This window comes from Pelophylax lessonae (assembly GCF_965119305.1).
Source record: "Pelophylax lessonae genome assembly, chromosome: 2".
NCBI lineage: Eukaryota > Metazoa > Chordata > Amphibia > Anura > Ranidae > Pelophylax > Pelophylax lessonae.
In genome coordinates, this window is record NC_138769.1 from 656,234,954 (window position 1) to 656,307,042 (window position 72,089).

The window sequence follows — 72,089 nt, forward strand, 5'->3', positions numbered from 1 at the left end:
CTGATTTCTATACAGACTGATGAGATAGTTTAGGTATTTCGGTGATGACATTGATCAGGACTATACTGTACATTTGTTAGTATGGAATTATCCTCATATTTATGTAATGAACTTTATATCTTCTTATGCTCCTGTTGAGCGTTTGGGTTATTGTACCAATATTTTATATCTTTGTTAATAAGAGGTTAAAAAAAGATAGTTTATGTAAGTCTACATATAACCATTTTATTGAATCTAAAATTGGTTGTCCAGAGATGATGTGTATATATTACACAGTATTCTGATTGTACAATCTCTGAACAAATTCATCAAAACGATGTAATATGGGGTGAAGCCTAAGCAATCCATTCAATTAGTATCAAATCAGACCTGTCCTTGCTTTACATACTTTATTTGATGGAAGATCTACAGGAGATTGTACAATCATTGTTCAGGCCCCCTTAAAGCAGCGCATATTTGTGCTCAATGCCTTTTAGAGTTGATTCCAGCTCCACCGGTGCATTCTATTTTCCATACACAGAGAACGTTGCCATCCTGAAGGGGAGACATCGGTGCATCCAGAGGTTGAGGTTACTCAGCTGCACAACAGAGTTTATAAAAAGAAAAAGCTACAAATTTAAATTGTCACAATTTAGGACCTCGCTGGCACCACCTAGAGGACACCGAAAATATAAAGTCCAAGAGCCAAGAAATATTATAGTGGCTCTAAAGGCAGAAGGTTTTGTTTTTTGTGATTTTAAAGTCTTATTTTAATAGAGGAAAAAAAAAAAAACACATGGTATACTTGCCTGCTCTGTGCAGTTGGTGTTGCACAGTTCAGCCCAGCTCCACATCTTCTCAGATCCCTGGCTGCAGCTTCTGGCCCCTCCCTCCCTGTTGAGTGCCCCCACAGAAAGCAGCTTGCTATGGGGGCACCTGAGCCGAGCCACAGCTCCGTGTATCCATTCAGGCACACAGCCATGGTTCGGCCTCACCCCTCTCTCTATCTCTTTGGCTAACTGAGTTTGACAGCAGCCAGGAGCTAATGGCCGCACTGCTGTGTCTCAGCCAATCGGGAGGGAGAGTCCCGGATGACCAAGGCATTCGTGGACATCACCGGATTGAGGGGGGAGCGCAGGTAAGTATTAGGGGGGCTGCTGCACACAGGTTTTTTTTTTTTCTTGATGCATAGAATGTATTATGAAAAAAGGAACTGTCTTTACAACCACTTTAGTGCTGTTTCTGAATTAAGGTAAACAAAAATCTCTGTGCAGCTTCCTGCCTCCACAAGCCACCGCCCCCCCCCCCCCCTTCCCACCACTTACCTGAGCCTGATCTTGATCCTGCTATCTGCCTGAGGTCAGCATGTGTCTGCTCTGTCCCTCCTCACAGGACATATTGATTGCAGCGGAGGGCATTTCAAATCTTGTCATGAGGGGGGTGGGCTTAGCCACGCTTTCTGTGTCTATGGACACGGTCAGTGCAGCTCAGTGGCTGAGTTTGCAGGTGTGCCACTATAGAAAGCCTCTCCCTATAGTGACGCACTGAGAAGAGGAGGAGCCAGAAGTGTCGGTGGGAGACCCAAGAAGGGGAGGATTGGGGCTGCTCTGCGAAACCATTGCACTGAGCAGGTAAATACATGTTTGTTAAACACCCTTTACAATCACTTACCGAAAGTTTCTAAATTATGTTGCAAATATTCCTCTACAGTGTGTTGTTTTTTTTTGGGGGGGGAGGGGGGTGTAGGGGAACAGGTCGTGTGACCTCTGTAACAAGCTGTGCCTGGAAATTCCCATTTTTTTGTATTGTACTATTAGACCTATCCCTCTGTGTCAGAACTGATATAAATTATATTTTCTCAATTTTGGCTCATACTGTTCTATCCTGATGTTATTTTCCTCCATTGTATTTGTTATTAGCGTCATAGCTTTGTCATCAATTTAGAATGCATACCCTGCCAAGTCCTATTACACCAGGCCCTATTCTGTAGGATTTAATAATACCACAGCAAAAGGAAAATAACAGCAATTTGCATACATGAGTCACTGAGTTGCCAAATCTAACCAACTAACAGTTTACCTCTGTACTATGCAATGAAATGGCAAATAAAGCTGGCCACACACTGAGAGAATTATCGGCCAATTCATCAGGAACACCTGACGGGTTTTATTATTGCTGTCTGTGCCCCATTACTGAGATTTACCCTCTTTTTGTCCAGTTTACTATTATCCCTGATCTGATAAAATACGGTAATACTACATTTTGGGTTGTCCCCAAAACAGTATTTAAAGCGATTTGTAAACCGCTGGTTGGGGTTTTTTTTTTTTTTCGGACCTGCAAGGTACAGGCATAATGTGCTAGTATACATCACATACTACCACATGATGTGAAACTTACCTGAAAACAAATGCATCACTGGAGGCAGCGTCCATCTTCACCCGGTCTTCCATCCGGGTCCGCAGTCTCCGGCTGTGTGACAGGCCGGAGCCGCAATGACGTCGCTCTCGTGCATGCGCGGGGGAGCTGTCATTCACAGCACAGGTATCTGAAGGAACAGCACTACACTTCCACTAGTGCAACTAATCAATGGCACCTGTTCCCATCTGTGCAACTTTGAAAAGTTACCTGCACTACGTTGATGCAACTTTTGATCGGACTTTGATCCAACTTTTGATCCGACTTTGATCCAGTGTGTGTAAAGTTGGATCAAAGTTGCACTCTAAATCCCAATAGTGGAAATGTAGACTAAAGCTCCGTTTCCACTAGTGTTACTTGTCATGCGACTTTGGATACACAGTCTCATGACAAGTCACAAACAAAAGAGAAAACAGGCGCCTCTGAGTTAAGACTGCGATTTAATATGGCAAACAAGTAATAAAAACTTACATCAAGGTAAGTATAAGCAAACAAGATGGGTCCTTCCGGTGTCCATGTGGAGGCTGGGGCTTGGAGTCATCACTGTGGGTCTGTAATCATCTCCTCTTCCTCTTCCTGTCCAGCAGGAAGTGGGGGGTGTCACGGCAGTGAGATGGAGGCTTGGACAGCAGGGTGAAATCGCAGTGAGATGGAGGCTTGGGCCGCACGGTGGCCGTGATGCTCGTCCACAGGGTCTTCCGGCGTAATGACTGACGCGTTTCCGAGCATGCGCACTGTGGTGGGAAACCAGTGCGCGTTCCTTTTTCATGACAAGTCACAGCCCAATGATTTCAGTGACACCTGTTCCCATCTATGTGACTTTGACAATCAGCGACTTTGAAAAGGTACATGCACTTCTTTGATGCAACTTTTGATCCGACTTTGATCCAGTGTGTGTAAAGTTGGATTAAAGTTGCACTCTAAATCGCAATAGTGGAAATGTAGACTAAAGCTCCGTTTCCACCAGTGTGACTTGTCATGCGACTTTGGATACACAAAGTCTCATGAAAAGTCATAGCCCAATGATTTCAATGACAACCGTTCCCATCTATGTGACTTTGAAAATCAGCGACTTTGAAAAGGAACCTGCACTACTTTGATGCAGATTTGATCCAGAGAGTGTAAAGTTGGATCAAAGCTGCACTCTATCTCACTCCAAAGTCACAACTCTAGTGGCTGTTTCCACTAGTGCAACTCTTAAGTTGTGCGACTTTGAGTGCAGCTTTCATCCAACTTTACACTCTCTGGCTCAGTCACATCAAAGTAGTGCAAGCACCTTTTTCAGAGTTACTGATTTTCAAAGTGGCATAGATGGGAATGGGTGGCATTGAAATAAAAATGGGCTGTGACTTGCCATGTGACTTAATGTGTCCAAAGTTACATGACAAGTCATACTAGTGGAAACGGAGCCTAAAACTCAGTACTCACATGTAATGAGTAATAGAAATGGATCTGTATGCTTCAGCTTGGATAGCCTTGGCGATATGGGTGGAAATGGGAGCAGGCACCTGTCAAAACCAGGTTCCTGCTGGTGCAACCTTCAGGAGTCACATAATGAGTGAAATGATGTCCACCTGTGTGCAATCTAAGTGTCACATGATCTGTCATTACATAATGCACCTTTTTTTGAAAGACCCCAGAGGCTGCAACACCTAAGCAAGAGGCACCACTAAACAAACACTGCCATGAAGACCAAGGAACACTCCAAACAAGTAAGGCCCAATGCTGCTGTTTAGAAGTACAAGTAAGGGTTAGGTTATAAAAAAATATATTCAAATCTTTGATGATCCCCAGGAGCACCATCAAATCTATCATAACCAAATAGAAAGAACATGGCACAACAGCAAACCTGCCAAGAGACGGCTGCCCACCAAAACTCACGGACCGGGCAAGGATGGCATTAATCACAGAGGCAGCACAGAGACCCAAGGTAACCCTGGAGGAGCTGCAGAGTTCCACAGCAGAGACTGGAGTATCTGTACATAGGACGACAATAGGCCGTACGCTCCACAGAGTTGGGCTTTATGGCAGAGTGGTCAGAAGAAAGCCATTACTTTCAGCAAAAAACAAAATGGCACATTTTGAGTTTGCGAAAAGGCAGACTCCCAAAATGTATTAAGGAAGGTGCTCTCGTCTGATGAGACTAAAATTTAACTTTTCGGCCATCAAAGAAAACGCTATGTCTGGAGTGCACCCATCGCATCACCCAAAGAACACCATCCCCACAGTGAAACATGGTGGTGGCAGCATCATGCTGTGGGGATGTTTTTCAGCAGCCGGGACTGGGAAACTGGTCAGAGTTGAGGAAAAGGTGGATGGTGCTAAATACAGGGATATTCTGGAGTAAAACCTGTACCACTCTGTGCGTGATTTGAGGCTAGGACGGAGGTTCACCTTCCAGCAGGACAATGACCCCAAACCCAATGCTAAAGCAACACTTTGAGTCGTTTAAGGGGAAACATGTAAATGTGTTGGAATGGCCTAGTCCAAGCCCAGACCTCAATCCAATAGAAAATCTGTGGTCAGACAAAGAGTGCTGTTAACAAGCGCAAACCATCCAACTTGAAGGAGCTGGAGCAGTTTTGCAAGGGGGAATGGGCAAAAATCCCAGTGGTAAGATGTGGCAAGCTCATAGAGACTTATCCAAAGTGACTTGGAGCTGTGATTGCCGAAAAAGGTGGCTCTACAAAGTATTGACTTTAGGGGGTGAATAGTTATGCACATTGACTTTTTCTGTTATTTTGTCCTGTTTGCTTCACAATAAAAAAAAAATCAAAGTTGTGGGCATGTTCTGTAAATTAAATGATGCAAATCCTGAAACAATCTATGTTCCAGGTTGTGAGGCAACAAAACACGAAAAATGCCAATTGGGGTTAATACTTTTGCAAGGCACTGTATATACAGTATGTGTGTGTATATATAATTGTATACATACTCGCCTGCCACTTTCTTAGGTACACCTATTCAATTGCTTGGTAACGCAAATTGCTAATCAGCCAATCACATCGCAGCAACTCGATGCATTTAGGCATCTAAACCTGGTGAAGTTGGCTTGCAGAAGTTCAAACCGAACATCAGGATGGGAAGAAAGGGGATTTAAGTGACTGATTGTGGCATGATTGTTGGTGCCAGACAGACTGGTCTGAGTATTTCAAAAACTGCCGATCTACTGGGATTTTCATACACAGCCATCTCTAGGGTATACAGAGAATGGTCCGAAAAAAGAGAAAATATCCATATAATTTAAAAAAAATTTTTTAATGCATCCCCATTGAAAATTATTTTATTTTTTTAATGCATCCCCATTGAGGAGTTGCAGTATCGGTGTTTTGGATACACATGAAAGATCAGCTTAACGTAATAATTGTCTCAATGTTTTAAATACTTTTATCAGAGGTTACACTAATGTACTATAGACTTATCCTTGCAAAGTGCAAACCCTAAAGCTAGGTTAACGTTTATAATAATCTTGACAGACCTGAGACGAATGAGTATTGGGATGAATTTGGCCATGAGATCTTTGCTAAAGAGAGAATTTAGGATTTAGTTTAGGTCTTTAATTTGTATTAAATAAAAAACCTTTCTATAGCCAAAGGAAACCAGTGCTAAGAGAACTACAGAAGCCACCACTGCGAATCTCTGCTTCAGGCTGGTAATACAGATCTAATGGATTCCATACTGAGATACGTAGGCACATAAGGATTTCTGACTTCATTGGCTGCATGCATATTCTAGGTCAGTAACTCGAAGAATTATTGGGTAGGCAGCCAGATACCAGCATTTATGGGAAGTTCAGATTTACTTTAACCTCTTTACTCCCGCTCACTGTGCCTCTACTGCGGCACAGTGGCTCGTTCCCATCCAGTGACGTAGACCTACATCGCTGGACTCCTCCCCTTGTGGGTGGCGCTCGCGCGCCGCCAGAGGCTTGCTCCCGCTGTATTCAGTCACAGCGGGAGTCGGGCCAGGGGAGGAGCGGCGGCGATCGCCGCTGCTCTTTCCCGATCGTCGGGGAATCGAGTGTGGAGATCCGCACGCTTGTGTAAACAAAGTGGGCGGATCTCCTAAGTGACAGACAGTGACAGATTGCAGGGTTCAGCATAGCTTTACCCCCCCAGGCATACATTAACCCCTCCCTCTCCAATAAAATTAACCCCTTCCCTGCCAGTGTATTTTTTACAGTAACAGTGCATATATATAGCACTGATTACTGCAGTAATGTCACTGGTACCCCCAAAAGTGTCAAAAATGTCAGTCAAGGGTCCGATCTGTCCGTCGCAGTCCCGCAAAAAAAATCGCAGATCGCCGCCATTACTCGTTAAAAAAACAAATGACAGAAATCTTTCCCTTAGTAAACGCAATAACTTTTGCGCAAACCAATCAAAATACGCTTATTGTGTTTTTTTGTTTTTTTTTTACCAAACCTAGGTAGCAGAAAACAAATTGGCCAAAAATTTAAAAAAAATTTGATTTTTTTACATTTTTGGGGGGGAATTTCATATAAAATAATGTGAAAAATATTATTTTTTTCAAAATTTACGATCTTTTTGTTTATAGTGCAAAAAGTAAAAATCGCACAGGTGATCAAATGCCACCAAAAGAAAGCTCTGTTTGTGGGGAAAAAAAGGACGTTTGTTTGGGTACAGCGTCGCATGACCGCGCAATTGTCAGTTAAAGTCGCACAGTGCCGAATCGCAAAAAGTGGCCTGGACGTAAGACAGCAAAATCCTCCGGTGGTAAAGTGGTTAAATTGTTCTAACCCGACACTCACTGCTCTAACACCAACCAATCCAACCAGCAGACTAAAACAACCCAGTACTTGTCTGATTTCTCAGTCATAGAATTACACCCTGGTCTTAACTGATCTTTTTCTTTTTAAAATTTTAAATCGCACATTTATAATCTTTTTCTTTGTAACAGATGAGCGTTAATACAACTTGCTACTTGGGTCGCTGAGACCCTTGCAGTGTGGTTGGTTGTCGGTGTTCTTCTGCGAAGTATAACTGGTGGCATCAGCTGTCATTCAGTGCAAAGGTCGGGCTATAGAGACTTTTTTTTTTTTTTTTTTTGCACTAATGGGCAATTGAGAAATCGCTGTTACATAATCCTGAGGTTTCCTGTAGGCGCTTAAACTCTTGCCTAATCTCTGTTGCTCTACATCTTCAAAGTTGTCTACATTTTCCCAGAATCTCTCTACTGGAAGCTGTCAGGGTTGGTTTAGGTCTATAGATGGATCCCTTGCTGAGTTGGATCAGAACAGTGACATCTTTGTCCATTCTGTTGTGATGGTTAAAAGGAACCCATATAATATTTTTAAGCGGCCAGATGTGAACAGACGTGCCTTCACCTGTATATGCCCACCCCTGAAAAAGCAGACCTGGGCGCATACATGTTGTTTGGTCGGACTAACCACATCGGACCTAGATGTAAATGGATGCACAGCAACCTTCATCCGGCTTCCCCTAGGTTTTGAACAGTCATGCTCAAATTACTAAAAGTTGATTCTGGTTCCCATAGAAGGGTGTCGGAGCACACAGTGATTGCAGTTTGCTGCTATGGGGTTGCGTAGCCACAGACTGGTCACAGTGTCCATGCTGAGCTGTGTCCACAGCCAGAAGTGTCTACAATGGGCACGTGAGCATCAGAACTGCACCACGGAGCAATGGAAGGTTGTGTCTTTCGAGGTGTTGACTTGACCTCCAAATTCTCCTGATCTCAATCTAATTGAGTATATATGGGATGTGCTGGAAAAATAAGTCTGTTCATGGACTTGGAGGATCTCCACTTTTGTTGGAGGAAGTAAACTCTTAGAAAAAAAACTCTTTGCATGCAAAGTAAATGCATAATGTGCTAGTATGCATAGCAATACTAGCACATTGTGACACTTGCCTGCAACGAACCCGCGTTGTCCCTGCTGCCGGCCGCATCCATCTTCGCCCGTCTTCTTTCGGGGTCTGCAAACTCCGACTGTATTACTGCCCGGAGCCCTGTGACATCACTCCCGCGCATTCGCGTGAGAGCCGCCAGCCAGGGCACAGGGCTCTGAAGAAAAGGCACGGGTGGCCGTTTCTTCAGAGCGCATGCCCCGATGACATCATCAGCTGCATGCACTGTAAATATCTCCTAAACGGTGCAAGTTTAGGAGGGATTTACAGCACCTATAGGTAAGCCTTATTTTAGGCTTGCCTATAGGTAAAAGCCATCAAAGTGGGTTTACAACCACTTGAAGAAAAAAAAACATTCCCCTCCTGGGTGATCTATGTACATTACTGGGATTTTAACAAACTTTGTAGCAGATTCCTCCTTTTTTTTGTTTTGAAGAAATATTTGTGTCATGTAACAAAGTAAATCTGTATGGGAGTGTTTTATAATTAGCTGCTACACCTGCATGGTGACGAGGAAGTGGCAGGGTCTGCATCCATTTAGACAAGATACATGCAAAGGTGAAATCACGTCAAAAATGACATTTTTGTTGCAGGGAATGCTAAAAATCTGACTTGTCTTAAGGGCCATATACACTATAAGATTTTCTGAAGACTTTTTCCTTCAGATTTACCTTTTCTATGTAGTGCAAGGGTCTGCCAGATTGCATACAAATTGAAAGTGTTTAGGTTTGACCTCATATGATATGGTTTTGGTAAATCTAAAGGAAAGTCTTCAGAAAATCTTAGTGTGTATGGCCCATTAGTGCAGATTTCTGGGAAAATCAGTGAGCCAATCACACAAGCAGGGAATGACCTATCTGAGGGGTGTTCTGCACACCATTTGTGTACAGAACACTAGGTAACTATATTGCATTTTACAGAAAATGAAAGCACTACAGATTGAAAGGGAGAGGTAATTACAATATGACTTGTCCCAGTTGTAAACGCTATATATTTTTTTTATTTGTTTCTACTCCCCCCCCCCCCCCCCCCCCCATGAAAGTGGAGTTACCCTTTAAATGATCTGCTACTAATGGCTTGTTGCCAGATACCACAGCATACCTTCCGAGGTCTAATGAAGTGCATGCCTTGACGAGTCAAGTATGTCTTGGTGACAAAAAAGGGGGGACCTACTCAATATTAAGTGGGTGGTCCTAATGTTATGGCTCATTTTGTTTTTCCCTTATACACCGATCTATTTGGGGATGATTTTGACAGACTGGCAGACGGTGTATAAGGGGGCATACTGGGCAATCCTTTGGGAGGGAGTGTGATTGTAAAAAGTTTAAAGATCCCTGGTTTAGCATAGGATGAAGAGCATATGATTTTCTTACAAGTATTAAACATACCAGGGTCCTATAAAGGCTGGACTTCTCATTTAGAGACTATTTCAGGCTCCGTTTTGTTTCATGTTATCATACAATAACCTTCTTGATAGATTGGAATACCATTGTATTTTTATATGGCTTTTGGACATGGACATTTTAGTTTTTCCATGTGTGAAAATGCTCTAAAGAACAGTAAGAGTTCTCTAATAAATCTTCTGAAGCAAGTTTAACTTTAGTTTATGGTGGTCCAGCATTTGTTTTATGCCACTGCAACGTGTCATATTCTGCTGAGGTTTAGCTGCTTCCCCCCCATATAGTGACTGATGAGACTGTAATCTAACCACTTAACAAATATGCTGTAAATTTATTCTTGGTTGCAGTTCCTTCTGCCTAAATGTTTGTGTGTATGGTAAATTGACTTATGTCTTTGCCTTTTCTTTTTTTGTCTCCCAGATTCCTGTATGAAGGTAATGATGTCCTACTTCAGTATCTAGTCTACATTTTATTGGTGAGTATGTCAATTATGAAGCTGAAGTGCAGACACGCATGATGTCACATGATTACCTCTGTCCAAAAAAAGTTATTGCTTATTATACCCAACTGATAGATTTTCAGTAGCATGTAGTCCTTCAATGATGGCTGTCACTGGCAGATGAGCAGTTTAAGTAAACTTGACTTGGTTTAAAACCTATTTCCTGCAGGGCTGGTTCCAGTCGATCCCTTTGTTTAGCTTCTACAAACGTTCAGCTTTAGCCCCAACCCTGTCATTCAGGTCGGCAAATGTCAGAATGTTTCGGTCGTTGGCGGTTTACAGTTCAAAATGTCTTTTTCTTGAGAGACTAGGGTATGAGCATGTACAGTATCTCACAAAAGTGAATACGCCCCTCACATTTTTGTAAATATTTTTTTATTATAACTTTTCATGTGACAACACTGAAGAAACGACACTTTGCTACAATGTAAAGTAGTGAGTGTACAGCTTGTATGAGAGCTGGTTCACACTGAGGCGATCCGACTTGCCGGGGCGACCTGTGAAGTCACGGTGCACAGCGCGCACCGCATCCTCGGAGCGACAAGCACGGACTTCATATCATTGAAGTCAATGCAGGTCGCTCCAGGTCACCCCAAAGTAGTACAGGACCCTTTTTCTAAGTCGGAGCGACTTGTGTCGCTCCTATTAGAACAGGTCCTGTGCTAATCTATGGCAGGCGACCCACGGCGACTTGTCAGGCGACCAAGTCGCCCCAGTGTGAACTGACTCTAACAGTGTCAATTTGCTGTCCCCTCAAAATAACTCAACACACAGCTATTAATAAACTGCTGGCAACAGTGAGTACACCCCTAAGTGAAAATGTCCAAATTGGGCCCAAAGTATGAATATTTTGTGTGGCCACCAATATTTTACAGTCACATGATGAGGCCCGGTGGGCCAGAAGGCCTTTGTGTTTGACATATGTGCTGTATGGCATTCCTTAGGGTAAAGCTCCGTACACACGATAAGAAAATCTGAAGGGAAATTTCGTCCGACGACCGATTTGCTGATTTTTGGATTGTTAGTATGGTGCTTTCAACAGCCGACTCCGACTTTTCGGCTGACAAAATCCTGATGTGCAGGCTATAAAATGTTTGTTGTCCGTAATATAACGTCCAATTTTCGTCTCATTAGTACAGATTTTGACGGAAAAAAAAATCTTAAGAGCAAGACTAGGCATGCTCAGAGACGAAAGAACACATACAAAGCAATCCAACACATGACATCACTTCTGAAGTAGAATTCTGTCCTACGGGAAAATTTGTATGAAAATAACCTCTTCACTTTCCACATCAGACTAGCATGCCACAAAAAACGGACGACAGATCGTTCGATAATCTGATCGTGTGTACGGGCTTAAGTTTCTTGATGGTGACAGCACTGGGCCACTTGATGGTGACAGCAGTGGGCCACGCCTATTTAAAGCGTGTCAGCATAGTTGCTGATAGACTCCATTGAGCGTACAAGGACGTTAATTATTATATTATAGGATTTATATAGCACCAACAGTTTAGGCAGCGCTTTACAACTTGAGGGTAGACAGTACAAATACAATACAGTAGGAATCAGAGGGCCCTGCTTGTTAGAGCTTACAATCAAAGAGTTAATAACACTTTGCAGAATAAAATTATTAAAGTCTTTAAAGTTACATTTACACGCTTATCTGAGATTGTATCCATCATCTGTTTTTACATATACTTTAATTTGTGGTATGGTGGTACTAAGCCCCCAGTTGTACAATACAGGGCTTTTTAAAAAAAGTAGTAGTAAAGTCTTGTTTGTTTTTAAAAAATGATCCGCCATGCAGGTTTAGGTCATAATGTACGAGTATGCACAGCATACATTATGTACAGTACATTAAGACAGAATTGCTGCAGACTGAGCCCTCCATCGCTGCACTATCATGGCTCTCAATGGTCTTTGACGGTTTCCATCTTCTCCTGGTCTTCCTTCCAGGTTCCCTGTCTTCAGCTGCTTAAATGTCTGAGCCGCAGGTGACGTCACTCCTGCACATGCGCACAGGAGTCACATTGCTGCGGCACAGGGAGCGGGCCATATATGTGGTCTGAGCCACGCTGACAGAGGGGGAATTTATGACAGAAGAGACCTCTAGGCTCTCTTCTGTTATAAAAACACTGTAAGGCAGCAGATTTTGGGTTTCGGGACTTTACTACCACTTTACATCTAGTGGAGTTTTGTGAGCACATAAACTCACCTTGTGAAATATACACATTTTCCAGAACTAGACGGGGAAACCGATGCGTTTATCTGATCTTACCTTCCTTAACATTAGTATTACAAATCCCAAACACCACCACCCTCTATTTTACTGCTTTCTTGTGGTTTATTATAGTATGTATTAATAGAGACTTTAAAAGTGAATATAAATGTTTAATGAGAATAACCTGGGAAAACTGTTCAATTATTAGGTGCAAACAAACTTGGATCCTTTTTATTTGCTTTTCAAGAAGTGGAGTGTTTAGAATGGCTGTCTAAACAATGTTTCTACAGATCCTAAAAGCAGGGATTTTTAGATCTCTAAATTTTACCCAATTCATTTTGGTCTGTCTATGAAACGAGAATGGCTCCATGTAAATGTTCTGGTTACATTACAGATTTGGGGGGGGGTTAAGAATCTGTTACTACCAGAACTTAGGAAGTTCTCGTTGTTTTTTCTTGGGCATGGCCATAAATAAAATGTACACCCTTAGCCCCGGTTCACACTAGGGCGACCTGGTCGCCTCACAGGTCGCCTCCCATAGGGAAGCTACGGACCCGTTCTAATAGGAGCGACACAAGTCGCTCCGACCTAGAAAAAGGGTCCGGAGCTTCTTTGGGGCGACCAGGAGGCGACCGCCATAGACTTCAATGTTATGAAGTCTGTGGCGGCCGCTCCGAGGTCGCAGGGCGCTGCTCGCACCGCGATCTCGGAGGTCGCCCCTGAAAGTAGCGTCGCGCCAGTGTGAACCGGCGCTTATAATATACCTCGGGTAAATACCAACTGTTACATTCTTTAAAAAAAAAATAATTTAATTTATGCATTTATTTTTTTTATATATTTTTTTTTAATCAAAACTAACAACATAACCTAGACCTAGACCTAGTATAAATTCAGCCATGTTCTGGAGAAATTTTTGTCAGAATAATTTTTTTCTTGCCTTAATTTAATCAATAATTTAGCTCAAAATGGAATCCCAGTGGTATTAAACAGATTTTGTTACAAGATGTATGATTTTCCTCAATGAAAACCACATTCTTAGAAATTTTGTTCTTTCAAGAACATTTTTTCCCATCCTGCTCCTTTCAATTTTCTCGCTGCTACAGCTGAAACTAAATGTTGATATCACCCCACTAACTATTAGAAAATCGAATAAACGTTCCAAAAATGAATATTTTCAAACTAAATTCTACTGGTATATGGCCAGCTTAGAGTGGAACTTCAGGATATCTTTTTTTTTTTTTTTTTTTTTTTTTTAATACTGTAGCTGCTGACTTTTTAGGTACTTATCAGTGTCTGGGTTCCTGTCGTCTTCTGCGGAAGTGGGAACGGATACCACTAAAAATACCCCCCCCCCCCCCCCATAAAAAAACCTCCATTACAGACTAGGGGAGGGAGTGAACCCCCAGGAATTAACTATCGTTCTGTTTTAAAGAGTAACACCATTCTGTGTACAGAACTCCTCCAGGTAGCCATATTGCATTTTACAAAAAATTAGAGCTGCGGATTGAAAAGGAAAGGTCATTTTTAATAAGATTCAATTTGCTATAGGACTTGTGTCGCAACTGTATATGCTATATATTTTTTTTATTTGCTATTTTTTTCCCCATGGAGTTTCTCTTTAAGCTTAAAGCCGGCCATAAATTGATTGAATACCAGCCGAGATTTAATAAACAAGTAAAATGTTGGTGCAAAACACCTGTCCCCTGCTCTCAGAGTGGTGCAATCCTCTATCCACCTCGGCTGCAAACTTGAAGATGTTGAGAACTATTGGCACAGCAACTCTGGAAAGCTTCGGCCTTGCAGCCCCTTACAAGACCAGGGTAGTCTAGGACCACTAAAAACGACAAACCCAAGGGCGCACCGGCCTAGTGCATTATCCTTTAAAAGGTTTATTTAAAATAATAGAATAAAAATACTCCCAAACCAGTTCTTGATAAAAGCATATCAGACAAGATACAAAGTCCTCAGCATCGAGATCTGGAATGAATCGTCCCCCCGAAGCTATATAGGCTTACGCGTTTCGAGGCTGCGCCTCTTATTCAGAGCTCTGAAGAGGTGCAGCCTCGAAACGCGTAAGCCTATACAGCTTCGGGGGATGATTCATTCCCAATCTCGATGCTGAGATTTTAGTAATCTATGGGCAGGCTGGTTGCACTGAAGTCGATTTATCGATTGACCTCCATACAACCAACCAGTTAGATTTTGTGCATGCGATCGGTGCCAGCGGTTATAGCTGCTAGCAATGTTCATTGTGTTCTTCCAGCAGGGAAGGCTCCCCACCAGCAGAACACAACAGTGCTACAGAAGGAATTCCCCCATGAACACTGACTGTTGATGGGGGAATCAAATCCTTTCCTTTCCACCCTTGGTGGAAGGAAAGAAAATTGTATATTCTATGGTTTCTTTCAGTTGGAGGCATATATCAAAATGATCGCACATCCAAAGATAAGATCGCTCTTGTTCTATGTTAGTCTGAGCTCTTCTTATATCTCCATTAATTATTGAAGCTGTTCCTATTTTCTCTTCTATATAATGAAGACCTAGGTGGTAGCACAGCCAAGCCTGCCTTCCAGCAAAAGTTAAGATTTGTATAGAACTTGATTTATCTGAGTCTTGTCTTTTGCAGTTTATACTGATAGTAACACCTTCTTATGCATTCTTTTTTTCCTCTTGTCCCCCGAGTTTACTTTAAATACTTTTAGCAAAAAAAGAAATGGGAGATCTGAGCAGGCAAAATTTCTTCATTTTCTTTTTTCTTTTCTTTAAGGTTCCATGAAGACACCAGTGTCCTCTCCCTTGCAGTACAGTAGCAGCACATAATGGTTTGTGGAATACACAGAGATGCAGGCCATATTGTGCTGCCGCCAAAACTCAAGGCCACCTTCTTTACAGCTCAACGTCGCCGCCCTTTTGTTAGAGAAAATGTTAGCGGTGCTTTAGCAGCACGTAAATATTGGAGTTCACACTTCCTTCCAATATTAACAGTGCTGCTAGAGTAACACTTATGAATACCTTCTCTTGAAGAGCTTGGATCCACATCAGGAGGATGTTCTACCATTCAGATAAGTGAACTCTATATACGTGTGCTACTATTACAAATGTTATTGTGACTTTCTGAAGCTGTGCAGGGTGTAATGTGCGGAGTTCCTAAAACTGTCACCCAGAATAATTGGTTATCTTGGCCCACTCTGCTGTGATATAATTGGGAAGTGACTGTCCATGCTCATTTGCACCATTGACTACTATGACAAGTTGTCGATGCTGTCATCTGTATTAAGGATATGAATAAACAAATCGGATGAGCAACAGTCATGCAAAGGAGCTTATGGCTCTAATTTAATGAGGCACTGTGATCAGAAAACATTCTTTAGGGCTGCATACATGATTGAAATGTGTAGAATTCACTGTGAACAGGTAAGATGAAACGCCAAAACAGCAGAATATTCTTTAAGGCCTCATTCATACAGGGCGTATCAATGCATACACCTGTGCAAGGGCCATGTTTATTCACATAAGGATGTGCAAAGGTGTTGCATGCATCCCTGTGCAGGCAGTCCCATTCATGTTAATTGGGATGGCGGCAGCTGCACGGACACAGCCACTGCTCCCAATTTGACATCTATGCGGGTGCATGACCCTGAGCGCAGACAGTGTACATTAGGGGCTATGCACGGCATGGATGTTAAATTGATGGCAGCAGCCGTGTCTGTGCAGCACAGTTGTACGCAGTGATGCACCCAATGTGAACAAGGCCTTAATGGCTATGCTAATTTATATTACATGTAGTGATAGGGTTACTTAAAAAGGTGCAAAGTGAAGGCCATGACATAAGTGTTTTGTATTCTCCTCCCTTTCTCCTCCCTTTTTTTTTTTTTTTTTTTTTTATACTACACCTGGGGCGGGTAGGATGGTCCTCAGGCCTATTCTCCATTCACCCGCCTTGTTTGGTAATGTTTGAACTGTTAATTATTGCAATTCTTATTTTTTTTTCCCCTGCAGCCCAAGCTTGTACTCTTACTGCACTTTAATGTTGGTTTTTAATGTTTGTTGACTTTCTAATAAACCTTTTCCTGATTTTTAAAAAAAGTGTATGTAATCTTGTCATTTCATAGCATTTTTTTTTTTTTATGCGCTCCCTTGTTGTCTATTAAATATACTGTTATATTAAAAGCATTTTTTTAATATCTGTTCCACAAGTACAAAAAGATGTTCAGCCAGACCTCTCAGGAAGATATCAGTTAGCATTGTTGTATCCTGCTATCTTTGTGGACTACGAAGCACCTCCCTCTTTTATGTAGAAGAGCTGGAGAGGTTATGTAGTCCTAACACATTCTCTGTCTTAAGCCCCGTACACACGCGTCGAAAATTGGCAGGGAATTTTTGTCCGACAACCGATCTGCCGATTTTCGGCTTGTTAGTATGATGCTTCCGACAACCGACTCCGACTTTTCGGCCGAAAAAAACCTGCTGTGCAGACTATAACATTTTTGTTGGCCGTCAACACAACGGCCGATTTTCGTGCAGTCAGTACAGACAGGGAAAAATCTGATGAGCAAGTCTGGGCATGCTCAGTAAAGAAAGAACACAAAGAAGGCAAACCAACACATGACATCACTTCTGAAGTAGAATTTTGTCGGGCAAGAAAATTCGTGTGCAGTCTAGGCACATTCCAACCAACAAAACACAACTCTGGACAAAAGACGGACGATCGGTCGGCCGATAATCGTTGCGTGTGTACGGGGCTTCAGGTTGACAACACTGCTGGGACAGGAAATTTGGTAATGGCAGAGTTATTAGGTTCAAGTTAAAGCGGAGCTCCAGTCTCCTAAACAATTTTTTGATAAAGGCACCCCTGTGATTCCTAGTACTTGTGCTATATTATTTGGATATTCGCATAACTGTCCCCATACTTGTTACTTGTAAATCTGTAATGTCTTACTTGAGCTGGGAAGCAGGCACTAGCCATCAAGGATGTGAGCATCTGAAGCCTGCTTCTGTGTATTTCCAGGATTCGGTGCAGCTGGCTACCCAGGATGCACCTCCCGATCTCGCCCCTGCGCAGTAAAGCCACGGAGTGTCTCGCTCTCTTCCCGACAGATTGCCATAGTAATGGCAGCGTCAGCGGAAGGTCCCGCCCTGTTGCTATAGCAACCTGTCAATAATAACATCCCGGTCCTCCTGTGTGCGTCATTTCCGGTCGGGAAATAACGTGAGGTTTTGTCACTAGGCGATTCACAAGGACTCCTGGGATACATGACGCTGCTATCCCAGGAGCTATTGGAAATCGCCATTGACGTAATCGTCTAGGCAGCCAGAAGTGCTGCAGAAGAAAAGTGATGATAAAGTTTTTACAAAGGAAAAAAAAAATGTGTTGCCATTTATTTTAGCATTCAGGATGGGCATGGAAGCAATTGGGACTTTTAAAAAAAACTGGTGGAATTCCACTTTAACAGGGTGAAAAAAAAATCAAATGCAGCTACACATCTAAGGACCGGTAAGCTGCAAATACTATCCATTTTTGTTATTGCGTTAGATAATTTAATTCTCAGCCAGGCCCCTATTCCATTTATTCTCATAACAGCTGTCAATAAACCCCCTCAAACTTCAATCAAGTGTTATGACTGGATGGTTATTTATACTGTAAATGTTTTTCGTTGCGTATATAAAGCCATTGTGGCCTCACTTTTTTTTTCAATTTTGGAGTTGATTAGAAGATGACAATGATTCCCAAGATATCATGTAATATGGGTTATCACTCTTATTCATGATAATTATAAGTATATGTAATTGTACTGTTTGGTTATGCAGTGCTTTATTTTTACACAGCTGAATCACCGACAGCTGTTGAACCATGTTGTGATTCACGGGACATTTTGATATAAATTGGGTATTGTCACTTAGGGTACCAGCTATAGCAAAAAGAAAATCTATTGAAATTGGAACCTTCTTTGATATATATTTAAAGCGGTATTAAAATCTGCTGTTCTCTTTCGTTCATCGACGGACACAGCTCCGGATATTCTTAAACATTGGGTTATACTGCCCCCTACAGGAATAGGACACTAGGCAGAAAAAAAGTCTATGGGCAGTTCCAGGGGGTATACTTCCTCTCTCTGCTATAGGTACTCATTTTTTATTTTTTTGTGCCTAGTCAGGAGTTAGGACCTAGTTCCTTGCTGGAATCTGGCAATTTATTTTTATTTTTTTTTTATTGTAATGGATTTTTTTTCCTCTTTCTTATTTTGTTCCTGTACGATCTGCAATCAAGTGGCAGAATGGATGAAAGACTGAATAATCTAGATCTAGAGGGTCCAACCAGTCTGGCCAGTGAACGCGTTTAGACCGCAGCTCCGTGCTAGGTCTGCCGCGACATAGCCCCACTGGACGGGGGCTGGCCTGCGAGTTAAACATCTCACGAGGATGCATATGAACTGGCTTCAGTCTGATTTGCGGCGTTTCCTCCTAGCCAACAGCACCCAGATTGCGATGGAGCGGTGGGCTGTCCGAAGCGGTGCCCACCCTGTTCCTAAGTAGCTGTCCACTCTTCCCCTGGAGGGTTTTTTTGGTGGACATAAGTCCCTCCCTGGGATGGTAGGACCCCCCGACTCCCTTCCCTCCCAGTCAGCGTTTCCCCCCCCCCCCCCCTTTTCTCGATGGTGTAATGCAGGCTTTTGCAGAACCCCTTCCCCGGGGTAGACAGACCTTTTTTATGTTGGCCTGGGGTGTTGAGATGGGGGGGGGGGGGATTTCACCGCTGGCGACCGAACAATTGAACCCTGGAAGGGAAATAGGCCTGGTGGGGGTGCCGACAGGGCCCCCCCCCCCTTAAGTTGGGATAATTTTCGAACTTCTGAGGTCCCCGGAAGCCACGTGAGGCCGCCATTTTCTTGTAGCCTTTTATGCTACAGATCGGCAGCTATGTTTGTGTAGCCTTGGCGGCCATTTTCTTGTGGTTTCCCATTGAAAATAGACACCGGACGGGGGCTGTCCTGCGAGCTAAACGCCTTACAAGGTCGCATATGACCGGGTCTCGGCCTGAGTCACAGCATTCCTTATGGCCGACAGCCTCGTATTTAGATGGCGAAAGGGTTCCTGTCTGAAGTGGTGCCCGGTACATTGAGTAACTGGTCCCTCCGGAGGATTTTGGGATGGACTTGCGCCACTCCATGGGATGGTCTGACCCTCGAGTTCCCGTCAGGCACCCCCCCCCTCATCTGTCCACCATCCTACCCCTCCCTCCACTTGTGTGGGTGGGGCAGGGAACTATGCTGGTGATGGGGGCGAGTGGTGCGCCGCTGGCGACTGGAAATCGACTTTGCTGGAGGGGGGGCTATGCCAGGCCCCCCCCCCAATCCTTCCTGCGCTTGTCCTTGAGGCCTAGGGATTACTCCTGGGTGACTCGTGGGGCCACCATTTTGTTGTAGCCTTGTGCTGCAATGCTAGGCGGCCATGTTTGTGTAGTCTGGCGTCCATTTTGCAGCTATTTGCCATAAAAAACAGCGGCAGCCAAGTCCGTGGAGCCTTCTGGATGCTGTTTTCATCGGTGGAGCCCCTCCTCCTCCCCTGGTCCTGACTCCTTTAATTTCCTGATCGCTGCTTGTATAGTGCAGATTTCCCTGGTGGCTGCGGTGCCTGATTTCTGCGGGTTGGCGAGTCTGGTGGGGTCCTCTCCCTCTCTGCTGAGGATCGATTGGTGCTCTTGACTGGCAACCAGGTGGGCTGCCAGAGCGGGGGTTGCCCCTTAGCAGTGTTTTTACACTTTTTTGTGGGGTCCCCCTGGTGATTCATGGAGTCTTTGGAGCACGTCCCCCCACCTGATCCCCTCTACGAGGCTGCGGGGCCCTCTGCCTCCCATCCATATATCCATCCATCCATCCATCCATCCATGCACTGACGACATTCCTGGAGTCCTTTGTGTCCTGGGTGGAGGTGGCTTTTGGGCACCTGGCTGGCAAAAGCCCTGGTGTCACAGACTGACCAAATGGGCTAGGCTTTTGCCTCATGACCTTTAGGGGGATTAGCTCCCCCCTGCCTTCGCTGAGCTGGTGGACCAGCTGGTCCAGGGGCTGCAGTTTATCTGTGATGCCTCTTTGGATGCGGCTCTCCTAGCGGCTCAGCTCTGTGGCAGCAGTGTTTGGCCAGCTTGTCTTTTGGCTCAAATGCTGATCTGCGGACCAGACTTCTAAAAAGACCTTGACTGCTCTTCCCTTTCAAGGAGATAGCCTGTTGGGTGCTACCCTGGATGACATCAAGGTCTCACGGGGAGGGGGTACCTTCCCCAGGCCACTAAGGGCAAGGACCCTCGTCATAATGTTGGCCCTCCTCAGCTCATAAGTTTTTTTTTTTTTTTTTTTTTTTTTGTCCCTCAGGGTCGACTGACAAGGGATCAGAGCCCTTCTGGGCCTCCTGGAGGATCCAAGTGAACTTGGTCTGGCAAGTCAACAGCGGGCTTCTCCAGACCCACAGACAAGGCCCCTTTGGCATGAAGGTACGCGCCCTCACCCATATGTGGGACGTCTTTGCTGGTTCCCAAACCCGTGGGCTCCCCTGGTACAGGACAAGTGGGTCCAGGAGGTAATTCGGTCCGACTACAAGATCGAGTTTCGTTCTTGCCCTCCAGCAAGGTTCTTCCTTTGAACGTGTGACTATCCTCACTCCGCTTACATGCTCTTTTTGGGGAGGTGCAAAAACTTTTCCTTTAAAGGGTGATGGTTCCAACTTCAGAACATTTTCCGGGGTTTTACTCAAACCTGTTTACAGTCCCCAGGAAGGAAGGCAAGGCGCATCCAATTCTGGACCTCAAGCCGCTGAACTGCTTTATGTGGATGCAGAAGTTCAGAATGGAGTCCATTCGCATGGTGGTGTCTTGCATCAGGGGGATTTTATTGCCTCCTCCAGGAGTAGGACTAGATGGAACACAAAAACACCTGGCTACGCCCATGGGCCGTCCTCAGCTGGTATACAACCAGCCTCTCTGCTCTAGGTAATCAGTTTTAATCTGTCTAGTCAGGAGTAAGGACCTAGGCTCCCGGCTGGGATCTCTGGTTCTAGCAATTTTCTCCTTCCTTAAATCTTTTTCATTTTCTCTTGGGGGATCTACAGTCAACTGGCAGGCTGGGCGATGGGCTGGATAATCTAGATCCAGTGGTCCTCCCAGCTAGTGATTTGCATGCAGACCGCAGCTATGTGCTAGGTCGGCTGCAACATAGCCAGGCTGGCCCGCGAGTTAAATGTCTCGCAGGGTCGCATATGACCGGGCTTGAGTCTGAGTCGCACTTTGGCAACAACTCCCCTTATTCGATGGCAAGGAGTTCTGACTAGAGTGTTACCCGCACCATGGAAGGGTAAGTACGGTCCCCCCTCTTTTGGTGGTTTTCTTTGGGGTGGATGCAGGTAACCTCCAGGGTTGGTCCTTCCTGCAGGTTACCTCCTCCCATCCCTAAATCCCTCACTGAGCTAGGCTTCCCCCACTCCCATTCCCCCCCCTGTCTGGACCTAGAGTCTGGTGGGGGGTCCCAGAGCCAAGAATGCAGCAGAGACCCCCCTTTCCCCACTCTTTAGGGGGCCTGGGTGAGTGTGTGTCCCGCCCTGGTAGTCTGGAGGTGTCCTAGTGTAGGAGACACCTAGGTGCATGCCCTGCTGGTTGCAGTGTGGGTATAGTGCAGCTGGGTCCCAGTGCAGAGTGCACAGCAGAGTCTTCCTTAACTGTGTGTCCTACCTTCGGGGGGGGGGGGGGGGTGCAGCATTGCAGAGGGTGCAGAAAATATCCTGGCAGCATGCTTCAGTGTTTGTAGCTGATGGTGGGCGTTTTCCCTTAGTCTGGCTGGTCTCCGGTTGGTGGCCATGTTTGTGTAGCCGGATGATGTCACGGGGGCCATTTTCCCTTAGTCTGGGGGATGCTGGGGAAAAGTGAAGCCCCTCTTGTGGGGATGCCTAAGCTCCTTCTCTTCCTCAGTTTCCTCTTCCTGTGCCCAGGACACATGAACGGGGATAGCGTCCACGTCAAATTCTTGGCGCTCCTCTGGTTGGTAGTGGGAGTCATTGGCGGTCCCTGTTATCTCTCCCCCTGCTGTTAGTTACCCTGAGCCTTGGGGGGGGTGATCCTTTTTAGTGGTGCCAAAAGATCGTTTTTTTGTACTGCATGGTCCTTTATGTAGCCTTAGGGTCACATCTCCCCCACTCACTCCCTCATGGAGGTGGCAGGTCCCTTGGCGGTCCTGCAGTCCTTAATATCCCTGTTGGAAGTGGCGTGTGGGCAAAGGCCCAAGAGGAGGCGCCCCCTGCTCAGTCTCTCCTCTGATTCTGAGCCGGATGCCGCCGCAGACGCAGCCCATCCAGGGGGACTTAATATCTTACCCCTTGATCCATCCGATAGTGAGGATGATTTCTCCATGGTTGCAGCAGGGAATGAAAAGCTGCTGGTAGACGCACCTTTTACTGCAGTGTGTTAGACTTTAAAGATGGAGGATTCGTCTGATGTAGCCACGAACATGGCTGTGTCATTTTGTACGCATAAGTCACATCGTACTCCTAAGGTGTTTCCTTGTGTGCCTTATTTTGACAGGTTTTTCTGTAAGGAATGGGAACAGCAAAAATTACCCTTTGTGGTCCCCAAACGTTGCTGTAAGTTACCCTTTTGAGGATTCACTTTTAAAAAGTGGACTAGTCTACCAGTGGTAGACCCTCCTGTTTCCAGGTTGAATAAAACAACCATGATCCTAGTAGAGGAATCCATGTTTTTTAAGGACCCAGGTGACAAAGCAGAGGCTGTGGCATGCAGCAAGTTTACAATGGCTGGTTCGGCATTGCGACCAGTCTTTGCCTCAGCCCTGGAAGCAGGTATGCTGCTTATGTTGATTTAGCGGACCAGTTGGTCCATGGGCTGCAGTTTATTTGTGATGAAGCTTTGGATACAGCTTCCGTGCTGCCAAATTTTCTGTTTCAGCGTGGTGATTAGGCGCGTGCTGTGGCTTAAGAATTGGTCCGCAGACCAAGCCTCTAAGAAAGCTCTCATCAATCTGCCCTTTACCCTGGATGACATTAAGGGTATCGCGGGATGGAAGAATACCTCCCTATCACAGTCAAGGAAAGTCTCGCCGCAGATGGGTGCCCTCCTTCTCAGCCCATAGAAAATTATTTTGTGCTTCTGAGATGGAGAATACGGGAAATGGATCTTTTAAATCTTCCCCGGGAGGTTCCAAACAACCTTGGTCTGGTAAGCCTAGAGCTAACTTCCCCGGACCGGCAGAGCATGAAGGTCTGCCCTTCGCTGGTTTCTGGCCTGTGGACTTCTTTGGTAAGCATCAAGGAGATCCACTAAATGTTTGTTTTGGGGGTACCCAGAAAGGGGGACAAAGCTTGTCCTTTCAGGTTTTTTAGGTCCTGACTCCTTGTGCAGATTTAATTCCTGCAAAGGTTCAGGTAATGTTTGATCTAAGGTCCCCCTATCCCTATCCAGGGAATTGATTTACCTAGGTCTGATTCTATTACAGACCAGGGTGGTCCTTCCTCTGCACAGACTTAAGGGATCACAGGCGTGGTTTCCCAGCTGCTGTCACACAGATAGTTCTCTTCCATTTTGCATACAGGTTCTGAGTCTGGTGGTATCCACCTTCAAGACAGTTCTGTTTGCACAGTCTTACATGCAGCTCTTTTAGCAGGTTCGGCTCAACAGAAGGATACCGAAGTTTGTGACGAGGTCACAGGGTTCTCTGATAGATGCGCCAGGCGTCTCACCGTAAGACCAGTATCCTCCTCGGCTAAGGCTTCTTCTGCAGTTCCTGTGAGGAATCAAGAGTGAGGATCTTCCAATCATCCTGGTGGCTGTAAACTTCCCTTGGGGGCTTCCTCTCAAAGATCAGTTGTCCCAAGGGCTTACCTACCATCCTGCTTTAGTCGCTGGTTTTAATGGCTTAGCTATTGAAAGCCAGGTACTGAGGGATAGAGGTCTGTCTGGATCAGTGATCCCTATTATGGGGAAGGCGAGGAAGTATTCTTCCAGCAAGATATACCATCGTACGTGGAAAGTGTTTGTTTCTTGGTGTAAGTCGATTGGCGCTCATCCTTGATCATTTTGTGGCTCGGATCTTAACCTTTCTTCAACATGGCCTTGATCAGAAGTTGGCCTTGAGTACCATCAAGGGCCAGGTGTCTGTCTGGGCAATCTTCTTTTAGCAACCCCTAGCCATGCACTTTTTTAGTTTGTACCTTCATTCAGGGGGTTCAACATGTGGCTCCACCTACGGTCTCTTTTGCCACCATGGGATTTAAATTTAGTACTTTCATTTTTCCAGCAACCTCCATTTGAGAATATTCGGGAGATTCCTTTGCCTATATTATCCCAGAATGTGACATTCTTGGTGGTTATTACCTCAGCCCGCAGGGTATCTGAATTGGCGGCACTATCCTGTTGCAGTGCCTATTTAGTGGTGCATAGGGACAAAGTGGTTCTTCGTCCCTGTCCATCATTCCTGCCCAAAGTTGTCTGACTTCCATTTGAATGAGGACATTGTGTTGCCTTCCTTGTGTCCCAAACCGGCTCATCCAAAGGAATTTCCCTTGCATACTTTGGATATGGTTCGTGTGATTCGGGTGTATCTGGCAGCTACTAAGTCTTTTCGGAGGTCAGACTTGCTTTTTGTGGTTACGGACGGACCAAGAAAAGGGCTGCTGCTTCTTTGGCTACCATCTCTAGATGGATCAGACAGATGGTGACTCATGCCTGTTCCATTAAAGGTCAGGTACCACCTTTCCCTGTCACGGCGCGTTCTACACGGGCGCTGAGTGCTTCTTGGGCCTTCCCTCATCAGGTTTCAATATTGCAAGTTTGCAAGGCGGCCACTTGGCCGTCCGTGCATATCTTCGCAAAATTTATGGAGCGCTGTGTCTGTCGATGAGCGAAAGAGAAAATGGGGATTTTTGTACTTTAAAATCCATCATCAACTGACACAGCACCCACCCCTCTATGGAGTTGTAAAACTTCTAATACTGCCTGCTACTAAACTAATTGCTTAGAACAGAGAGGGGGGTTATATACCAGCTGAGGACGGCCCATGGGCGTAGCCAGGTGTTTTTTTTTTTTTGTTCTGCCTAGTCCTACTCCTGGAGGAGGCAATGTAACCCACTAGTTATGATTTATGGAGCGCTGTGTCCGTTGAACTCCGAGAAATTGATTTTATGGTAAGTACAAAATTACAATTTTTTTCATGATTTTCCACAGTTAAGACTATAAGGCTTACCTGTAGGTATAGTGAATATCTAATAAACATGCCCCGTTTAGGAGATATTCACATTTGTAGCAGCCAGTGACATTCATGGTGCACGCCCACTGCACTTTGTAAGGACGGTATACTCAAGTGTGCTGTCCATTCAGAGTGCTGTTGTGACTCCCATACGCAGGAGTGATGTCATCAGATCCCAGCTATTCAAATGGTCGGAGCGTGTGAAGATAGAAGCCTTGTCAGCATGCCGCTGGAGGGATCTGCTTTACACCTGCAGGTGGACTTTATTTTTTTTATTCACAAAAGAGCGTTTACATCCGCTTTTAATTTGTTCTAAATTTACTTAATTACTGACCAAACGTGTTTTTGAAAAGGAAGCTTTTTGGATCCTTTACTTCAGATGGTATCCTTGGATAGTTGTAAGTGGAATTTAAGGGGGTCATTTGCTTGTGTCAACAGACTTTGGCCTGTGCCATTGTGAGCTACTTCTGATTTATGTTTGTATTCATTGGTAAGTGCAGTTGACCTCCTTCTGACTTGTATTTGTGCTGTTCCCAGTGGGTTTTGCATTCTTGTAGACTTTTATAGGTTACAAAACACCAGGTCCATCTACACAGATTTTTAAGGCAAATGCATTAAATGGTCTCAAATGAGAATTTATTAAGGGGGGGGGGGGGGAAGAAAAAAAGCTTTGACGTTTCAGAGAAGGAATAAAGCAAGACAGTAAAGGATACTAGCATGGAGCACTGCTCATAGAAAAGTTGGCGTTTCCATGTGCACTTCAGTGTGTTTGCTGTAGACTGGTGTTTCTAAACCTTTTTCCAGGTAAGGCACCCTTTAAATTTCTACACAATCTCAAGGCACCCCATTCTAAAATGTAAGAAACGAAACTTAATAGTTTTACATATCGCAGCACACCCAACTTTAGAGGTGATTTATTTTTACAAAGCAATATATATTTGCACACTGGTACTGACTAGTATTCCAGAATTTCTTCTCCATTCCCCCCCCCAGCTAGCGTGACCCCAGTGCTGAGGGGGGGGGGAGAGAGAGAGAGAGTCGAGCATGGAATATGTGCCCATTCCCAACATCCTCCTTATCAACGGAAGACATCCGTGGTTGTTAGTACATTGGTGAATAGCCCACATGGTGCCCAAGGGCATAAAGTTGCACAATGCAAATCTGGTTTGCACCTGCTGGCCTTTACAGAACTAGGAGATTTTTAGACATTCTGCCAGTGCACCCTGGTTAAAACACAGGGATCCCTCCTAGATGTGCATTTTAATTCTTTCTATAATCGCATGACTTAAAGTTTGGACTTAAGTAAACATAGACAGGGCCTACCGGCTTTTAAGCCATCGAATTAAACAGAACAGATGCCTTTATTCTCCGTCCAGGACTACTTACAGAACAGATGAAGACAGGTTGAAATTAAACATGGTGATATTTACACCGGTTTGGGTCTGATGAAGAATTGTATGGTATTCCTGCATAATTACAGCTCATACGTGTTCAACACAATTGATTTATTTATCTTTTTAAACTGCAAGTGACAAAGTAAAAGCATTAGAACGACTCAATCCTATGCCCCAGATGCTGTAGTGTGTTGTAAAGCCCTGCCACTTCTGCTTCCTACTACAGGCGGTCCCCGGGTTACCAACAAGATAGGGACTGGACTGTAGGTTGGTTCTTAAGTCGGATAAGGTACATTTTTTAAGTGTAGCACTAGCCAAAAGAATAAATTGTACGTTTTTGGATAGCTTAGGGAAGGGTTAACACCCCTGTATGATTCTGTTTTGCTGTCTCTACCCCTGTTTAGAAGATTTCACCTTACTTTCTGTCCCTATGATAACTGGATTTTGAAAATTTGGGGCTATTGTGGAAACAGGGATTAGTGATAAAGCTTCAGTGGAGACACCTTTTTCCCATGATGAGAACTCTTACAGGAGTGAATTTTCCTTCCTAGGGCTAGATTTCTCCTAACTTCCTTTTGTGTCCCTCCGTTTTTAACCCAGGGACTGCCTGGTACTGCTTTCCGGTGTTAATTGTGGCAGCAAATTTCAATTTAGTTTTAGTCTTAGGACTAAAATGGCATTTTAGTTTTAGTCCTATTTTAGTCTTCTGCAAGTGTTTTAGTTTTAGTCGTATTTAGTCGACTAAAACTCCAGTATATTTTAGTCGACTAAAACTAATTTTAGTCATCTATAATCAAATGGGTGTAGTTCAATTGTAATTTGTAATGCATTATTTAAGCATTTCTCTACAATTTCCAAACTCATTATATACTACTGCTGGTCCTGGAGTGAAAAATCTAATATGTTATTATTTATGCTTTGAGCATGCACCAGTGTTAATTTTTGGCAGAAAATTTCGATTTAGTTTGTTATAGTCTTTTGACTAAAATGCCATTTTAGTTTTAGTCGTATTTTAGTCTTAAGACTAAAATGCCATTTTAGTTTTAGTCGTATTTTAGTCATCTGAATTGTTAGTCGACGAAAACGTTTTAGTCGGTTTTAGTCGACGAAATTAACACTGCTGCTTTCTGAACACTTTTGAACACAAAACCAGGCTAGACAAACCTTGTCACTGCAGCTGTGGTGAACCCAGAAATCTCATCATGCCTGTTCCTCTTTGAGTCATGCATGTGAGTCTTGCAATGCATTATGTTTCTTGAAGTTCCACAACTGGCGTGCCGAGGTTGATACTAATTTTAAATAGGCAATCTCCAGTGTTCAGGCCTGAATGCTGCAGGAGGATTGATACGCTCTCTCTTTTATATTATAACCTCAGAATGCTAATAACAATAGTTATGTTGACCATCCAATGTGAGTTTACAAAAAAAAAAAACTCCTTTCATGTTGTAAGTTCTGCTAGTCATCCTTGCAACTTCCTGGATTGGGAACAGGTGTAACCAACACTACTACCTTTTCAATCCATAGCGTCAAACCTGGTTTTCAGACTTCTGATGCCCCCACTAGACAAAAAGGTGGCACCCAGGTGCGTCAACAAAACGCTGTCTTCCCTTAATTGCATGAATACAGCTGTAAAACAGCCAATGTGTTTCATCCATTAGGCCTCAAGAATTAATAAAGCAATACCCCATTTTGTTGACCCACCTGGGTACTGACTTTGAGTTGAGATTTCTGTTTTTTTAAACAATTAAACGTGCAGCTCTAATGTGTAGGCTCTAAAGATAGCCAGTGGTAACTCTGCATGCATTGGTATTAGTACCTATGGTGAAGTTTACAAGCAGGTACACATAGGGGAAGATTGCGCTGTTGCCAGGTAATGTACCAGTATGATTTTTGGATCGTGGAGGATGCAACACAAGCATGGTATATACAGGTATTGTCTGTGGTACAAAGTGAAGCCAGGCTTACAAGGTAATCATGCTGATGAGCACCCCATTACCATATATAGTGCAAGGTTGACAGCACCGTGTATAATGCTCGGTGGGGACTGGGCTGTTTAAGAAAACATAACTCATAACTCCTTGCTTATCCCTAAACAGCTGGAAGTGTGCACTGTTACACATGGGTAGCCGACTTGTTTTGGAAACAATGCCGCTTTTTTTTTCGGGAAGTGCATTCTTAAGAAAATCGGATGGAAAAATACAGCTTTTGAAGTGATCATATGATAATCTGATCGTTAGTAAACCGCTTTTGAGAGCTGATTAAGACAGTTGATGTAAAATTATCAGAAGGTACAAACACAAACATTTTTTACATACGTTACCAGAGCGTTTGATTTTCGTTTAATTGGTACAGTATTTGTCCGAACAAAAATCGGAAGACCAAGACCACGCATGCTCGAAAATGAAAGAATACAATGCAACATATTACGTCCCCTCCAACGTTCTGTTGTATGAGAACTTTTGTAACCTCTTCATTTTTATATGAGGCTAGCGGGCAAAACTAAAAAAACACGGATGATCATTTGTCCGATTGTTCTCATGTGTATGAAGCTGTATTACTGGCTGATGGGATGAACAGTGTCTTCATCTCTTTTTAGTTGACTTGCTTGGTTTCACTTGGACGTTGACGACCTTTTCCTGTTTGTAGTCTTCAGAGATGGTAAGGATTTCGGGTCTTTTCTTCCTCTGGAATGTGTAACACTCTACCTTCTCCTCTGCTGATACAGCCCTTGTGCTCACCAAGCCAAAGCCCTCTCGCAGCAAGATGTCCAGCAAAAGTCCCAGCACGTTGGTCCCATTCAGTAGTTTCCTTTGGTCAGGCTTTATAGACACATACCTGCAGCAATGAGTTACAGACTGTTTGAACAAAGTCAATTTACAACTTCTACATATGCTGGTTTCCTTACAGTACAGAACACAGGGGAGCCTTACTTAAAAGAAGGTATCTGCATATCTCATGTTCATCACACATCCTCTCACATGGAACCCCTCTGCTCTGTTATTTTTATTTGCAGTCTCTTTCCCTCACTCTGGACATTTTCCCATCACTTATTGACCCAGGACAGCAAGCCAGGAAATGAGGGGGAATCTCTTGAATGGTGACGGAGACATATACAGTGTGTGTATATAAACAGTAGCTCACAAAAGTGAGTACACCACTCACCTTTTTGTAAATATTTTATTATATCATTTCATGTGACAACAATGAAGAAATGACAATTTGCTACAATGTAAAGTAGTGAGTGTACAGCTTGTATAACAGTGTAAATTTGCTGTCCCCTCAAAATAGCTCAACACACAGCCATTAATGTCTAAATTGCTGCAAACAAAAGTGAATACACCCCTAAGTGCACATGTCTAAATTGGGGCCAATCACCAATTTTTCCTTCACGGTGTTATGTGACTCGTTAGTGTTACGAAGTCTCCGGTGTGAATGGGGAGCACGTGTGTTCAATTTGGTGTTATTTCTCACTCTCATACTGGTCACTGGAAGTTCAACATGGCAGCTCATGGCAAAAAACTGAGGATCTGAAAAAAAAATAATTGTTGCTATACTTCAAGATGGCCTAGGCTATAAGAAGATTGCCAAGACCCTAAAACTGAGCCGCAGCCCGGTGGCCAAGACCATACAGCAGTTTACCAGGACAGGTTCCACTCAGAACAAGCCTCGCCATGGTGGACCAAAGAAGTTGAGCACATGTGCTCAGCATCCTATCCAGAGATTGTCTTTGGGAAATAGACATATGAGTGCTGCCAGCATTGCTGCAGCGGTTGAAGGGGTGGGGGGGGGGGGTTAACCTGTCAGTGCTTAGACCATACGCCACACACTGCATCAAATTGCTCTGCATGGCTGTCGTCCCAGAAGGAAGCCTCTTCTAAAGATGATGCACAAGAAAGCCTGCAAACCGTTTACTGAAGACAAGCAGACTAAGGACATGGATTACTGGAACCATGTCCTGTGGTCTGATGAGACCAAGATAAACTTATTTGGTTCAGATGGTGTCAAGCGTGTGTGGCGGAAACCAGGTGAGGAGTACAAAGACAAGTGTGTCTTGCCTAGAGTCAATCATGGTGGTGGGAGTGTCATGGTCTGGGGCTGCATGAGTGCTGCCGGCTCTAGGGAGCTACAGTTCATTAAGGGGACCATGAATGCCAACATGTACTGTGACATACTGAAGCAGAGCATAATCCCCTCCTTTTGTAGACTGGGCCACAGGGCATGATTCCAACATAACGAACCAAAACACACCTCCAAGAAAACCACTGCCTTCCTAAAGAAGCTGAGGGTAAAGGTGATGGACTGGCGAAGCATCTCTCCAGACCTAAACTCTATTGAGCATGTGTGGGGCATCCTCAAACGGAAGGTGGAGGAGTGCAAGGTCTCTAACGTCCACAAGCTCTGGAAAGAGGACTCCAGTGGCATCCTGTGAAGCTCTGGGAAACTCCATGCCCTAGAGGGTTAAGGCAGTGCTGGAAAATAATGGTGGCCCCACAAAATATTGACGCTTTGGGCTCAATTTGGAAATTTTAAACTTAGACATTAATGGCTGTGTTGAGTTATTTTGAGGGGGCAGCAAATTTACACTGGTGTATACAAGCTGTACACTCACTATTTTACATTGTAGCAAAGTGTCATTTCTTCAGTGTTGTCACATGAAAAGATATCCTATAATATTTGCAAAAATGTGAGGAGGGTTCTCACTTTTGTGAGATACTGTGCGTGCGTGTGTGTGTGTGTTTGTGTGTGTGTGTGTGTATATATATATATATGTTCGCACGCATATGCGCAGCTTATTGCATTAGGGTGTGCACCCCAAAGCTCAAACACTGTGTGTGTGTGTGTGTGTATATATATATATATATATATATATATATATATATATATATATATATATGTATATTTAAAATCCAATCCCTGCTGTCTCACTTTTGAGACAGAGAAATGGACTTACCAACGGCAGTGGGGGGGAATCCGCGCAGCACAGGGTGACACACCTAGCTTAACCCGTGCTCATGCCTGTGTGTTAAATTATATATACAGGTCCCTCTCAAAAAATTAGCATATTGTGATAAAGTTCGTTATTTTCTGTAATGTACTGATAAACATTAGACTTTCATATATTTTAGATTCATTACACACAACTGAAGTAGTGCAAGCCTTTTATTGTTTAATATTGATGATTTTGGCATACAGCTCATGAAAACCCAAAATTCCTATCTCAAAAAACTAGCATATTTCATCCGACCAATAAAAGAAAAGTGTTTTTAATACAAAAAAAAAGTCAACCTTCAAAAAATTATGTTCAGTTATGCACTCAATACTTGGTAGGGAATCCTTTTGCAGAAATGACTGCTTCAATGCGGCTTGGCATGGAGGCAATCAGCCTGTGGCACTGCTGAGGTGTTATGGAGGCCCAGGATGCTTCGATAGCGGCCTTGAGCTCATCCAGAGTGTTGGGTCTTGCGTCTCTCAACTTTCTCTTCACAACATCCCACAGATTCTCTATGGGGTTTAGGTCAGGAGAGTTGGCAAGCCAATTGAGCACAGTAATACCATGGTCAGTAAACCATTTACCAGTGGTTTTGGCACTGTGAGCAGGTGCCAGGTCGTGCTGAAAAATGAAATCTTCATCTCCATAAAGCTTTTCAGCAGATGGAAGCATGAAGTGCTCCAAAATCTCCTGATAGCTAGCTGCATTGACCCTGCCCTTGATAAAACACAGTGGACCAACACCAGCAGCTGACATGGCACCCCAGACCATCACTGACTGTGGGTACTTGACACTGGACTTCAGGCATTTTGGCATTTCCCTCTCCCCAGTCTTCCTCAGGGTCCGGTCACCTCTTCTCGTTGTGCAGCGTTATCTGCCACACTTTTTCCTTCCCACAGAGTTCCCACTGAGGTGCCTTGATACAGCACTCTGGGAACAGCCTATTCGTTCAGAAATGTCTTTGTGTCTTACCCTCTTGCTTGAGGGTGTCAATGATGGCCTTCTGGACAGCAGTCAGGTCGGCAGTCTTACCCATGATTGCAGTTTTGAGTAATGAACCAGGCTGGGAGTTTTTAAAAGCCTCAGGAATCTTTTGCAGGTGTTTAGAGTTAATTAGTTGATTCAGATGATTAGGTTAATAGCTCGTTTAGAGAACCTTTTCATGATATGCTAATTTTTTTTAGATAGGAATTTTGGGTTTTCATGAGCTGTATGCCAAAATCATCAATATTAAACAATAAAAGGCTTGCACTACTTCAGTTGTGTGTAATGAATCTAAAATATATGAAAGTCTGTTTATCAGTACATTACAGAAAATAATGAACTTTATCACAATATGCTAATTTTTTGAGAGGGACCTATATATATATATATATATATATATATATATATATATATATATATATATATATATATATATATATATATATAATCATTTTTTTTTTTTTTTTTGGCCTCAAGTTGTGCTTTGTGTTTTTCCCACTGTGGCTTAAGCCACATCAAATTATGGCCCAGGCTACTCTGTATATGGTCTAACCTTTTTTCACAAATTTTTGCATTTATTAATACATCTTTGGGAATAATATAAATAAATGTATTCTTATTTATTTTCTTGATGAATTTGACCTAATATCGGCCTTTTGCAGTTCCTGTACAGGTTTGACTGAAAGATTGTGCTGCAGTGCAAGAAGGTGAGAGTAGTGACCAAAAGATGAGCTCATCAGTTTGCGGATTCTGCTTTCACTGTTTAGACCTGCAAGGGTTCTTTCACACTTGCAGTAGAGTGGAATGCCCTCTGAAGAGTGATCTGTGTTTGAACTGCTTTTCAGAGGGCATTTGACAGACTGAGGGAGCTTCCTCACTGCCTTATTTAACTCTATAATGTCACACCACGATGCTGCAATTGTGTGCAAGGCATTTAGTTGCTTTCTGGGCCCATTAAACTCATGTGGTACCACCTGTCAAGCTCTGCACCCTGAGTTAAAAATTCCATGGCTGTGGCATCGTTACAGCCCTGTTTAGCATTGAAATAGTTTACGTGGTCAGCCGGGAGGTGGTAAAAACATGGCTCAGCTGCCCATTTTTACAACCACCTGTTTGAAAGAGCGCTAAGGGTTATTGTACTGTAGCAGACAAAAATCAGGTCTCCTTCCCAGCCAGATGACATAATTTGCTTAGGTCAGGGAACCAGCAAGTAATCAAATAAGAAAAAAAAAAATTTTTTTTAAAAACATATAATTTCCTATCTACAGTGCCTTGCGAAAGTATTCGGCCCCCTTGAACTTTGCGACCTTTTGCCACATTTCAGGCTTCAAACATAAAGATATAAAACTGTAATTTTTTTTGAAGAATCAACAAGTGGGACACAATCATGAAGTGGAACGAAATTTATTGGATATTTCAAACTTTGTTAACAAATAAAAAACTGAAAAATTGGGCGTGCAAAATTATGCAGCCCCTTTACTTTCAGTGCAGCAAACTCTCTCCAGACGTTCAGTGAGGATCTCTGAATGATCCAATGTTGACCTAAATGACTAATGATGATGAATAGAATCCACCTGTGTGTAATTAAGTCTCCGTATAAATGCACCTGCACTGTGATAGTCTCAGAGGTCCGTTTAAAGCGCAGAGAGCATCATGAAGAACAAGGAACACACCAGGCAGGTCCGAGATACTGTTGTGGAGAAGTTTAAAGCCGGATTTGGATACAAAAAGATTTCCCAAGCTTTAAACATCCCAAGGAGCACTGTGCAAGCGATAATATTGAAATGGAAGGCGTATCAGGCCACTGCAAATCTACGAAGACCTGGCCGTCCCTCTAAACTTTCAGCTCATACAAGGAGAAGACTGATCAGAGATGCAGCCAAGAGGCCCATGATCACTCTGAAAGAACTGCAGAGATCTACAGCTGAGGTGGGAGACTCTGTCCATAGGACAACAATCAGTCGTATACTGCACAAATCTGGCCTTTATGGAAGATATCCATAAAAAGTGTAGTTTAAAGTTTGCCACAAGCCACCTGGGAGACACACCAAACATGTGGAAGAAGATACTTTGGTTTAGATGAAACCAAAATCAAACTTTTTGGCAACAATGCAAAACGTTATGTTTGGCGTAAAAGCAACACAGCTCATCACCCTGAACACACCATCCCCACTGTCAAACATGGTGGTGGCAGCATCATGGTTTAGGCCTGCTTTTCTTCAGCAGGGACAGGGAAGATGGTTAAAATTGATGTGAAGATGGATGGAGCCAAATACAGGACCATTCTGGAAGAAAACCTGATGGAGTCTGCAAAAGACCTGAGACTGGGACGGAGATTTGTCTTCCAACAAGACAATGATCCAAAATATAAAGCAAAATCTACAATGGAATGGTTCACAAATAAACATATCCAGAATGGCCAAGTCAAAGTCCAGACCTGAATCCAATCGAGAATCTGTGGAAAGAACTGAAAACTGCTGTTTACAAACGGTCTCCATCCAACCTCACTGAGCTTGAGCTGTTTTGCAAGGAGGAATGGGCAAAAATTTCAGTCTCTCGATGTGCAAAACTGATAGAGACATACCCCAAGCGACTTACAGCTGTAATCGCAGCAGAAGGTGGTGCTACAAAGTATTAACTTAAGGGGGCTGAATAATTTTGCACGCCCAATTTTTTATTTGTTAAAAAAGTTTGAAATATCCAATAAATTTTGTTCCACCTCATGATTGTGTCCCACTTGTTGTTGATTCTTCACAAAAAATTAGTTTTATATCTTTATGTTTGAAGCCTGAAATGTGGCAAAAGGTCGCAAAGTTCAAGGGGGCCGAATACTTTCGCAAGCCACTGTATTTACTAATGCTAGCAGCATAACAATTCAAAATAGTCAATGTTGATTAAAAGATTGAAGTTCCACTTCAATGGCCAGAACCCTTTAGCAGACAAAACAGCCTTTGTATACAATATGTATATCATCTGTGTATTTGACAATTTGCCTGGAGTTCAGCTTTAAATCACTGGAGGACACACTGCAGTTGTCATGTGCTTAGCATAAATAATGATAAATGTATAACCTTGTGAAACCTGAAGTCCTTGGTCAGCGATTTTATGACATGACTTTGACTGGACTTAAAGCCATGCCTGTGTAATCTTGAGGTCTATAGACCTCAAGTTGCATCAAAGTCGGACCAAAGTAGGGCAGGGAATACTTTTAAGTTGCTGCAAATTGAAGTCGCACAGATATGAACGGTACTCATTGGAAATCATGGCGTACGACTTGTCATGCAACTTTGCAGTCCCAAGTCGCAGGACAAGTCGCACAAGTGTGAAAGGGGCCTATCTGTAGAAGTTGGACCTTTCTGAATTGAATAACACACTAGCAAATAAACTGGAATTTACCTGGCTCCAAATTGATCTCCTGTTGCAAAGTCTGTTCCACACTGGAAGACGAGGTCATGATGTGAGGGTCTTTGCAGAGGCACAGGAGCCAGAGGTTTCTGGTTGGAAAATGGGAGGCTCCATCCTTGACCTCCAATGGGCTGCTCTACATACATTACAATGCGGTCAGCAAGGGCTTCAACTGTACTGCTGCATGAGCAAAAGATGCGGAAGAAAGCATGTGTCTCTTGTAGGAGGAACCTTACTTCCAAGATCTCCTGCCTGGGCTGGTAAACGTTCCCCTGGCCTAGCTGCTCAGCCAGAGCATGAAGTTGGTAGAATTCTGCTTCCCTCTGAAGTCTTTCATATTCCGAGAAATCAGATGGTAAAGTCAGTTGGGAAGTTCTTAGATAGTCCAATATGTAGCTGAACAAGGAGCCATCCCTGTCTACAAAAAACTGACTGTTTACAAGCCTGAAATCCCGGTCGCTGCCATCCAGCATGTGTGCCAATCTGGAATCTGGGAACCTCTGCAGTGTTGAAGCAAATGTGGTGAACTTCGCACCCCCAACATTTAGGGTTACCACGTCTGGATTGCTCATTGCTCACCAGGTCTTCAATCCTGTAGATGCTAGCACTGACAGGCTGTACTACGTGGGAGAAAAGAAAAGCCCTTTACTTGGCAACAATAACCCAAACACATTGCAGATATGCTGCTGATGTATTTGAGTGTGTGGCTTCAGTTGCTGGGGAACGCCCAGGACTCTTCCATTCTGAAAAGAACTTTGTTGACTGATCTAGTGATAACAGACAAAACTACAAGAGTGTGATTGCCAGAGTATATACTGATGAATATGTCATTGTATGTAGGCTTTCACAGACTATCGGACAAATGATCGTACTTTGGATGCAAGCCTCATATTGAAAAGGAAGAGGTTACTAAAGTTACAAAAATTCTCGTATGACAGAATACTACATCGGAAGTAATGTGTTGTGTTTGTAATGTATTTTTTTAGTTTCTGAGCATGCGTAGTCTTGGTCCTCTGATTTCATTTAATTTTTTTTTGCATGAACACTTTTCTGATTGACGCCTTCCCGCCCACATATATGTGGCCTCACAGCAGTGTTTTTTTTTTTTTTTTTTCCGTGGGGCTGCATATATGTGCATCTCCCCTTGTGCTGGGAGCGCAGCATGCTCCCAGCATAGAGACCAGTCTCTCACTAATGATCGGGACCCGGTGTAACGTGAGAATTACCTACCCCGTGAGAAAAACCTACCCTCGTCCCTTCCGGCCAGGAACAGCTGAGCAGCGCAGCAGTGCGCATGCTCAGAGCGCCGGCAACCTAATGTAAAAGCTGAGGAGCTGAGTAGTGCGCATGCGCACTAGTAGGATATTATGACTGATCCGTGGAAAAAAACTACCCACGCCACGCTTACGTTAAAACATGTCGGCCGCAATATAAGTCATCTCCGATCCTTTCCCTGTGACTTCCCTCATCTCGGCTACTAAATATAAAAGCGGCTGGCGGCTCCGTGATTTATGTTCTCATACACCCGCCGCCGCTTTTATATTTACTATCGGAGATGAGGGAAGTGACAGTGACAGGAGTGGAGATCACTCATATTGCAGCACAGATGTTTTAATGTACACGCCGCGTTACAAACAGTGCCGTGCAACCGGAAGTGACGAGGGGTAGGTTTTTCTCACGGGTAGGTAATTCTCACGGAACACCGGGACTCTTGGTTCCGGGTCACCTGATCACTGTGATAGCCTCTGATTGGCTATCACAGTGATCAGTCGTTGTGAGCCCGCCCCTGTGTTTAATTCCTCTTCTGAATGAAGAGGAAGATACAATGTATCCTCCCCCTCCTTGCTGGAGATCAAAAAGTAAACCAAAGTGTGTAAAAAAAAAAAAAAAAAATTAAAATAAAGAAAAAAATAACAAGATCAAGGGTTGTCAAGGTTGGTGTCAAAGGTCAAGATCAGCATATTTTTGGTAGAATTGAAAAACAAAAAAATGTTAAATTTGTATTGGCGAATCTCAGCCGGTTCAACCGTCTATGGCTGGCTTAAAGCTCGCCATACGCTAATAGAATTTTGCTCAAAATTTCTCATATTAGGAATGTTTGTTTGATTTTCTAATTGTTAATGGGGCCAAACTGATGTTTGTTTTGACTGCAATGATGAGAAACTTCAAAGGAAGGGGCAGGATGAATAACTTTTTCTAATAACAGTGAATGTGGTTTTTGTTCGGAAAAGTCTATTCCTTCAAAATTGAATATTAGGAATAAACAAAATTTTGAAGTACAGTAAACCCCCCCCTCCATTGCGGGGGTTACGTTCCGGACCCAGCCGCGAAAAGTGAAATTCCGCAAAATAGAAAAACCCTATTAAAATGCATTGTAGGCATGTTTTTTTTACTGTCACTGTACGTGTAAAAGCATTTTAAGGTCTTTAAAAACACTTTTAAAACAATAGAAACTCATTTAAACACACAAAAGATACTAAGAGACATAGCAAGAGCTATGGAAAACACAAAAATATTTCATTTTTAATGATTTATATAGTAAAATAACATTAAAAAAAAAACGCGAATTAGCGGGACCGCAAAAACTGAACCGCGATGGAGCGGGGGATTACTGTACTTTCAAACATAAATTCATCAGGTCATCGAATGTACTGAGAGTTTAGAATTGAATGTTTTGTTCAAAAATCTACTAATGGATGACCTGCTTCAGATCCTAATGATCAACCGAACCACTGCAAATTGCGGGATGCCCGTGCAATTCTCGTGACTTGCAATCGCACCTGAAATGCAGTGTGATTTTGCCACGATTGTCGCCCAAAAGAAGACATTGCTCGTTGGGTGTCAATAGCGGCAAAATTGTGCCGCGTTTGGGGTGCCATTGCAAGTCACGGGAATCGCACGGGCGTCCCACGATTTGCAATGATTCAGGATCGCAGGCAGAATCGCAGTGATTCTGCCCACGATCTGAGATGCCAATATGTGAAAGGAGCCTAAAGGACACTAATCAAAAAGGAAATCTGGACCTGCCGATGATGACCTCCTGCTTAACCACATACTACCCGCCCAGTGTCAAATGACGGCAGAGCGGTGTAGCTATTGTTCTGGGATGCTGTCATGTGCACCAGAACAGCCTCTCTCGTTGCTAGGACACGGCGCGATCCCAAACTCGGTAAAGAGTCAATGACATGACTATTTACCCATGTGATCTGCTGTGTCCAATCACAGCTGGTCACATGTAAATGAGGAAGTGCCGTTATTCGGCTCTCCTCGCCGCACACTGTCAGTGTGTGAGGTGAGGAGAGCCGATCAGCGGCTCCTCATAGGGGAGACAAGTACAAATAATCAGGACACTTATCAGTGCCCTGATTACCCAAAATGTAAATAAAGTGCCGAGTAAGCAAGCGGTTAAGCTGGTCAGAGATGGGCCTATTTGTGGCCGTTCCTACTTGACAGAGGTTGATCTAAAAATTGACTTCTGTTGAGCAGGCTTGTTAAAAAGATTTCCCCGCTTAGCAGCTGAAGCCACTGATCAGTAAGTTCTGACAGCGGCGAGTCCCCGCTGTCCAGAATACAATGACTCAGCACAGAGGATTCTTCCATCCAGGCTGAACTAAAATAAAATTTGCCATCTATGACCAGCTTTAAAATGTTAAATAATGAAGAGAGATAACACCGCTCAGGCCAGTCAAAGTCCACGATTTAAGGTGGGAGCTGAACCTCGGCTCGCCACCAGGAGAAGCATGAAAGAAGAAAATGGTCGCACACCACCACAGAATCCAATGAAGAAAAGTTCTTTATTCACATAAGTGGTACAAGGTACAGCAGGGTAGGACAGTAGACGCGTTTCACAAGACTGCTACGTGTTCACAAGCGCGTAGCAGTTGTGTGAAATGCATTTTCTTCTTTCAGCTTTAAAATGTTAACTGCCAGGCTACTTCTGTATTTTACAAGTTACTAACTCGCAAAGCATATATCATATGCACCCTTTACCATATGTGTGTGCATATGTAGCCCTTCTGGAAAAATGCATGGCAAATAAAGGTGTAGATGTATGTTGGCTAGACATTAAAGCAGGCCATACACTGTTCGAATCTCGGCCGGTTCAGCAGAAACCGGCCGAGATTCAGACTGTGTGTGGGCAGGCTGAATGTGCCAAGTTGATTCATCAACTTGGGTACAACCAGCCAGCCGGCTTCACTTGGGATTATCGCTAGCAGCTGCTATAGCCGCTAGCATTAATCACTATAACACTATATTATACTATAATAATTACTATAATCACTTCTCCCAGTGGTGACGGCTACCAATGCCGGCAGCAAACAATGTCTTGGCAGGAGGGATTCCCCTGTCAGCACTGTCTGTTGATGGGGGAATCGTGCAAATTTCTTTCCTGCAACCATGGGAAATTTGCACCGTCTATATCCTGCCTAATAGATTTTTGAATGAACGTTGGTATGAAAATTCTCCGTACATTCAACAATGACAGGATGGATGCCTTTCAAATGTACTTTCATTTGCTTTCAACATTTGATTTTACAATGAATGTAATTTTACCAAGGAAAGCAGCATTCACTGTTTGAAATTTTGTTTGAGAAAAATTTTCCATTCTGTTCCCTACAATTCCCTCGACACTGTGCTTGAAAATGAATGTTGATTTGACCCCAGAAACAGTTTAGAAAATCAAACGAACACTCTTAAATCGAAAAAATGTCAAACAAAATTCCACTAGTATATGGCCAGTTTTAGGGAATAAAGGATAACTAAACCCAAGTAAAAAAAATGGTATAGATTGCAGTTTTCCACTCTTTAGATGTGTTGAAATATTTTTCATTTTTCACGTACAGAAAATGGCTGATGTCCTTGTCACTTGAGCTGAACTGGAAGCACCAACAATGTTGCTGATTTCTGTATACTATTAATTCCCCCACTTCCTGTGCATCGAAAAAAAGAAGGGAAGACATGTTTGAAAAGTGCAGCCTGTTGGACAACCAAAGATACAATGGAGAAGTGAGCATAGCCACCTTAGGAAGGACGTCTGTTATTCTCAGGATCAAAAAAGCTTGGGAAAAAAAAACAATGCAGCCACCACATCTAAAGACTTGTAAGCTGTGATATACAGTATACATTTTTATTTCTGGGTTCAGATATGCTTTACATCAGCGGTCCCTAACCTTTTTGGCACCAGGGACTGGTTTCACAGCAGCCAATTTTCCCAGGGACCGGGGAGTTATTCATGGAGTCTGTCCTCAGCCCCCCTTTACAGCACAGTCCCCCCCCCTTTATATCAGTGTCCTCCGTTCCCCTTTACAGGGCAGTCCTCTTTTCATCACAGTGCCCCTTTACATGGCAGTCCTCTTTTCATCACAGTGCCCCTTTACATGGCAGTCCTCTTTTCATCACAGTGCCCCTTTACATGGCAGTCCTCTTTTCATCACAGTGCCCCTTTACAGGGCAGTCTCCTTTACATCTCAATGCCCCTTCACAGTGCAGTCCCCTTTACATAACAGTGCCCCTTTACAGTGCAGTCCCCTTTATATAACAGTGCCCCTTTACAGTGCAGTCCCCATTATATCACAGTGCTCCTTTACAGTGCAGTCCCCTTCACATCACAGTTCCCCTTTACAGTGTAGTCCCCTTTACATTACAGTGCAGTCCCCTTTACATTGCAGTGCCCCTTTACATTAATGTAACAGGGACTGCTCTCTTATGAGGCCACTGTAATTTAAAAGGGAGCTGTGAGGTAAAGACTGCTTTGTAAGGGGGGCAAAGTAATGATTACCCGCGCTCCCTTTACATTACAGTGCCCCTAGCAATCACAGCCTCCTCCATCACAGTGCCCCTGAAGTCTGCCCCCCCCCCCTTCTTCTCTAACATGACATTTCCCCATTCTAATGTCTGCCTCCCCTGTGCAGGACTCTTACCTTTGGCAGGGCAGAGGCTGTCATCAGTCTTTTGTGTCCTCTCGCCCCCGCCCGACGATGTCATCCTACCAGCAGGGCAGGGGCCGGGAGGAGCTCTCGCCTTCTGATCTGCCCTGCTGATTGGATGACATCATCAGCCGAGTGGGTGGAGGAGCTGGGTGAGAACAAACAGGCATGGACTGCTCTCACTGTGCGGCCCATCAACAGGCCATGGACCGTGATTGCATGTTTTAATAGGACAGAGTTCCAGGCTCAGGGGGTTCTCTGGCCAGGAGGAGAGGCGGACAGATGACACTATGATCTCCACCCCAGCTAATCAGTGAATGCCTTAAATTAATTTGAACAAATACAAGGCTGTTTCTGAATGGCAGATATGCAGTACAAACGTTTCTTTCTGGCAGTTAAGGGGAAGTCACTTATATGTATGTATGCACATTCTGAAATGGGAATGAGGGACACCTATTGGACAAAGTATGTAGGCATAGGACACACCCTCTGCCATGCCCCCCTTAAAGGAGAATTGTACAAAACAAAAAGATTAGTTAAACCCAGAAGTGCCTTTTTACCACTACTATTCCTTTATACTGGCTTTTGGATTTTACAAATGCAGCAATTTCGAAATCGGATGAAAGCTTTAGCACTAAGAAACACTTTTTAAAAGATAAATAGTGCATTTTATATTCAACTATATAGATCAGACCAAAATGAGGGACAAATGAGGAGGACAGAGGAAATTTGTTCCAAATCAGGGACAGTCCCTCAAAATCGGGGACAGTTGGGAAGTATGCATACACGAAGACAACAGCCCTTACTGTATGTAGTACAAGATAATATAATCTGTTACAGCCTCTTTAGAGGACAGATTGTTCTGCCATGCAAGGAATTCATTTGAGCCAAGCTGGCCCAAACAAACTATATGTAGTGAAAGGAAGCCTGGAGTTCTGGTTAAAATAGGAACTTTGTCTTCTAAATTAAATTTTTCTCCCCCCCCCCCCCCACTTACTTTTGTTGGTGTTCATCATATGTTGTCATAATATACAGTACTTACAAACCTCCTATCCTGCTCCATTTTCCTTTTTTTTACATAGCAAGGAATTGACTTTCTTCTCCTGGTTTCTTCAGCTGGTCGCCCATTGACACGAAGCAAGATCAGGCATCTATTTACATGAATGGAAGGTAATGCCCCCTGATGTATCTGACACCAGTATCCAGGAGACAGCACAGTGGCTAAGTGGTTGGTACTTGCGCCTAGCAGCACGAATCCCAACCACAGCACCCCCTGCCTGGAGTTTGCATGTTCTCCCTGTGCCTGTGTGCCTCCCACACTCCAAAGACATGCTGGTAGGTTAATTGGCTCTTGTCTAAACTGGCCCTAGTATGTGTATGTATTATTGTGATTTAGGAATCTCAATCTTGAGGTCAGGGACTGATGTGAATTTACAAAATATATGTAAAGTGCTGCGTAAATTGGCGGCGCTATATAAGTACCTGTAATAAATAAAGACAACGAAACATTATTTTCACCAACGTAGAAAATATATAAATAGGAGCCATGCTCTGATCTCCACTCTTCCAAATACTTTTGTTCAAGCATCAACAAAATTGCTGCAATCATGATGTCTCCACCGAAAAGAAACCGACACCTTCTTAACGCGTTTCATTTCTTTGCGTCAAAGCCATTTGGTGAAATGCATTAAGAAGGTGGTGGTTTCTTCTATGTGGAGACATCATGATTGCAGCTATTCTGTTGATGCTTGAATAAAAGTATTTGGAAGAGTGAAGATCAGAGTGTGGCTCTTATTCATCTATTTTCTAAAATGGTGAGCCAGGATGGGCTTTGCTGAGCCAGCACCCTGTTTATCCATGAAGAGGAGAAGCTTGAGTGGTGCTGTGGGTTTGAAATGTTTCTACTAGATCAGGGATCTCCAAACTTTCTAAACAAAGGGCCAGTTTACTGTCCTTCGGACTTCAGCAGGGCCTGACTGTGGCCAGTGGGAGTAAAAAAGGTGCCAACGTCAGTGGGAAAAAAATAATGCCCTATTGTTTGTTTCAGTGAGAATAATTGCACCCCATTATTGATGTCATTGGGCCCCATTGTTTGTGTCATTGGGAGGAATTGTGCCTCCTTTGTGGGTATCAGTGGGTGGAATTGTGCCCCATTGTTGGTGTCATTAAGAGGAATTGTGCCCCATTTATTGGTGTCAGTGAATGAAATAGTGCCCCAAGGACCGGATAAAAGCAAAGGGCCACAGTTTGGAGACCACTGTACTAGATTATTCTTGCCTAGATAAGAATGGCAGCAAGGTCCAGATAAAAGTGCTAAAATAGCTAAATTAAAAAAAAAGAGAGACCGTCTTTGTTTGTTTTTTTGGAAGGTGGAGGATTGGATTGCAGCAAACTTACATTTCTGAATAAAGGTCCAGTGTGAAAAAGCTCTGGCATTATCCTGCTCTCTTGTAAGCAAACACATCCACAGATTACTTTTTATCCCACGTTCTATTGTGCTCCTGTGTGTACAGGTCCAGGTCTTCATGCTGGGAATATGAAGGAGTGGTAGATGATCTTGAAGGCCATCTATATAGGATTCGTAAGAGACAATGGGATGTGAATAGCCATTTACTATTTATCACAGTCCCAAGTCTCTTATCAGCCTGGAAGTTTTTGGCACAGCCACTGCACAGAAATGGAGTTAGCTGCATTCAGTGGATTAGGGAATGCTGGCTTAGAGCGTCAGTTCAAATCACAAGATATTATTTACATGTCAAATGCTGTCTCAAGGAAGCTCATGTCCGGCTAACAAGCAACCAGGGTCAGGGAAAATGGCAAAGAATACTACATAGATAAACATATGTAAGTATCATTTTACATAAATATCTTTCACACACTCTCATTTACTTTACAGATCATCCGCCTCCAGAAGCTCTACTCTAGTCACAGACAGATGACTAAGAGTAGCTTTGGGGTAAAATGCTCTGAGGGCCCTTTTCACACTTATGGATATAGAGTAATGTGTCTTCCTATGTGCATTTCTTTATACACAAAGTGTGGGAAAAACATGGAGGTCTTCAATAGTGCACGTGTTAAAAAAAACCACAAAACTGCATTACATGTGTTTTTGTATGTTCACTATTCATTTCACGGCTATCTAAATCCAAAAACCGCATTGTAATTGCAGCTTACCAATCTTTAGATGTGGTAGCTGCATTCGTTTTCAGGGGCCTTTTTTATTTTTTTTGCAACATTACCTGCTGATGTGTCCAAATTTTGTTCAATGTGTGGTAGTTGCTGCTCGACAGAAATTGATCATTTGATCAACTTCTGTCAAGGGTACATAATGGACATTTTTTTGGTAAAATGGTAAAAACTGGTAAAATCCTGACTCCTTTTTGAATAAAGGTGCTGGGTTGACCCACACTATTCGGGCTTGACCCCCTTGCTGTATAATTTATTTCTGGCAGGCCCTACACTACATGTGAACATGTGGGCAACAGACCTTCATAATACTATAGAACCTGAACAATGGACCCAAATTTGGAACCCTACCAAATTAAGTTTTCAGAATGTTTTTGCATTACAAACTGATTATAGAGTTTTATATCGTTGATACTTGATACCTGTTTAGAGTGTTTTTATCCCAGGACAAACGGGATGTTGTGTCCTTGGATATGGCATTCTGGAAACCTACGCACGCATGGTGGTCTTCTTGACCAATTGTCCATACACTTTGGACCCAAATATTTAATATTCTAACCCCAATGTTCAATATTGCTACCCGATTGCAGCTAGGAGAGGCCCTACTTAATCTCAAACCAAATGGTCTAAGGAACAATCCGCTTAAGATCATCGCCTGATGGACCCATGACATCTTTGGCAGCAGATGTAGACGGATGCATGGAAAGCCCTCTCTGCTGAGACTCCTGACTTTTATCCTGCTAGCACCTTTGCTACCTTATACGAGGTGACAATACCTACAGAATCCGACTACCCAAGCCTTTAGCTATCTGTATCCGGACGAATATCAGTCATATCTAAAAGGTGCCCTCTAACCGATCGACCATGGACCATGCGGTCCAAGATAGCGGACCCCTGTCTCGGCAGGGGAAGGACACATACCGTGAAGCAGCACAGAAGTTCTTCTGTAAATCAGCTCCCAAGGCTCCGATTCCACAATCCTCCTCTCCAGGAGACCGTAGTGGAGAACACTCGGAGGCTGATGATACAGCTCCCTTGGATACCTCTGCTATCCCCCTGCAGGACTGGGACACAGTGAGTACACAGGCAGATAGCTATACCTCTCACACTGCACAGACCCTACTCTCTAAGGAAGCAGAGCCTATGCTCATGGAGATACTATCTGCAGGCACAGCCTGTAATACCTCTATTGTTTCCCTGGCTACTGATATCAAGGGGATTAGCGCTGAAGTGTCCTTTATACGCCAGGACATGCCTAAACTCAGACTGCACTGTGACCTTAGAAGTACGATTGATTACTTTAGAAGTTGAATAGGCCCCTTTCCAATGCGAAGTCTCCTGCACTTCCACAACAGCAACCCAAAACGCAGCAAAACTAGAGGATCTTGAAAACAGGCTACGAAGAAGTAATGTACAGGCTAAAGGAGTTTTCTGAGAAAATTGAAGGGTAAAACCCTAGTGACTTTTATTGATTAATATCTTTGGGAAGGATTCCTTCACTCCTATGTTCTCCGTGGAGCGAACATATAGGTTCCCAGTGTGCCCACTGCCCCCGGGCGCCCCTCCCCATCCTTTTTCTCTTTAAAATGTTAAATTACAAGGACTGAGACATAAATCTTTCCAAAACCAGAATTATGGGTCCTAATATGGTAATGGATAATTCCAAAATATCCTTATTTCCCGACTTTTTGGGGGATGTACAAAAGAGAAGGGCCCAGTCTACTGACATCAAGAAAAGGCTGAGGAGCCTAGACCTTCAAAATGCTATGGTATACCCAGCCAAGCTGCGTGTGGTAGCAAAAGGTGAAGTCCACTTCTTTGAGAAACCATCCCTTAACCCAGCAATGGTTAAATTGGGAAGAGAACTCCCTGCGGGACTATGCTGCAAACAGACAACCGCCTACTTGAACCCGGTTAAAGTATGCTATCCCTCCTCGAAGGAGGAGAGGTTCTCTTTCAAGTCTGTGCCCCAGGCTCCTTGACTGTAGTGGAGTTAAGGTAGAACCTGGTTACCCTCTTCGGAATTCCTTACTGACTTATACTCAGTATTGCTGAGACTTTCTGTTTGGAAACAACTAGCTAAGATGTTAACCCCCAAAAGTACTCCAAAAGGATGCGGCCTCGTGCCATTTTTGCTGACTTGAACCCGGTTAGTCTATTTAGTTCCCTTGATGCTGGTTCTACCTACCTGTGATCTACATTATTTTTGCTCACTACTCTATTCACTTTGGATCTGGACTGACTATGTACTTACCTTAAAACAGTTTTTAATTTTTGTAAGGTCTATTTTGATATTTACCTGTTGCCCGATCCCACACTATGGAGTCAAATGCCCCTTGCACTGGGGCTTATTGAATTGTTTATGGTTAATCCTACTATATAATTTTCCTAGTGAATTTTATGGCTAATGATCGTATTTTATCATGGAATGTGAGGGGTCTGTGCTCTCAGGTGAAGCACCTGGCTGTGCAGCGCTGTACTAAACGTTATAAATCATCTGTGATTTGTCTTCTGGAGACACATTTCTCGCCTGGAGAAGATTCCCTGTATTTGTAGAGACTATACAGCCACCAGTTCCACTCTGGCTACTCCTCACATGCTAGAGGAGTCAGCATCTTAATTCCTCAGGGTATTAAATTTTCATGTATACACAACAATGTTAATTCTCTGGGTCGCTATATATTTATGCGATGTGTACTAGAAGGCTAGCAGTGTATCCTCATTTTTCTGTACATTCCCCCTTCATTCTCTGCAGAGGTCTAGCAAGCAACTGATGGCATCTATTTTGGCGAGCTTCCCAGAGGTGGCCGTTTTGGCGGTTGGCGACTTTAACAATGTGCTAGATGTCTTTCTGGACATGTTTTCGCCTGCCGCCTTATCGAGAACACTTCGGAGCTCCTCATCATTTGAAGGACTCCTGACTGAAATGGGACTCAGTTATGTATGGAGAATTTTGAACCCTAAGGGTTATTCTGTTATTCTGCAACACATGGCGGGCATTCTAGGATTGACCTGGGCCTGGCTAATGGGGAGATGCTCCGAGTGGTATCTTCGGCCGAAAATACAGTGCCTTGCGAAAGTATTCGGCCCCCTTGAACTTTGCGAACTTTTGCCACATTTCAGGCTTCAAACATAAAGATATAAAACTGTAATTTTTTTTGAAGAATCAACAACAAGTGGGACACAATCATGAAGTGGAACGAAATTTATTGGATATTTCAAACTTTGTTAACAAATAAAAAACTGAAAAATTGGGCGTGCAAAATTATTCAGCCCCTTTACTTTCAGTGCAGAAAACTCTCTCCACAAGTTCAGTGAGGATCTCTGAATGATCCAATGTTGACCTAAATGACTAATGATGATAAATAGAATCCACCTGTGTGTAATCAAGTCTCAGTATAAATGCACCTGCACTTTGATAGTCTCAGAGGTCCGTTTAAAGCGCAGAGAGCATCATGAAGAACAAGGAACACACCAGGCAGGTCCGAGATACTGTTGTGGAGAAGTTTAAAGCCGGATTTGGATACAAAAAGATTTCCCAAGCTTTAAACATCCCAAGGAGCACTGTGCAAGCGATTAATATTGAAATGGAAGGAGTATCAGACCACTGCAAATCTACGAAGACCTGGCCGTCCCTCTAAACTTTCAGCTCATACAAGGAGAAGACTGATCAGAGATGCAGCCAAGAGGCCCATGATCACTCTGAAAGAACTGCAGAGATCTACAGCTGAGGGGGGAGACTCTGTCCATAGGACAACAATCAGTCGTATACTGCACAAATCTGGCCTTTATGGAAGAGTGGCAAGAAGAAAGCCATTTCTTAAAGATATCCATAAAAAGTGTCGTTTAAAGTTTGCCACAAGCCACCTGGGAGACACACCAAACATGTGGAAGAAGGTGCTCTGGTCAGATGAAACCAAAATCAAACTTTTTGGCAACAATGCAAAACGTTTGGCGTAAAAGCAACACAGCTCATCACCCTGAACACACCATCCCCACAGTAAAACATGGTGGTGGCAGCATCATGGTTTGGGCCTGCTTTTCTTCAGCAGGGACATGGAAGATGGTTAAAATTGATGGGAAGATGGATGGAGCCAAATACAGGACCATTCTGGAAGAAAACCTGATGGAGTCTGCCAAAGACCTGAGACTGGGACGGAGATTTGTCTTCCAACAAGACAATGATCCAAAACATAAAGCAAAATCTACATTGTAATGGTTCACAAATAAACATATCCAGGTGTTAGAATGGCCAAGTCAAAGTCCAGACCTGAATCCAATCGAGAATCTGTGGATAGAACTGAAAACTGCTGTTCGCAAACGCTCTCCATCCAACCTCACTGAGCTCGAGCTGTTTTGCAAGGAGGAATTGGCAAAAATTTCAGTCTCTCGATGTGCAAAACTGATAGAGACATACCCCAAGTGACTTACAGCTGTAATCTAAAACGGACATGGTTAAAGGTGCAGAATATGGCGCGACAGGACTCCCAGACAAAAGCTGAAAATAAGCAATTTTTTTCAACAGACATTTTTCAAGCAAGGGGAGGGTACAGGCCACATGCTAGCTATGATGGCGGGGCAAACAGAGGTCCTTCTTTTATTCCCGCTCTTACTAAAAGCACGGACGAGCTTACCACTTCCCACGAAGATATTTTACTTACCTATTAGAGATTTTTATATTGATACATACTCCTCTAAAACCTCCCCTACGCTAGAGAAAATCAACCAATTTCTTTCTGGAATCCCACTTCCCTGTCTGTGCTCATTTGACAGGGCTATATTAAATGCCCCCCTTACGGTAGGCGGGCTGAGTAATGCACTTTCTGCCCCTACTAAGTCTCTGAGTGCAGAAATATACAAGAGATATGCTGGAATCCTCTTACCCAGACTACATAGGATTTTCCTAGAGGCTTTAGAATTAGGACATCTCCTCTCCTCAATGAATGAGGCAATTATAGTACTTATACTGAAACCTGGAAAGGAAAGTCTGTCCCCATGAAAGTCTGGGATAGACCCATATCCTTGCTAACAACTGATGTTAAATAAGTAGCACGAGGTCTTGCAACCTGGTTAGCTAAAGTGATAACCAAACTTTCTCTAGCGCTCATTGACAGACGTAGTCCTCGGTGATACAGCACCTTCGGGTTATGTTGCCTCCACAGGAGCAGGACTAGACAGGAAATTAAAAAGCTCTGGCCACACCCTAGGGGCAGTCCCAGAGGGTATATCCTCTCTCTCTCTGCCTCAGCAAATCAGTTATTTTCTGTCTAGTTAGGAGTAAGGACCTAGATACCTTGCTGGGATCTTAGGTCCTGGCAAGATTTTTTTTTCTTAAAAGATTTTTTAGACAGCTTTTTTTCTCCAGTGTTCCTGTGAGATCTTCAAGCAAGAAAGCTGAACTGGGCGACGGGCTGGATGTTGAGATCCGGTGGTCACCCCAGTTCAGCCTAAGAGCGCGTGCAGGCCATAGCTCCGCGCTGGGTCGGCCGCGACAAAGTCCCATTAAAGGACTGACCCCGCGAGTTAAACGTCTCGCTGAAACGCCAAAGACCATGAGTCACGGCGTCCATATCGGTCGACAGCCCTCCCGCCCCGGTGGAGAGGGGTACTGTCAGGAGTTGGTGCCCGCCTGGTTCCGGTATGGTGAGTAGTATGTTCCCCCTTTTCCCCTGACGGGTCTTGTGGTGAACGCGGGCCCCTCTCTGTATGGTAAGATAGAGTCCCTCTCTATCCTATAAATGACACAGATCCTCCTTCTTTGAGTGTGATTTTATGTGCAAAAAGCCAGGAGGCTTGGTTTGGGAGCTAACAATCTAATTGTATACATGTTAAAAAGATTGTAATCAGTGGCATTCTGGGAATCTTACGGTGATAAGAATAAGCTACCTACCAGTCAGAAGCCACGGACATGTAGACTGCCTTCCTAATCAGATCTCCAGCTATTAGCAGGCCTCCCGAATGGCCATGCGGTCCGCCAGGGCCGGTACCGCCAACCACGCCAAATCCCCATGCAGAGAGAGTGTTGTGTGCCCTGCAGCACACCGCTATTCAGTACAGGCCACCGCCATTTTTTTTGCTGGATCGCACGAGCCGCCATTTTGGCGTAGCCTCGTGTCTCCAGCATGGGGGCGGCCATGTTTGAGGTGATCCAAACACCTCGTGGAGCTAGGGGAGGCGCCGGAAGGCGTGCAGAGGGGCGGAGCCGCCTCCTTTCTTCCTGGGCAGCCAGCCAAAAGACTTCCTGTTTGTCAAGACAGCGCTGTAACCTGTTGCAGTTAAACCCTGAGCATCAAGTGGTGAGCCTGGGGGTCTATCTCTCTCTCTCTCTCTCGATCGATAGGGATCCCTAGCAGGTAACACTAAGGGGTTTTTGTGGCGCTGGGGGTCTGGAAAAAAAAAAAAAAAAAGTTTTTTATTTTTGAATTATATTATCCAGGAAGTGACTGGAATTATCATGGACCCGGCCACACATATTCCCCCACCTGTTTCCCTCGAGGGGGCCACGGGACCCGCCGGTGCACAGAGTGTAGAGTCATTTACAGCAATTTTGGAGTCTATGGTGGCTCGGGTGGAGGCGGCCTGTCAAGGACGGGGGTCAAGGAAGCGACCCCCGCCTACCCCTATACTATCTGACACCTCTGACTCAGATTCAGAGATGGTCACTGCAGTTGCAGGTTCCTCTGCAAGGGCTGTTATCTCAGGTAAAGCCCCCTCAGACAGTGAGGAGGACGCTTCTTCTCCCGCTATAATTCAGGAAGAAGCATTGGTGGACGCACTAGTTGTGGCAGTGCAGGAAACCTTAAAACTTGAGGCTTTACCGGCAGAGGCAACTGAAACAGAGATTCCTTTTGGTACTAATAAGCCCATCAAAACGGTGAAGGTTTTTCCTGTACCCAAATGTTTCGGTAATCAGATTAAAGGAGAATGGGAGCATTCTAAACGTACCTTTACTATTTCCAAGCGTATTGCTAGACGCTATCCGTTTGAGGAATCCATCATTAAGAAATGGACGGTACCACCAGTGGTGGATCCACCTATTTCCAGGCTGAATAAAGCCACGGTTATCCCAGTGGAGGACACTTCGTCCTTTAAGGATCCGGTGGATCGAAAGATGGAAGCAGAGTCCCGCACCATCTTCTCTCTGATAGGGTCAGCATTTAGACCAGTAATTGTTATTGGTCTAGTTTCCCAGACACTTACGGAATGGGCGAGAATGGTACGCCAAGACCTTAGGGGAAAAGATATTCCCCAGGAGACATCTGATTTGATGGAACAGATTATACAAGGGCTACAGTTTATCTGTGACGCAGCCTTGGACACTACTCCCTTATTAGGGCATGCATCTATGTCAGCGGTGATCCTCAGACGTGTGCTGTGGTTAAAATGCTGGTCAGCTGACCTAGGTTCCAAAAAGACCTTGACAAATCTCCCTTTTCAGGGGAATCGTCTATTTGGGGCCAACCTAGATGAAATCATTAAGGATGCCACTGGGGGCAAGAGCACTTTTTTGCCACAGGCTGCTAAAGCTAAGGGACCTCGCAACAAGCGAGGACCTTTCTTTACCGCCCATAAAGGGCGCCCGGCTGGTACAAGCGGGAAAGGCAAGAATCCTCCAGGAGGGTTCAAGAAGGGCTGGTCGGACAAGCAGAGGACCAACCCAGCCAAACCCGAAGCAAAGGAGTACACAGCCTGAAGGTGCGCCCCCACCCGGTTTCAGGGTGGGGGGACGTTTTCACCGGTATTCAGGACATTAGATCGAGCATCAACCACTACTACCGGTGAGATTCTTCCCTTCCAACATTTAAGTACCTTTTCCTAAGATTAGTCCCTATACCTCACAGGAATCGGATCTGGTTGACCAGATAGGCCAAGTAGCCTCTAGTCGGGTGACTTCGGTCCCTGAGGTTCAACCAGAAAAGATCACCCTTCCTGATAACAATCAGGTATCTGATAAATGTGTGGGAACAGAAAACGACCAGACTTTCTCGGATGGTCGGGGCCAGATACCTCTAGGGACGCCTGGTTCAGATTCTATCAGCGCCAGTGGTCCTAGAAATTCTAGGCTGGCCTCCTCAAGCCGGCCTGGCCGACTTGGACATGCTAGTCGCAGACGTTCCGTGGGAACTTCGTCTCAGGGAGTGTCTGTGGTCTCAAGGACCAATTTACCATCATGCTTTACAGTCACTGGTTTTAATGGCCTGGCCATTGAGACCCAAGTACTGAAGGACAGAGGTTTGTCTACTTCAGTCATTCCTACCCTTATTAAAGCAAGGAAAGCGACTTCCAGCAAGGTCTATTATCACACATGGAAGACTTATATTGCGTGGTGCGAATCTTCAGGATTTCCTCCACGTACCTATTCGGTGACTCGAATATTGGCTTTTTTGCAACAAGGGGTTGAGCAGAAGCTAGCCTTGAGCACCATCAAGGGTCAAGTTTCAGCATTAGCAATCTTCTTTCAGAAGCCTTTAGCTACCAAGTCCTTGGTGCGGAATTTCATCCAGGCGGTGCGGCACCTGGCTCCACCAGTCCGCGCGCCCTTACCGCCCTGGGATCTTAATTTGGTTTTGTCGGTTCTACAGAAACCTCCCTTTGAAAACATCAGGGAGATTCCCTTGCTTACGTTATCCCAGAAGGTGGCCTTCTTGGTGGCTATTACTTCTGCTCGCAGGGTGTCAGAACTGGCTGCATTATCATGCCAGTCCCCATACCTAGTGATTCATAGGGATAAGGTAGTACTTCATCCTAAGCCATCTTTTCTTCCTAAGGTGGTTTCAGATTTTCATCTGAATGAAGATATTGTACTACCTTCCTTGTGTCCTCAGCCCAAGCATCATCGGGAACATGCGTTGCATTCCTTAGATGTGGTTCGGGCAATCAGGGTATACCTGAAAGCTACGGAATCATTCCGTAAGACGGATTCACTTTTTGTGATCACGGATGGCCCCAGAAAGGGTTTGCCTGCATCTGCCGCGACCATTGCCAAATGGATTAGACAAACGGTGGTACAGGCTTATTCTATTAAGGGTCAGAGTCCTCCGTTCCCTGTTAGGGCGCACTCCACTCGAGCGCTCAGTACTTCCTGGGCCTTTCGCCATCAGGCGTCAGTGGTCCAGGTATGTAAGGCGGCCACCTGGTCGTCGGTACATACCTTTACAAAATTCTATAAAATTGATGTGACGGCATCGGCGGATGCCTCATTTGGCCGCAAGGTTTTGCAGGCCGCCTCGAGGGTTTTTTCTGTTTGAAAAAAAAAAAAAAAAAAAAAAAATTTTTCTCTTTTTTGTTGAGTCTCATCATTAAGGATGAGCATTGTAAACTTCTAGTTGGCACCGGTTGGGCCTTCTAGATTGGGATTTGATTTTCATTTTCCCACCCTTCATTTGTGATACTGCTCTGGGACGTCCCGAAGGTGCTGTATCACCGAGGACTACGTCTGTCAATGAGCGCTAGAGAAAAATGGATTTTTGTAAAATCTTACCGTAAAATCCTTTTCTCTTAGCTCATTGACAGACGTAGTCCCCGCCCCTCTGTTTTTTTGAGTTGGGTTGGGTTAAAATCTCTAAAGCCTGCTTTTTCACATAACTGATTTGCTGAGGCAGAGAGAGAGAGGATATACCCTCTGGGACTGCCCCTAGGGTGTGGCCAGAGCTTTTTAATTTCCTGTCTAGTCCTGCTCCTGTGGAGGCAACATAACCCGAAGGTGCTGTATCACCGAGGACTACGTCTGTCAATGAGCTAAGAGAAAAGGATTTTACGGTAAGATTTTACAAAAATCCATTTATTTCATGGAGACCAATGCGGATTTAAACCCACCAGATCTATGCCTAATGCTGCAAGCATTAGAAAATAGGTAGAAAAGTATATTTTATATTTACTTGTTTTAACTTTTTTTTTTTTTTTAACTAACATTTCTTCAGTAACTTCCTGGTTTTCAGGCCTAGGCACATGATGTCATACATCCCAGGAGTCTTAACCACTTAAGCCCCAGAAGATTTTACCCCCTTCCTGACCAGGGGGTATTTTGCGATTCGGCACTGCGTGACTTTTAACTGACAATTGCGCGGTCGTGCGACACTGTATCTAAACGAATTTGGCGTCCTTTTTTTCCCACAAACAGAGCTTTCTTTTGGTGGTATTTGATCACCTGTGCGATTTTTTGATCATGCGCTATAAACAAAAAAATAGCGTAAATTTTGCAAAAATAGCAATATTTTTCACATTTTTTTATATGAAATTCCCCCCCAAAAAAATGTAAAAATCTAAATTTTTTTAACATTTTCGGCCAATTTGTTTTATGCTACATATGTTTGGTAAAAAAATCGCAAAAAGAAGCAGCTTGCTATAGGGGCACCCGAGCCGAGTCACAGCTACCCGTGTCCATTCATACACAGAGCCCCGAACCAGCCCGCCCCCCCCCCCACTCTCTCCTGATTGGCTAGTTGACTTTGATTGACAGCAGCGGCAGCCAATGGCGCCACTGCTGTGTCTCAGCCAATCAGGAGAGAGAAACTCGGATGGTTGATACACTTGTGGACATCGCTGGACAGAAAAGGACCTTAGGTAAGTATTAGGGGGGATGAGGGAGGCTACTGCACACAGAAGGTTTTTTATCTTAATGCATAGAATGCAATAAGATAAAAAACCTTCTTCCTTTACAACTCCTTTACCATTCTTAATTTATGTTAATATGTTAATATGTTGATATATGGGAAATCTCCAAACTGATGTACAGTACCTACTTACAATACATAGGTGGTCCTTTATACAATGTATAGTTTTCAGCTCAACTCAATGTATCAGGTTACTTCCATTTCTGGAAATGTATATGAAGAAATATTATGAATATGATTTCTGTGTATGTAACCATATAAAACCCATGAAATCAATAAAAACAAACCGGTATCCACTATTACAAGGCTTTCATGAATTAGGGGTAGCCCATTCCAATGCAAGCATACTGCCAGAAAAGTGTTGCAAATACTTTACTGAATCACAACCATGGTATCTGCCATTTACTGATTCCTAGACTGCATCCAAGAAATTCCGTTCAGTGAAGCTCAGCCTAATTATGAGTGACTACTCTGGAACTAGCAGGGTTCAGCAATACAGATTACTATTCTCACCCAGGTGTTTTGTTTAATGCCTGATCTCTTTAATATTGCTATTATTAAAACTTATACCAGTCTAACTGGCTCACCTACTATGTGTTGCCTGTCTGCCTCAGTGTATTTGTCTCTAGTTTCCCCATGGTTTCAATTCAGCCTGACTTATAAAACACTATAATAAGATGCAAGTTCCTGCAGTGAAGATCAGTGCTTCTCCTAGGCTCCTTCTGTTCCTCCCTTCAGGCCCTGTTTGCAGTTTAACCCGTGTTTTCTGTTGTTTTTAATGATGCTAGTTCTGTGCACTGCCTTGACAAGAATTGGCCGTGAAAGTGCCGATCAGTTTTGTAAGTCCTACTGATGGCAATGGCAGACCATGAAATGAAGTTGAGGTTTGCTATAGAAGAAGCTGGTTGCATATAATATCATTGGCTGATGGAACACAGGTGGGAACCCAACTTTAGAGTAGACAAATGGGATCACTTATTGCTTGCTATATCCCTTGTAATGCCAACATGCAGGTCGATATGCACTTCTGGGTTAGTACCCAGCAAACTTTGTGCTCCACAAAGGACTGGCAGTTGCACAAGAGCGTTCTGGTTTCCCGGTTTCTCCTCCTCCTGTGGCTCTCAGCTGCTGACTCTGCACCTCCTCACTGGCCTCACTCACTCCCATATACGTATGGGAGATACAGGAACCACACAAAGTGCTTTTCTAGCCCAGTCCCTCTTTGTTACAATCCTTAAAACAGTCCATATAAAAACACAAAGCCAGTATCATTATTTTTTCTCTTTTAGGTCTTGGGTCAAGCAATAAAGGCAAGCATTTGGCATAAGTTCAAGACACTTCTGAGATCATTCAGGCTGGGTTCACATTTATGCGAATGGGATGCGGTTTCCCTGCATCCGATTCGCATGATAGGCAAGTGTGACCGGCTCTCAATGGAGCCGGTTCACACAGGCTTGGGGCGGTTGCGGTCTGGATTGCAGAAAGATCCTGTAGGTCTTTGGGTCCGGTTCAGGTGTGCATTCAGGCAAAAACTTGGACCTATATCGCAGCTGAACTGGTGATCAGGGACGCACTGGACCCAATGCTGTGAACCGCGGCCGCACATATGTGAACCCAGCCTCAGAGTCTATTCAGAGGTATAGGGGTATATATACACACACACATATATGTATATATACACATACATACATATAGGTGTGATAGGAGCGGAGCCCTATGCCTGCAAATAATTTCATTAGCGCAGGCATAGGGTTCCGCTACTTTCACACCTTTATGTGTGTATGTGTATATATACATATATGTGTGTGTGTATATATACCCCTATACAGAAGTTCAGATGTTATGCCTGCCTCCAAAGACGCCCAGAAAATGCCCAAAACAATGCTTGCAACAAAAACGCCCAGGTGTGTTGTTGCAGGCGTTTTTTTTGGGCATTTCTTAGGCGTCTTTGGAGGCAGGCATAACATCTGAACTTCTGTATAGGGGTATATATACACACACATATATATGTATTTATACACATACACACATATAGGTGTGATAGGAGGCAGGCATAACATCTGAACTTCTGTATAGGGGTATATATATATACACACACACATATATGTATTTATACACATACACACATATAGGTGTGATAGGAGCGGAGCCCTATGCCTGCAAATAATTTCATTAGTGCAGGCATAGGGTTCTGCTACTTTCACACCTATATGTGTATATATATATATATGTGTGTGTGTATATATACCCCTACACAGAAATTCAGATGACATGCCTGCCTCCAAAGACGTCCACAAAAAAGCCCAATAAATGACTGCAACAAAAACCGCCAGGTGTGAAAATAGCGGAGCCATATCCCTGCTCTACTGCAATTCTAAGACCAAACGATCTTTTTTTTTTTCTGGTTCTGGACATGCTACAGAGCTGAAACTTCACAGGTACACCTTTTAGACCCCCCCACCCAGACAGTAAATCCAAAGAAATCGAATTATTTTTTTTTTTCAATAATTGTCTCTCTATCAAAAACGACAATTTTTGATAACTTTTTTTTGTGTGATTAATAGTCCCTGTGCATGACCCAGAACCCTAGGCACTTTTTAGGGGCATTTATTGGGTTTTAGGGCTTCAAAATTGTGTTTTTTGATTACCAAAGTTCGGGTCCCATTGATTTCAATGGGGTTCTGGAATCCGGACCCGAATTTTTGGGAAGTTCGGGTGTTCGGGTCGAACCGAACTTTTCAAAAGTTCGATCATCCCTACTCATAACCTATCCAAAATTACATTTTATTCTGTGATTTGATTCTAAGGCCTCTTTCACACTGCCACAATGCAGTTTGGCCACAGGGCAAGTGCAGTGCAGTGTTACCAATGGTTTACCATAAACTTTCTAATATATACTGTATTTTTGCCACTGGTTCTGAAAGCCAACCAAAAGTCCTGCATGCTGCATCTTTGGTGCGCTTTCAGAAAACTTACAGATGCATCTCAAAAAATTAGAATATCATCAAAAAGTTATTTTATTTCAATAATTAAATAAAAAAATTGAAACTCATATTAAATATATTCATCACACACAGAGTGATATATTTCAAGCATTTCTTTCCTTTAATTTTGATGACTATGGCTTACAGCTAGTGAAAACCCAAAATTCAGTATCTCAGAAATAGAGAATATTACATAAGACCAATAAAAAAAAAAAAAAAGGGATTTTTAATACAGAAATGTTGGCCTTTTGAAAATTATGTCCATGTAAAGTATATTATAAACTCAATAATTGGTCAATGTGGCGTGGCATGGAGGCGATCAGCCTGTGGCACTGCTAAGGTGTTATGGAAGCCCAGGTTTCTGCAGCAAGTCTGCATTGTTGAGTCTGGTGTCTCTCATCTTCCTCTTGATAATACCCCACAGATTCTCTATGGGGTTTAGGTCAGGCAAGTTTCCTGGCCAATCAAGCACAGTGATACCATGATCAGTAAACCAGGTATTGGTACTTTTGGCAGTGTGGGCAGGTGCCAAGTCCTGCTCAAAAATTAAAGTAGCATCTCCATACAGCTAGTCAGCAGAGGAAAGCATGAAGTGCTCTAGAATTTCCTGGTAGTGCTCTAGAAAACTTCAATGATTATACTGGGAAAGCCAATCTCACACAGCAGGGTTATTCTGTATTTTGACATTTTATCTATTTTGGTTTAAATTGGTTTTATTTTATGTTCATAGGGCCAATGTTTACCACTTGCCCACTGGGCACTTTCACCCCTTTCCTGACCAAGCCAACTTTCAGCTTTAAGCGCTGTCGCACTTTGAATGACAATTGCGCGGTTATGCAACACTGTAGCCAAACAAAATTTGTATCTTTCTTTTTTCACACAAATGGAGCTTTCTTTTGGTGCTATTTAATCACCACTGAGTTTTTTATGTTTTTGCTATATAAAAAATTAGGACTGATAATTTTGAAAAAAAAAACCTTTTCATAGTTTGTTAATTTTTTTTTACAAACAGGTAATTTTTCTCCCTCACTTATGTGCGCTGATGAGGTAGCACTGATGGGGACTGATAGGCTGCACTGATGAGGTGGCATTGATGGGCTTTGATATGTGGCACTGGTGGGCACTGATGAAGAGGCACTGATAGGCAGCACTGATATGTGACATCAATGAGCAGACACTGGTGGGCATAGATTGCCTGTAGTGGTGGATGCACTTTTGCAGTAGCCGATTATCGGCTCTTTTCTCCTCTCCTCCATATGCCAACAGTGTGAGAAGGAGCAGTGAAGAGACCAGTAACTGCCTTCTGTTGACATCGTGATCAGCTGTGATTGAACAATGTGGAGGACACTGCGAACAAAGAGAGCGCCACCCGCGCCCTGCAGCGGGGTCTGGTGGGTGCGATCCCGGGAGGCTGTCATATGACGTCCTCCCAGATTTGGGCGACCGCACTGTAGCCGTCATTCGGCTACAGCGCAGTTGGGAAGTGGTTAAAGCAATTTTTTATTGCATCTGAGCAAAACCAAAAACGCTATTGAATTAATTTTACTATTCAAAGCAAACAGGGAAGCCATCATAAATTTTGGGGCCCCTTATACAGCTTTAGGCCTGGGCCCCCCCGGGCCTAAACACCAACATTCGCTAGGGCTCACCCACTGGCTTTCACATCCAATCCACCCACCTGCCCTCCCTCCAAGTCCTTCAGTGTACCCACTTTTATGTTAACACTCTTGCAACTTAATATATGAAAATAAATCCAATCCAGGAAAGAGACGCCTCCATATATTCAGAAAAGAGACAGTCACAGCACAGGCCCACATCCAGCAACATTATCGATCAATTTACCATTGTGATGTCTAACAAATTGTCCCCAGACCAGTCCATAGTGAGCACTAAGTAGTCCTGCAGGCAACACGCGGCTGAGCTGGGACTGGCATGGCGACTGGCATGGTGCCCAAACCAGCATCCGGTCTGCAGGGAAAGGCGGAGTGCAAATGATATCACTCCACCTTTCCATTGCATCCGGAACTAAGTGAGCTACATTGGCTCACTCTGTGCCCACCCTGCTTTAGCAATTGCTGGTTATTACAGAAGAAACAACTTGGTCTTGTTGGTTGGGCCCCAGGCAGCCGGGCCCTCAGGACACATGGGCCCCTTACATGTGTATGGGCTGTCGTTGTATCCCCCCCCCCCCCGATAGCTGCCCTGAAAGCAAACTCCCCCTTCCATCCATGTCTCCATGCTTCATTTTATTGAGAAATCACTTTGGAAAAACAACCCTCTGCCATTTCTGTCCATTGCCATATTCAGTAAGGGAAAAAGATTATTGTAGCATTTACTTCCTAGACACCATCTGCCGTTAGCTCAGGCATGCAGGGGAGTGTGCTTAACTGGGAGAACCCCTCCTCCTCTCCTCCCCTTCTGAAGACTCCTGGGATGTATAACATCATTTGCCTAGGCAAGAAAACCAGGAAGTTATAGAAATAAAATGTAAAAAAAAAAAAAAAATGTAAAACAAATAAATATTTGCAATGAAATTTCAGCAAAATGGACTAGCCTGCTGCATCATTTTTACTTTGATTTTCGGGGTGTCTTTGAATTCAGACCTCTGTAGGGTGATGATTTTCCTTTCCATCAAACAATGTGACATCCTTTCATTCCTAACACATTACCCAGTCCATACCAGTATAGATATCCAGCATGAGAATTTTCCCTATTGAGATCTGATGTGTTTTCAAAGTCTTCCTTTCATTTTTTTGAGCAGTGTATATTAAAAACATTGCCAACAAATATTTAGTATTTTTATTTGCAGACAGCAGGCTTATTTCCCCATTTACCTGATCAGTCTAATCTGCTTTCCTAAATAAGTGTTTGCAGAGCTCAACAGCACAACCTGAAATTTAAAGGCTACCCTGTTTCCCTGAATATAAGCCCTAGTAAAATCCTTGATCTCAGCCATTCCTTCTGCAGTATTCGGAGAGGGAAAGTAGAGCTCCGGAGGGTCGCGTGAGTGCCCAGCGGCGCTGTAAATAAGGTATTTTCCAAAAAGTTACAAAAGGAGACACACTGCACATTATATAATCTTTTTACAAAATTGATTACATATTTTTACAATAACTTTATCCAAGGTTTATTTTTGGGATTACGGAATGTCATAATGCTGACTCCTGAGCTGACAGGGCGAGAGAGGGAGAGAATTTTTTTTTAACATTTTGTTATTTTATTCCAGGTTTTGTAAAACACAAAGAGGGCTAAATGACACAACACAAGAACTGTGCTGTGCTGTCTACCATGCTTTAAAGGATCAGGATATTTTTTTATTTTAGGGTTACAATCCCTTTAGAGTCGGTTCACACTGATCCGACTCGAAGTCGCCCCGACTTTGGGCGACTAATGAAGTCGCCCGTGCAGCGCGACTTCAGTGCGGCTTGCAACGACTTCTCATTACAGAAGTCAATGCAAGTCGCTCCGACTTTGTCAAAAAATAGTGTAGGAACCTTTTTCTAAGTCGGAGCGACTTGAGTCGTTCTGATTACAATGGTTCCATTGCACAGCATTGGAAGCTACTTGTCAGGCGACCAAGTCACCTGACAAGTCAGACCAGTGTGAATCGGGACTTAAGATCGTCTTTTTACATACCGTAAATAAATAATACATCCCCTGATAATAAGCCCTAGTGTGTTTTTTGTAGGCAAAATTAATATAAGACCCGGTTTTATTTTTGGGGAAACACGGTAAGTCCACCTTGTACAAAACATAATGTGCATATTCTTGCAGGAAGAAAATGTGCATTTATTTAGTTATTTTGCATAGGAGCCTGCAAAGCATTGCACCCATAATCAGTGGGTCGTAGTTGCAGTGTTCGAATCCTGGTTAGTAACAGCAACCAATCAGATTACCCCTGTAGGTTAGAAAACTTTCAGAAAGAACTAGGTTGTTGTGTGTTTTTTTTTTTAACCTATTAGTTTTAGTAACTGCTGTCCTCTTCAAAAGGAGTTCTTGGGGTTGGTTAAGGTCAAATCACATCACTATGATTACTCATTTGCTCACTTTCAGAGCTGATTGTGAGAAATCACATCAGTACATAATGTGCTGTGGTATCCCCTGTATAGGTTTCACTCTGACGGCACTGAAAGCAAGTATAGACATAGTGTGCACACACAGCACAGATATATCAGTAAAGGCTCTTTCACACAGGCATAGGTGTGCGCAGCCTATTAAATTAGGGTGTGCACCCCAAAGCTCAAACACACGTGTTTGTGTGTGTCTACATATATATGACCCCAGCACATTTATCTTCCTGCCGGTACATTGAAAGGCTAGTGCCTAAAGACTTCTCTTATGGCAGAGCCAGTAAGAGAGAGATTTTTCCCATCTTCCTACCAGCACAAAAAGTGATAATATTAATGTACATGGGGTGATTAGGGTGTGCCCAGGAACACCTGGCACACCCTGTGCGCACACCTATGCACACAGGCAGACAGAGGGGCGGTAAATACAGGGGGCTGATCCGTGTTTTTACCACTCCTAGTCATCCACTGGAATTCTGACATTACAGCCTGATGGGGCTGCACACAAGCAGCTGCTGCAATGCTTTGCTTCACGACCACAGCTGCAGAGTTTGACAGATGGCGCAACCTGTCAAACTCGCCCACTGAAATTGGCTGGCAGTTGCAGTGTGGTCCAGCAATCTAAAATTGCAGTTTGGCAATTAATAAAAAAGTAAAACAAAAAACAGCTGTCAGGAGGTAGCAATAGAGTCTCTAGAACGTCTGTCAGCCTGTCCATGGCGGATCGCTTTTCACAGGACAATAACTTTTATTGCCTAAGATAGTTATGTCAGTACATACTGATTGGTTGTTAAAGTGGTTGCAAAGATTTTTTTTTTTAAAATAACAAACATTTCTATACTTACCTTCCTTTATACTTCCATTGCACAGAGAGGCCACAAATCTCCTCTTTTCAGGTGCCAGCACTCCTGGCCCCTCCTCTCTGTCCAGTGCCCCCATGGGAAGCCGCTTCCTATGGGGGCACTTGTGCATGCTCGTTCCCGAGCCTTGCTGCTGCGTCCATAGACACAGACATTGGGACTCGATCCTGCCCCCCTCCCCCGCTCCCCTGTCGCTGGCTTTGATTGACAGCAGCAGGAGCCAATGGCCCCAATGGTTCCCATTGTCTCAGCAAAGCCAGTGAAACCCAGAAAATGAGGGGAGAGAAGAGCTGTAGATGTGCACGGCGCTGGATTGAAAAAGGGCTCAGGTAAGTAAAAGGGGGGGGGGTGAAGGGGAATGCTGATGCCTAAACATTTTTTACCTTAATGCAAGGAATGCATTATGGCAGTGGTCCTCAACTCTGGTCCTCGGGGCCCACTAACAGGCCAGATTTTAAGTATTACCTTGGGGAGATGCAGACTAGAATACTGCAATCACTGAGCAGCAAATTATGTCACCTGGGATGTAATTTAGTTATCTTGCAAACCTGGCCTGTTAGTGGGCCCCGAGGACCAGAAGTTGAGGACCACTGCATTATGGTAATAAATGTTTAGGCTTTACAACCCCTTAATGCCATTATATGACTGTCAGAATGCCTTCTGTGCCTATTCATATTCTTCTGGAAACTTGTGAACTGCGAATGCTGTAACGTGATATTATGATGATTGTACTTGTGCCATGCATTGTACAAACTGTTTCTCTGTTTTCAATAAAAACTTTATGAAAAAAAAGATAGTTATGTCTGTCAAACAGACTTATTGTAAGTGTACACATGTGCCAAGAACAAGCATTTCATCTGCCTTTTTAAAGCCTCATGAATGCCTGTCAACACTCTATACCTATTCTGTCCATTGCAGCTGACAGTGTAGTTCACATGGTCACATTCATGGTGACAAACATTGGTGTGCGCAGACTGTTGCATTAGGGTGTGCACCCCAAAGCTCAAACACACATGCGCGTGTGTGTGTATATATATATATATATATATATATATATATATATATATATATACACATACATAGACAGTATCTCACAAAAGTGAGTACACCCCTCACATGTCTGTAAATATTTTATTATATCTTTTCATGTGACAACACTGAAGAAATGACACTTTGCTACAATGTAAAGTAGTGAGTGTACAGCTTGTATAACAGTGTAAATTTGCTGTCCTCTCAAAGTAACTCAACACACAGCCATTAATGTCTAAACCGCTGGCAACAAAAGTGAGTACACCCCTAAATGAAAATGGCCAAATTGGGCCCAAAGTGTCAATATTTTGTGTGGCCGCCATTATTTTCCAGCACTGCCGTAACCCTCTTGGGCATGGAGTTTACCAGAGCTTCACAGGTTGCCCCTGGAGTCCTCTTCCACTCCTCCATGATGCCATCACAGACCTGGTGGATGTTAGAGACCTTGAGCTCCTCCACCTTCCATTTGAGGATGCCCCACAGGGTTTAGGTCGGGAGACATGCTTGGCCAGTCCATCGCCTTTACCCTCAGCTTCTTTAGCAAGGCAGTGGTCGTCTTGGAGGTGTGTTTGGGGTCGTTATCATGTTGGAATACTGCCCTGCATCCCAGCTTCCGAAGGGAGGGGCTCATGCTCTGCTTCAGTATGTCACAGTACATGTTGGCATTCATGGTTCCCTCAATGAACTGTAGCTCCCCAGTGCCAGCAGCAGTCATGCAGCAACAGACCATGACACTCCCACAACCATGCTTGACTGTAGGCAAAACACACTTGTCTTTGTACTCCTCACCTGGTTGCCACCACACATGCTTGACACCATCTGAACCAAATAAGTTTATCTTGGTCTCATCAGACCACAAGACATGGTTACAGTAATCCATGTCCTGGGATGACAGCCATGCAGACCAGTTTGATGTAGTGTGCAGCTTATGGTCTGAGCGCTGACAGGCTGACCCCCCCCCCCCACCCCTTCAACCTCTGCAGCAATGCTGGCAGCACTCATATGTCTATTTCCCAAACACAACCTCTGGATATGACCCTGAGCACGTGCACTCAACTACTTTGGTCGACCATGTCAAGGCCTGTTCTGAGTGAAACCTGACCTATAAAACTGCTGTATGGTCTTGGCCACCGTGCTGCAGCTCAGTTTCAGGGTCTTGACAATCTTCTTATAGCCCAGGCCATCTTTATTTAGAGCAACAATTCTTTTTTTCAGATCCTCAGAGAGTTCTTTGGCATGAGGTGCCATGTTGAACTTCCAGTGACCAGTATGAGAGAGTGAGAGTGATAACACCAAATTTAACACACCTGCTCCCCATTCACACCTGAAACCTTGTAACACTAACGAGTCACATGACCCGGGGAGGGAAAATGGCTAATTGGGCCCAATTTGGACATTTTCACTTATGAAAGTGAGTTATTTTGAGGAGACAGTAAATGTACACTGTTATACAAGCTGTACGCTCACTACTTTACATTTTAGCAAAGTGTCATTTCTTCAGTGTTGTCACATGAAAAGATATAATAAAATGTTTACAAAAATGTGAGGGGTGTACTCACTTTTGTAAGATACTATGTGTATATATATATATATATATATATATACAGTATATACATATATACACACACATTTATAAATGTAAACAAACATTTTATAAATGTTTTAAAACATGGACGATGTCAGTAGGGCAGTAGATGGTGTCAGTAGAACAGAGATTGTTGGCAGTGGGGAGTGAGGGTACTATTTCATTATTATTATTATTATTATTTTTTTTTTTTTTACAGTATCTATTTACAATTCTTTTAGGAGTCCCACTGGGGGCTTTGGTGAAATATCAGGGCTCCAAACAGACCCCTGATATCTCACATTTGTGACCGAGAAAGGGGCTGAGGACAGAGATTCCCCAGTCACTTTCTCAGCTGCACTGGACAGTGAATGAATGGGAAATGCTCAGTGCTGAGCGGCTTACTATTTCTTTAAAAACCAATCAGAGAATGCTTTGCATATTGTATCCCTATATTCTGTATGCCTTCACACTGGTCCATTGCACTGAAGTTGGTTAACTTAAAAGTCTTGCTTGCTGCATTTCTGGTCAGTTAAAGAACGCACCTAAAATTTACCTCCACCTTGAAATGCATTGAAAATGCAGAAAGAATTTTCTATCATCTCCCCATATATTAGCCCCTAATCTCATTGCTACCCTTAATAAAGTCGCTGCTATTTCCGGACTAAATTTAAATTTTCAAAAATGCACGGCCCTTAATATCTCATTGAGTGAATCTGAGTTAAATTTAGCGCAAAATGCGTTACCATTTTCATGGTCTTTGAAGCACATTCCATATTTAGGTATAAAATTTACTCCCAACCATTCTGATCTTTATGCAGCCAACTTTACTCCATTATTGAAAAAAGTTACTGAACTATTGACGAAATGGGCATCACTTCCATTGTCGTGGTTTGGGAAGATAAATGCAATCAAAATGGTTATTCTACCCAAATTTTTATATTTATTTAGGGTCCTGCCAATTCATATACCTGCATATTTTCTTCGAATCTTACAACAAAAAATAATTAAATTCACCTGGGGTTCAATAAATTCTAGATTGCCCGAATCCACATTGATTCTCCCCAAAACAAAGGGTGGACTGGGTCTCCTCAATTTTGCCACATATTACAAAGCTGCGCAATTGGCACAACTGACTAAGTATCATGCCACTACTGAAATTCCCTTATGGGTTACGATAGAATCTATCGAATGTGACCCCATCTCAATTTCCAATTTCTTATGGTTACAACCATCAGATCGAAAACATATTACTAACCCAATTACCAAGCATTCTCTCTCTTTATGGGATAGACTAAAGACTAATTATAATTTACAGTCTACACACAATCCACTACAATCTTTTCTGAGAAATCCAGCCTTTTACCCGGCTTGGGAATTCCCAAATTCATTTTGGTCATGGTCTAGGTCAGGCCTGTCAAGGCTATTTAATCTGGTCTCTAGCTCTTCTATCTTAAGTTTTCCTGAACTTTGTGAATCACATCATTTACCACATTCAGACCTTTTTCAATATCTCCAAATTTAAAATTTCTATACCCCATACATAACAAATGGTACCATTCTGAATCGGCTCTCTCAATTTGAGCATATTAGTATCAAGAACCCACACTCCAGAGGTCTATTTTCTAGCCTATATTCTCAATTGCTTAACAATCCAGACGTAGATACACCAAACTATGTCAGGAAATGGGTACACTTAGCCAATCAGAATGGTCTGAAATCTGGTCTGTAATGAAATCTTCTTCTTCAAATATCGCAAATGAATCATCATACAAGGTTCTTTCACGATGGTACTTGATACCAGCTAGAATCGCACCAGTTCACACCAAACTATCCGGCCTTTTGTTTTAGAGGTTGTACGGAAATAGGTACACATGTTCATATATGGTGGAATTGCTCAATTGCTACAGTTTTTTGGAAAGAAATATTCTCTCTAGCATCTAAAATGTTTGAAATAGATATTACTCCAGATCCGGTGATTGCCATTTTAAATTTAAAACCTGCATGCCTGACACGAAAACAATTCAAATTATTCCTTCAGCTTCTTAATGCCGCTAAACAAACCATAGCCAAAGCTTGGAAGACTACAACTTTGAATCTTGTAGAAGTTAAATATAGGATGAATAATGCATTATTACATGCAAAAATGGAAGCCATGGATTGCGATAAATTTAGTACTTTTATAAGCATTTGGGACCCTTGGATTAAACATGGCCTATCACCGGGTTTTGAGGAACAGGTTCTGAATGCTTGGTAGTTAAGACTTATATTTTATTTACTTTGTATTAACTTTTGTGGTACAAGTTCTATTCTCGATGCCCTCTCCTTTACCCACTATACCCTACCCACACCCTGCTGACTTCTTCCTTTTATTTATTTATTTATTTATTTTCCCCACAGCCATGTTCTGAATACCTTCTCAAAATCTTAATATCTCAGAATATCTTATTAATAATTCTACCTTTTTCTTTTGTTCCTTCCTTTTGTGCAAACTTCACTATACAGTATAACATTTATAATACTTCTGTAACAATAACAGTATTTCTACTTCTGTTTTTGTTTTGTAACTTGCTTTATGGCAGTTTTATAAAACTCAATAAAAGTATTGAACGAGAAAAAAAAAAAAAAAAAAAGAAAATGCAGCAAGAATGCATAATTAACACTGTTAATGTTTTTAATGCAGTTTTTGAGTCACAAGACATATGAAAAGCAAACCATAAGCACAGTAAAAGTGTGGTCAAATTGTCGCAAAATCAAGGTGAAAGCACTGTGAATTCATAATATAATCTTGGCAAAATCGCTGTAAAATCGCCACAAATACGTAGCAAAATCGCGTGCATTTTCGTTGCCATTATGGCCACCTTTTTCTCTTATCAACACAATGCCAATAACACTATTTTAGGTATGATATGTTTCGGCAGTCGAAATTTCAGTGCATCTCAAACCTTTACTTACCTCCTTGAATACAGTTGGGATATAGACCAGTCTGAGATCTACATCAAGCTGGATTTTTTTTAATGTGATAAAGCACAACGACCCTCCCTGTATAAGTGGAAATATAACTGGGGGTTTTGCCAAAGGGCTTGTTCTGGGGAAAAGGTAAAAGCGGGGGGCGGTAAAGGCAGATGTCTGAGGTGTCATGGTTTTACCTCCTCCCAATTGCCCACCTGAACAAGTAGGGTTGTACTTATGTGGTGGCTGAGATGATTGGAAGCACCCATGCCAAAAATTAAACCACATTTTGCATTTGGCATTTGATACTGTTGTCAAGCACAACCTACAGTAGTTAAAGCGGAGTTCCGGGCACGAAAACTTTTTTTCAATAAACATACCCGCGGGACAGTCAGGGCTAGTACATTCCACAATGGCTAGCCTCTGATCTGTCCCGGTTCGCACTTACCTGCAAGAAGAAATACTCGCTTATAAAATTTCTTCTCCAGCGTTGCCATCTCTGTTGTGGGCAGCTGAAGCCGGCGTGATCCTCTTCTGCGTCCTCTTCCGTGTCTTCTTCTCCCAGAATACGCCTGCACCGGCCCCTCTCGTCACTTCCGGTGCGGCGCCGCATTCCTCCACGGCTTCTGGGCATGCCCAGAAGCTGTTTAGCAGGGAATGCGGCGTTGCCCCGGAAGTGACAAGCGGGGCCGGTGCTGTCGCATTGATTCCTGGGACGATGACATTCAGCTACCAGGAACCATTGCAAGCCAGGAAGTGACGGCGGAGCCGCGGCACAGAGGGAGGAAGTGAAGAATAGGTGAGTATTTTCTATCTACAATTACAAGGTGAGTAAAAAAAAAAAATATAGCTAACTATCCAATTCCTTTTCAGGTGAAGGAGACCAAGCGGATGGGCACAAAAAAAAAGGTAGATTTTGTGCCCGGAACTCCGCTTTAAGTGTATGGGGCTGCGCCCACAGTGCCCTTCACGGTGTGGCGTGGTGGTTCAGTCTTTTAAGGGTTCAAACAGACTGCCTCCTCACCGCCTTTCAAATACCCTCTGAAAAGCGATCCCCCACGGATAACATTTCAAAGGGGTGTCAAGGGCTGCTGCACGTGAGAACGAGCCCTAACTCAAACATTTGTAAAGTATTGAACAGAACTAAGCTCTCCATAAACAGGTGATCTTTATTCATATTTGTATGAAAGAAAGCTTAGCTTATCACACCATTCACTGATACTGCAGCATGATATATGTCTGTGGTTCCAGCAAGCTCAGGGCCTCCTATTCATCATTAGGCAACAGTCAGAAATATTCCATTACACCATATGTTATACTTGGCTCACAAAACGAAGCAAATCTTCCGCCGGGCCCAGCAACTTGGAAACCGTCTGCAAGAATTGTTCAGGTAAATGGGAATGCACGGGGCTCCTGAACATATCCATATTCATTACCCTGATTGTTGTCTGGTGTTGATTTTTTTTTTTTTTTTAGCTACGTACATTTTTCCACATTCCCTTACTTGCCAGAAGTTCCAGATTTCCTGGCTGTGTTCCAGAGGTCAGGGGTGGTGGGGTGTTCACCTAGAGATGGGCAGGTATATGGACAGGTGTGTGTATGGCTTTTCACATTGAAGATTGGACAGATACGAGATGGAGTCAGTTCCACGTTGATTTTCATACTGTAAGGCTGGCTGGTGTGTAATCTGTATGTGTTAAAGCCGAATTTTGCTTATTCATGTTTCTGGATCACACTGGGCTGAATGGAAAGTTGGACAAGGAATTGCAACAATCCTGCCAAGTTTTATTCAAATGCAGTTCTTTTATAAGATATTGTGAAAATCTGGATACAGTATAACGTGTTAACTCTCTAGCTGCCAGGTGTGATATCTAAGCAAAAAAAAAAACGAATCGTCCATAAAAAATACAATCAATTGGCCTTGGCTAGCTGGAGACCCCAAACCCTCTTGACAATCCTGCCTACCACTGAGGGACAGTGGGGACATAATTAAAATGTATATCTAGCCAAAAGGCTTTTCTTTTAGTTTTGGATAGGATGACAAAGGATTATAACGCCTGTTAAGTTGCTAGTAGTAGTTAGTCACATTCAATTGGACTTGTTCTGTAATACTGAAGACGTTTCAGAGCTTCTCAAGCTTTTCTCTAGTTTCAATGAGTGCCTGGAAATAGCACAGACACCTTGATCCAATCACCATGGAATGTATAGATCTTGATTGTCCAAGAATAGAGTGGGTGGTGTAAAAGTTGCAGAAGCACCCTGTTCTGGTTACATGATCCCATCCTTGGTGGCATACATAGAGGACAGATGATACTGAAGGTCTCTACACCTGTTTAGGGATGGTTGTTCCCAATTTCCATGTTTGAATCCACTCTCTTGTATTGTATGTTACTGCTGTACTCTGTATGCCATCCTGTATGTCACCTACTACTGTACTTTCTATGCCACCCTGTATGTCACCTGCTACTTTACTTTGTATGCCATCCTGTATGTC

At 43.5% G+C, this 72,089-nt stretch overlaps 1 protein-coding gene across 1 annotated transcript; it reads right to left on the reverse strand.

The window, feature by feature from the left end:
• Positions 1-29,601: 29,601 nt before the first annotated feature.
• KCNRG (potassium channel regulator) lies at positions 29,602-37,021 on the reverse strand. Its single transcript, XM_082244328.1, has 2 exons — positions 36,405-37,021; positions 29,602-29,869 (listed from the first exon to the last, which is right to left on the reverse strand). The coding sequence occupies exons 1-2, from the start codon at positions 36,983-36,985 to the stop codon at positions 29,617-29,619; spliced, it is 834 nt and encodes a 277-aa protein (XP_082100454.1). The 5' UTR covers positions 36,986-37,021; the 3' UTR covers positions 29,602-29,616.
• Positions 37,022-72,089: the final 35,068 nt, after the last annotated feature.

What these genes read in the sequence shown, in the direction of transcription:
- KCNRG (XM_082244328.1), bottom strand. Translation starts at nt 36,985, where the DNA reads ATGAGCAATCCAGACGTGGTAACCCTAAATGTTGGGGGTGCGAAGTTC. An exon ending in GGAGATCAATTTGGAGCCAG is followed by an intron (nt 29,870 to 36,404) that starts GTAAATTCCAGT and finishes TCATTGCTGCAG; the next exon opens with GTATGTGTCTATAAAGCCTG.